This window comes from Nicotiana sylvestris, chromosome 7, assembly GCF_000393655.2.
Source record: "Nicotiana sylvestris chromosome 7, ASM39365v2, whole genome shotgun sequence".
Taxonomy (NCBI): domain Eukaryota; kingdom Viridiplantae; phylum Streptophyta; class Magnoliopsida; order Solanales; family Solanaceae; genus Nicotiana; species Nicotiana sylvestris.
In genome coordinates, this window is record NC_091063.1 from 136,248,364 (window position 1) to 136,320,452 (window position 72,089).

The window sequence follows — 72,089 nt, forward strand, 5'->3', positions numbered from 1 at the left end:
TATTTGGCACTAGGCCACATTTCACATCATTTCCAATTTCAATGTTAGATTTGAAATTTAGGACAGTAGGTGCACACAAGAGCAATTTAAATTGTGAGCATAGATAATACTTCACATAGATGGCACATTATATGCACCTTCAATCTCAATTTAAGGTCTAAGCATTTCTATACTAATTCATATCTTTTGCCCCTTTCAAGTTATCAAGATAACACGTTGATCATGTTGAGACACATCTTTCACGCATATAAGGTTACAACATCAATTCATGTAAAATAACAATCGATGCAACAATTCAACTTTAATCTTACCATATTCACACAAACATCGATGAAGCTCGATTTCTAAAAGACGGGGTTTTAGCCATACATACCTTGTTTAAGCTTTCCTTAAGTTACTACGATGTCCCGAAAATTCTAGCAATCCCAATATACTTGAGACATAACAAAATTGAACACAAATTAGGAAGGTATTTATTGTTTCAGCTCATTTGAGCATTTTATCAAACACTAGTTGAGCATCTTGATTTCAAATCTCTTTTATAAGATTTCCTTCATTCCCCAACTCAATCTTTACTTATTTATGTTCAACAATCTTCCCACAAACCTAATTTGTACATGCATGTATACATAATACTATTACACCCAAGAATCATACCTCAATAACTCATCTCACAATCTCTACAACACCAACACAACCTAGGTTAGGCAACTATGACTTCCAATCACCATCCCATGAGTTCTAACGTATATATCATACGTAAATAATCACCATAGAGTAGTTAGAGGTGATAGACATACCTCTTGTAGTAAGAATCTTGAGAATCCCCACTTGTAGTGTTCTTGATCAATTTAGGGATTTGAATAGGAATCTGTGGATTTTCAAGATCAATTCTTGTTAATATAGGTGTTTAGGAGTAGTAATCAACTCAAAATACTCCAAAAATATTACCTTGGATCATAGGAGGGAAGTATGGGATGGATTCCCCTTGATAGAGCAACCCCTAGCTCAAAAATGACTTAGAGACTCTCCATACCCGGTCTTGGGGTAATTAGAGGTATGATACTAGCGCGCCCCGTGCTAATGACCGCGCTAAGGCCGCTCTCACAAGGCAGAATACTTCTCAATATGCACGGCCGCTCTTCCGCCGCGCACCTGGGCGCGCATATGACACATGCCCAGTAAAATGGTCGTAACCTTCTGTATACACCTCAAAATGACGAACGGTTTGATTCATTGGAAACTAGACTTAAAAAGCTTTAATTTGATAGTTTTTTCATCACACAACACCTTATATAACTGGAGATATGATTGTCCAAAGTGAGATCTTGTGCGTACTCATTCACAACTTTAGTCCATTATGAAATTTTCCAACTTGGCTTAGACTCAGGCCTCTCCTTAGACTCCAAATCACTTATTATATGCCTCATACACTTATTAACATATCCAATTGATATCCATCATGTTAATATCACATAAAATATTATAATTAGCCTACATGGCACCTCGAAATCCTAAATTACTTAGCAAAATTTTTCGGGGCCTTACATCCCCCCCCTTAGGATCATTCTTCCTCGAATGAGGAGTAGAGTCTGTCTCCAAATACATATCATAACCTAACCCTTTTCTCACACATCTTTAACTCCCAAATTTTGACTAACTCCCAAAAGTTTCAAAAATTTCGGCAGAGTTTCCCTTGTAACTGGGCCTATCCACCTGTGAGAGAACCCTAAAAACGCACCCTATCAACATATACATAATCCAAAGATGAAACATAATATAAAATGATGCCAACCGTGGCCCCATAAGTAATGCATTTATAGAAAATAAACATTAGTATCATCAACTAACCATGTGATACATAATTAATAGAAGGTAAGCTTTCAACATCTTCATAGGACACAAATACTTAATTACATAGCTATCCAAATAAGTGGGGGTACTTCTTCTTCATTTCTTCCTCGGCTTCACAAGTGGCTTCCTCACTTTGTTGGTTTCGCCATAACACTTTCACGGAGGCAATCTCTTTATTTCTCAACTTTTGGACTTGCCTATCAAGGATGGCAACTGTAATTTCTTCGTACGATAATTCTTCATTAACCTCAATAGACTCAACTGGAACAATAGTGGATGGATCTCCCACTACCTGCTTGAACATAGACACATGGAAGACTGGGTGTACCAATGACATCTCGGGTGGCAGCTCAAGCTTGTATGCCACCTGACCAATCCTCTGAATGATTTTGTATGGTCCGGCATACCTCAGACTCAATTTTCCCTTCTTTCCAAATTGCATGATACCCTTCATAGGGGAAACCTTAAAAAATACCCAATCATCTTCTTTGAACTCCAAGTCTCTGCGGCGAACGTCCGAATACGACTTTTGGTGACTCTGAGCAGTTTTCAACCTCTCTTTAATAATCTTGACTTTCTCCATAGCCTGATGCACGAGGTCCTGCCCTATCAATTCAGCCTCTCCAACCTCGAACCACCCAATGGGAGATCTACATCTACTACCATACAACGCCTCAAATGGTGCCATCTGGATACTAGCATGAAAGTTATTGTTGTAAGCAAATTCTATGAGTGGAAAATGGTCATCCCAACTACCTTTGAAATCAAGAGTGCAAGCACACAACATGTCCTTAAGCGTCTGAATAGTCCGCTCTGCTTGACCATCGGTTTGAGGATGGAAAGCTATGCTAAGATTTACCTGTGTACCCAAACCTTGCTGAAATTTCTTCCAAAAGTTGGCAGTGAACTGAGCCCCTCGATCAGAAATGATTGAGACTTGAGTGCCATGCAACCTGACGATTTCTTTAATATACAACTGAGCATACCGTCCCGCTGCGTCAGTAGATCTAACTGGCAAGAAGTGTGCTGATTTCGTGAGTCGATCCACGATCACCCAAATTGAGCCGAACATGCGTGGAGTGCGTGGCAACCCTACCACAAAATCCATGTTGATAATATCTTATTTCCACATTGGAATTTCTATGCTTTGAGCCAATCCACTAGGTCTTTGATGTTCGGCCTTCAATTGATGATAGTTCGGGCATCTAGCCACAAAGTCCGCCACATCCCTTTTCATGTCATTCCACTAATAAACTTCCCTGAGATCATGATACATTTTTCGTAGAACCTGGGTGCACGGAGTACCTGGAAGTGTGAACTTCTGCCATGATCCTTCCCCGAAGATCATCAATATCCGGAACACATAGGCAGCCTTGGTACCGTAGGGTACCATCATCCATGCCAAAGGAAAAAACTATGGTCTTGTGTTTATGAATCCCCTCTTTTAGTTGTGCTAACAATGGATCGTTGAATTGCTTCTCTTTCACTTCCGCCACGAGCGATGATTCAGCCCTATTCTGCACAGTTACCCCTCCTTCATTAGAGTCCGCAAGGCAAACTCCCAAATTAGCCAACTGGTGAACCTCCCTGGCCAACGGCCTCTGATATGCCTCCAAATGAGCCAAACTTCCCATGGATTTTCGACTAAGAGCATCTGCCACAACATTGGCCTTTCCCGAGTGATAGAGAATATCAATGTCATAGTCCTTGAGTAACTCTAGCCATCTTCTTTGCCCAAGATTCAACTCCTTTTGCTTGAAAATATATTGAAGGCTCTTATGATCCGTGAATATATCCATATTGACCCCATACAAATAATCACACCAAATCTTCAATGCCAAAAACCACCGCCGCAAGTTCTAAGTCATGTGTCGTATAGTTCTTTTCATAATTCTTGGGTTGCCTAGAGGCATAAGTGATCACCTGGCCATGTTACATCAATAGCGAACCATCTATATCACATTCCTCTTTCATATGAACTCTTAGAAATTGAGTTCTTCAATAATTTCCTTGATATGGTTACCATCTGTTGTGAAAACTTGCAACTTGCTCTTCCAAATTCTCAACAAAGACATTACTGGATGATTTTTCTTATAGAACCCTCTATTTCAAAGGAATTCATCTTCTAGCCTGCGCACACACCTTAATATCATCAACATGCATGACATTACATCAAATGTAAGGTAACTTTGTGCTTCGACTTTTCTTAGCCAACCTCTTCTCCCCATATGTGCCTTATAGAATTTAAGAGACCACACTACTTCCCCTGTGAATATTCTTGTGATCCCTCTTTACGGTTAAACATCTCCCAAAACACATATCAACAACCTTTATATGTATACAATTTAGGAAGAGTCACTAGCCCGAGAAGGGCATTCTCTGAAACTTGAGATCCTCCTCAATTCTTCAACAACGACTTTTGGTTTTACTCTTAAGTGTAAGATTTAGTCCACCTGATTCTATCCTCGATGAGTAACTCACCTCATTCCCTGTATTGTAGCTACCAAAAAAGTTCCCTGATATTGCGGTTTAAGATTTACCATGTTAAACATGTTTGGTCCGTAACAAGTGTTCATCCTATTTCAATCTATTTTGAACCTTTTATTTGCCCTTTGGGTAGATTGTGTTGTCTTTCCTTTTTTTTTATCGCCCTTTGTCCTGGCCAATATGCTGGTACCATCTTTTCTTTCTAACTGGAACATTCATTCCCATTCTATTTTGCTCATAGTGCATAAGTGATAGCATTATTATGCCACACACCTGTCTACCTCCCGTGAACTTGTAATATCACTGTGCCTGGTTTAGTGAGTTTTTCATACCGCAACTTCACCTCCAGTAGTATTTCTTTCCATTGTATGTAGACATGAACTATCTCTAGATCCTTTAGTTGATATTCGGTGTCACCCAAGTTGGTTGCATTACGGTTAGTCCTTTATAACTTTTATTAACACTTATGCTCTAAGCGAGTCCACCATTCTGATACAAGATATTTTATGATAATCATGACCATCTCAATTTATAGGTTTTCTCCCCATTTCATCTTACCTCATTCATCCTAGCTAATGAATAGCCATGCACTCTTCAATAGTTACGTGGTCTTTTCCCTTAGTTATTTCATCATGCTCACCTCTTAACTCTTGTGAGGATATCCGTGGGAAAGTGTGTTCATCCGCATATCACTTAACACTTATTTGCTTGTAAGATTTCCATCAATCCTAAACACCCTTTTGGGTTATTATAGTATCACATTTATTTCTCTCACTAGTTCCGCCTTTGTTAACATCTTGGAACTTTAGTTGAATCGCAATTCCATAATTAACCCATTCTAAAAACTCTGAAAACTTTCACCTTTGATCTATAGTACTTCCTTGGGTTGCATTGTCCCTGGGCCTATAACAAGTATAGAACCCCTTTACAAACCTACTCTTAGTTTCTAGGATCGTTGACCCTATCATTCACGTTGCCCTGTATGAAGAATTTACATTCCTTAACCTTCCACCCCTTTTTTTTGGGGGGGGGGTACTAGTGGTCTATCATTAGCATATCCTTCCAGATAATCACGTTATCCATTATCACTTTTCTAGACTACGCATGTCTTCAACAAAATATTCAAACATCATAGCTACATGGTCTTATTCTTGTTTCATTATATTTAAGTGGCCTTACTATGGCCCTTCCTTCCCCACTTTCGGCGAATGTCCAAAATTTCGACACAGATCTTGAATTTAGCAACTTGAGGAACATATGTCTCATGTCTCTAGCCCTTGTATGTGTTCAACTATTGGGAGATTTAAGTCGCCATGGTATTAATCTCATAAATTCTTTGCTCTTATTCAGCCTCACGAGCTTGGGATTCAAATTCCTCATGTCAATATCCGTTAGGAGTGTAATATCACTTCGTACACTTATGGGATTCTGATAACATTCATAGCACAAGGGTCTTCTTGTTATGGGTTCAATTGACTCTCATTTCATGACTTCTTGTCTCCCGTGAGAGACCCACATGTTTGTCATTACTCTCCTGGTCATGCCTTACATATATCACATGCTTATACAACAAATTTTCTTTTACACCTTAGGATCATACACATACTTCACACGCTATCCACATGTTCCATATAAGCTCGCGTCTCATTTATCAAGTCAATGCCTCTTTGGAGGTGGTAATCATTTTTAACACTTTTCTCAAATAAAGTATGCTTCTGGTACTATGTACGTATCTCATATATTCGTACCATTCATTCAACACGATATATGTGCCATCTCCTTAATATTCAGGCCTTTGCCCATTTGTCATGTCATATGACAACATTACTTGGAATAGACAAAAGATCATTTAAACTTACCTTGAACCTTAAAGCACATGTTAGAAGACAATCTCATAGTCAAGCTCTATTGCACTATATGGAGTTTTGAATAAGGGTAACATTCCTAAAATGTCCATGTAGCCTCCTACTTATAGATGTGGTCGACTACACAATGCTAAGAAGGACTTTACTAGACACGACTCCGAGACATCTTAGGGCACTTTAAAACCTTAGGCTCTAATACCAAGTTTGTCATGCCCCAAAATCGGAGGAGCGCGACCGGCGCTCAACCGAGTAAACCCGACTGAGCAAGCCTGTTAGGTTTCATACTACCCAAATTCGTCTTTGAATAAAGAGGAAATGTACACCATTAATCAAATTCTATAAACATGTCATTAACGATTCCATTTCATTTCCATTAACCACTTCGTTCACGATTTTGAAGATATTACAATTTTTATACATCATTGCAAAACATCACTATTTCTACTTTAATTCTAATGCCCGATACTACCCAAAACCTGTCTACGGAGCCTCTAAATACAACTGAAGAGTAATATGGAAATGCCGGCAACAAAGCTCCGGCTATACCTCAAATACAATGTACATGATAAACAGATGAAACAGGACCCCGAAACGAAGTGGGGCTCACCAAGTCAGCTGAAAAGATTATGCGACACTTGCTGCGACCAACACTACCTGCTATAGAAACACCTATATCCATTTAAAGACATAGCACCCCCGGCAAAAGGGACGTTAGTGCCATCGAATAACACTAGTATGTATAACTAAACACCATCTAGTTAGAAAGAACTTTCATACAAGAGTAAAGAGGAAATCATAAAGACAACAAAGATTCAAATAAGCACCATGTCAACAATATAAGGAGGTTCACATGATTTTCACATAGTTCCTGAAATTTTAGATTGGAGCATCTCACATTGTTGCATCATTATCCACTTTGCCACTGCTTCTTTGAGCGGAGTCCGATCACGGGCCGATCGGCTAAGCCGTCTCTCAGAGACATTACCATTATTTCATTCTCACTTTCCAGTTTCAATCATCAATACATTACCACCATGTGTATATATCATGGCGTCTGATCATGGCCTGATCGGTTTAGATGCCTCCCCGAGACGTTACCATTTTCCATTATTCATCTCACTCCAATCTTTGGTTACACATATGTCATTTCAAAGGCACTTGGGGCCACAGCTATCACGTCATATATTTGGCACTAGGCCACATTTCACATCATTTCCAATTTCAATGTTAGATTTGTAATTTAGGACAGTAGGTGCAACAAGACCAATTTAAATTGTGAGCATAGGTAAGACTTCACATAGATGGCACATTATATGCAGCTTCAATCTCAATTTAAGGTCTAAGCATTTATATATATAATTCATATCTTTTGCCCCTTTTAAGTTATCAAGATAGCACGTTGATCATGTTGAGACACATCTTTCACGCATATAAGGTTACAACACCAATTCAAGTAAAATAACAATCGATGCAACAATTCAACTTTAATCTTACCATATTCACACGAACATCGATGAAGCTCGATTTCTAAAAGAAAAGGGTTTTAGCCATACATACCTTGTTTAAGCTTTCCTTAAGTTACTACGACGTCCCGAAAATTCTAGCAATCCCAATCTACTTGAGACATAACAAAATTGAACACAAATTACGAAGGTATTCATTGTTTCAGCTTATTTGAGTATTTTATCAAATACTAGTTGAGCATCTTGATTTTAAATCTCTTTTACAAGATTTCCTTCATTCCCCAAGTCAATCTTTACTTATTTATGTTCAACAATCTTCCCACAAACCTAATTTGTACATGCATGTATACATAATACTATTACACCCAAGAATCATACCTCAATAACCCATCTCACAATCTCTACAACACCAACACAACCTAGGTTAGGCAACTATGGCTTCCAATCATCATCCCATGAGTTCTAACGTATATATCATACATAAAATAATCACCATAGAGTAGTTAGAGGTGATAGACATACCTTTTGTAGTAAGAATCTTGAGAATCCCCACTTATAGTGTTCTTGATCAATTTAGGGATTTGAATAGGAATCTATGGATTTTTAAGATCAATCCTTGTTAATATAGGTGTTTAGGAGTAGTAATCAACTCAAAATACTCCAACAATATTACCTTGGATCATAGGAGGGAAGTATGGGACGGATTCCCCTTAATAGAGCAACCCCTAGCTCAACAAATGACTTAGACAGTCTCCATACCCGGTCTTGGGGTATTTAGAGGTCTGCTACTAGCGCGCCCGCACTAATGACCACGCTAAGGCTGCGCACACGAGGCGGAATACTTCTCAATATGCGTGGACGCGCTTCCGCCGCGCACCTGGGCGCACATATGACACATGCCTAGTAAAATGGTCGTAATTTTCTGTATATACCTCCAAATGATGAACAGTTTGATGCGTCAGAAACTAGACTCAAAGAGCTTTAATTTGATAGTTTGTGCATCATACAAAACCTTATATAACTAGAGATATGATTGTTTAAAGTGAGGTCTTGTGCGAACTCATTCACAACTTTAGTCCGTTATGAAATTTTCCAACTTGGCTTAGATGTAGACCTCTCCTTAGACTCCAAATCACTTATAATATGCCTCATACACTTATTAACATATCCAATTGATATCCATCATGTTAATAGCACATAAAATATTATAATTAGCCTACATGGCACCTCGAAATCCTAAATTACTTAGCAAAAATTTTCCGGGGACTTACAACCAGTTATGCCAAGGCTCCCCTTTTCAAAGCTGTGATTCAAAACAATGAGCGAAGGGCGCAGAATCCTTCCCATATCATAAAATATGCGAACTTCACCCTGCTGCTCATCTCTCATGACTTTAACCTGGTGTGGCACTTCATTCCCTCTGCTTTCCATGGAGTGAGGTGGAACTATCATCTACTAACTTTTGCATCCTACACCAATATAACATCCCAAGGATGAATATTCTTTGATCATTTCTCATGCATCTTGCAACCTTTTTTGGTTTTTGTTGTGATAGAAGGTGAAGCTACATCTTCTTGTCTTCCCTTCTGGTCTTTTTCTTTTGCCATTCTCTTTTAATGAATTATGGCCCAAAATTTAAATAGAATGCTCAATCCCTGCTGCTGGAAATAAAGTTACATTTATCGAGGGTTTTCTGCCCTAAATTTCTTCAAGCACACAAATATTTCCAACGATCAAAATGGGGTCCCGGGGAAGGAGGTTCCCGAAGATGCCTCTCTCGAGGACGTGGCCCTAAAAGTAGATTAGGTTCTTGGCTTTTATTTTTTGCTTCTTTGTTCCTCTGTAAGGATCCTTCGTGGATGTTGTAAATATATTTTGTAACCATCTATTGGAAATATAAAAGGATCTCCTTGTCTCATTTTTGGCTCATGTTGAATTCCATTTCGTCTGCATTTGTGAAAATTTTGATTGCATAACTTTAGTGATTAGTCCAAATACCAGACTAATAGCATAATAAACCCTTAGATTTTTAATCGATCAATATAATACCCCTTACAGTTTTTGTTAATCCTCGAGCTAAGCTTAAATTGATTTGATGCGAGCTCGGGACATCGGGATTTCTGATTCCGAATTGGGTGAGATCAAGGTTTCAAATTTGAAATAAAGTTAGCCCTTATGCTTTGTAGACAGTCCCCAATTGAGTATTTTCTTAAAATCGGGTAGCCCTTGGGCTTAGTAGTCAAGTGAGCACTTGCTCGAACTTGAAATAAAGTTAGCCCTTAGGCTTTTTTTTTACTGATCGACATAATGCCTCTTAAGGTCTTAGGTAATTCTCGAGCTTAAATTACCTAGATACGAGCTCGGGATGTCTAAATTCTCGAGTCTGAGTCGAGCGAGAACGAGGTCTCGACATCTATATATTTTGGCCCTTAAACATTTTTAAGTTGGCCCTTAGGCTCTTTTACATCAAACCTTAGGCTCTTTAAGTTGGCCCTTAGGCTCTTATACAACGGTATTTAAGATCTTTAAGTTGGCCCTTAGGCTCTTATACATCGGCCTTTAGGCTCATTATGTTGGGCCATTCGGCCTCTAAAATGGCTATAATATTTCCCTCTTTTCGGCTAATAGACTTAGCAAAAAAATTTGTATGCCTTAGCATGTGTTTTTTGTACCCGTTTGGGGTTTTCAAATGTTCGGCGTATCGGAACCTTATTAGTAATTAATTTGTGTAAACATAATCGAATACCTCTTGAGGTTTTTCCGAAGGCTAATATTATCGAAGCCTTTAAATTATTCGAGGGAGGAATTTATCGAGACCCTTAGATTATTCAAGGATTGAATTTAGTGAAGCCTTTTATATTTTTCTTTTGCCGAGGGTAGCCTGATTTAACCGATTTTTCAATCTTTGAAGGTCTTTAATTTATGGCGGAATTCGGACATTTTCGAGCTGCATTATTTTGGTTGTAGCCTTTATATGACCGTAGTCTTTAATATGGTCGTAGACTTCAGGTATGTCACTTGGACTTGTTTCCCGATAACTTTTCGAACTTGTCCGAAAAGTTAGTCCCCGAGTATATAGGCCTTGGCCTTTGTTTTGAGGTGGTGTCTCTTTGAGGTATTATGTGTCCGAGTTTTCGATGACTCGGATGTACTGACTGTCGATGACGGTCCCCGAGTATTTCGGGGTGCATTTGTGTTTTGGCTCTTAAGCCGCTTCCCGTTGGATTGTAAGTGTAGAGCTCATATGATAGTAAACTTCTTTGAGATACAAAGTATTTTTGATATAACCAGAATGATTCTTCAAATAATTGATACATGCGTACATGTTTTGCCGTTGGGGCTCGACTATTCTATATGGACACAGTTCATTTGACTGCTTGGCCCATTGCAAAGTTCTCCTATCGAGGCCCTCTTAGGCGTGAAGTATTTTTCTCAAATATAACCTCCAAGGGTAATGCCCCAGTATTCGAAGTTGATTGAAAAGAAGCCTTGGATACTGTTGAGTTTTTGTTAGGTAGCACATAGTTGTTGCCTTGTTAAAAACCTTGCTGGTAAAACCCATTTGGGACAAAATCCGATCTAAGGGAAAAAGAGTGCAACACATGCTTTAAAACCTAAGGTCTTCGTCTAAAAAAGGTGTGCCTTTGATAGCTTCGATCGAGAATCTATAATAAGTTAGTTTTAAACTCAAATGGTCAAAAGGACAAAGTCATACCTTAGTAGTAGTATCGCTTGAGTAGTGATATGTTCCAATTGTTTGGCAGTTGTTCACCTTCCATTGTTCTAAGTTTGTAAGATCCTTTATCAACAACTCTGAGGACTCGGTACGGTCCTTCTCAATTTGGACCTAGTTTTCCTTCATTTAGATCTCGATTATTGAGGGTGACTTTCAATAGGACTAAGTCCTCGATTCCAAAGTGGCGAAGGTTGGTCTTCCTATAATAGTATCTTTCGATCCTTTGTTGCGGCCATCCGAACAACTGCTGTTTCTTGCTTTTCATCTAATAACTCAAGGTTAGTATTCATGGCCTCATGATTTGTCTCCTATGATGCATGTTGAAACCTGATGCTGGGTTCTCCGACCTCGACGGGGATGAGGGCCTCAGATCCATGTACTAGAGAAAATGGAGTGGCCCTCGTGCTAGTCTTCAATGTTGTCTGATATGCCTAAAGGACCTCGTGTAGAACTTCCCTCCATTTCCCCTTTGCATCGTCTAACCTTTTCTTCAGGTTTTGAATGATAGTTTTGTTTGTTGACTCGGGCTGCCCATTTCTAGTTGGGTGGTATGGTGTCGACAAAGTCCTCTTTATTTTGGGTGCCTCGAGGAATTCCGTCACCTGGCTGCCGATAAATTGTTTTTCATTGTCACATACAATCTCGGTGGGTATCCCGAATTGGCATATGATGTGGTCCCAGATAAAGTCAATAACTTCTTTTTCTCATACCTTCTCAAAGGCTTGTTCTTCCACCCACTTAGAAAAATAATCAGTCATAAACAAAATAAATTTAACCTAACCTGGGGCAGTTGGTAGAGGGCCGACTATATCCATTCCCCATTTCATGAAAGGCCAGGGGGATAGGAAATAATGGAGTTATTTCCCGGATTGATGGATCATCGGTGCAAATCGTTGACACTTATCACATTTTTTTGACAAATTCCTTAGTATCTTTTTCCATGCTATCCTAGTAGTAACCTGCCTGATAATTTTGTGGACCAAAGATTCGGCACCGGAATGGTTCCCACAAGTGCCTTCATGGATTTCTCGTAGAACATAATCGGTATCTCCTGGCCCTAAGCATACCACCAATGGTCTATCAAATGTTCTTCGGTACAATGTTCTATCTTCATCTAACGCAAACCTAGCAGCCTAGGCTCGTAGGGCCCTCGATTATTTGTGGTCCGATGGGAGTTTTCCACTATTCAACTAGTCGATATACTTATTCCTCCAGTCCCACGTTAAACTAGTTGAATTTATCTCGGCATGGCCCTCTTCGACCACATATTTTGATAATTGGACGACAGTCCCCGGGACGATATCATCTTCTTCGACCGAGGATCCCATATTAGCAAGTGCATTGGCCTCGCTATTTTGTTCTCGAGGCACACAATCCAGATTCCACTCCTTGAAGCAGTGCAAAGTTACCTGTAGCTTATCTAAGTACCGTTGTATTCTATCCTCTCGAACCTCAAAACTTTTATTTACTTGGTTCATCACTAATAGGGAATCACACTTGGCCTCGATGACTTCTGCTCTCAAGCTTTTAGCTAGCTCGAGACCTGCAATCATGGCCTCATACTCGGCCTTATTGTTAGTTAATCTTGGAGTTTTGATAGACTGCCTAATGGTATCACCCTTGGGTGGCTTTAAGACAATACCGAGCCCAGACCCCTTCATATTCGAGGCACCATCTGTAAAAAGGGTCCATACACCCGATGTTATACCCAAACTCAACAGGAGTTCTTTTTACACTTTGGGTACGAGGGTTGGTGTAAAATAGACCACGAAGTCAGCTAGGATTTGAGACTTGATGGCCGTTCAGGGTTGATATTCGATATCGTACCCGCTAAGTTCGACGGCCCATTTAGCCAATTGGCCCGATAGCTCGGGCTTATGCAAAATATTTCGAAGGGGGTAAGTGGTTAATACATATATAGGATGACATTGAAAATATAGTTTTAACTTTTGAGATGCGCTTATCAATGCAAGTGCTAATTTTTCCAAGTGAGGGTATCTAGTTTCAGCATCTCCTAGAGTTCGGCTTACGTAATAAACAAGAAAATTGCGTACCTTGCTCTTCTCGAACTAGTACCCCACTTACCGTTATCTCGTGTATAGATAAAGTTTTTCATCTACCTTCGGGGTGTGAAGCAAAGGCGGGCTCGATAGATATCGCTTTAATTCTTCTAAGGCTCGCTGACATTCCGGGGTCCATGCGAAATCTCTTTTCTTTTTTAGCAAGGAAAAGAACCGGTGACTCCGATCCGATGACCTCGAAATGAATCGACCCAAGTCATTTATTCGCCATGTTAGCCTTTACATAGCCTTCACACTATCCACGATCGTGATATCCTCGATAGACTTGATCTTATCGAGGTTGATTTCGATACCCCGATTTGACACCATTAAGTCGAGGAACTTACCCGAGCTAACTCCGAAGGCACATTTCTCCGGGTTGAGCTTCATGTTGTATTTTCTTAAGATTTTTAGTGTTTCCTGCAAATGAGTTAAATGATCCTCTGCATGTAGGGAATTAACCAACATATCATCAATGTAAACTTACATTATTTTACTTATTTGTTCTTCAAACATTTTGTTAACTAAACGTTGGTATGTAGCTCCGACATTTTTTAGCTCGAAAGGCATTACATTGTAACAATAAGTCCCAAATTTAGTAATAAACGAAGTCTTTTCCTGGTCCCTTGGGTTCATCTAAATCAGATTGTACCTGGAGTAGGAGTTGAGAAAAGTTAGGATCTCGTGGCCGGCTGTGGCATCCATCATAATATCGATGTTGGGCAGTGGGAAAGAATCCTTTGGACATGCTTTGTTCAAGTCCTTACAGTCTACACACATTCTAAGTTTGTTTCCATTTTTAGGAATTATATATTGGCTAACCACTTGGGGTACTTTACCTCCCGTATAGATCCTATTTTAAGAAGTTCGGTTACCTCATCTTTTATGAAAGCATGCTTTACCTCGGACTGAGGCCTCATTTTTTGGTTCACCGGTCTAAACCTGGGATCGGTACTTAGCCGATGCGTGGTGTTTTCCGGTGGAATCCCTGTCATATCTAAATGGGACCAAGCAAAACAATCCATATTATCAATAAGAAATTGAATGAGTTTTTTCCTGAGTTCGGGGGCCAATCCCATTCCTAGGTATACCTTTTTCTCGGGTATGTATTCTATCAAAATGACATGCTTTAGCTCCTCGATAGTTGATTTGGTTGCATCGGTTTCTTTGGGAACGACGAATGTTTGAGGAGTAAGGAGATCCTCATCTTCGTCTTCGATTACCTGTTGCTTTGATTCCATCAAGGCTAGAGGTGGTGATTGGTATTTGGCCGCCTGTTTACCCCCGGTTCTTGATTTCCCCGAGGTCGAAGGCTCTAGTATCGGCACCACTTCCTCGATCGCAAACATCTTATTTGTAGTATGTTGCTCTCCGTAGACTGTTCACCCTTTCCTTTGTTGGGAAATTCATCATCTGATGAAGAATTGAAGGCACTGCTCTCATGTTGTGTATCCATGGTCTCACGATGAGCGCATTGTACCTCATGTTACCTTCGATGACATAGAACTTTGTATCTTGTATAGTCCCGGCTACGTTTGCTGGCAGGATAATCTCAACCTTTGTTGTTTCACTTCCCATGTTGAAGCCATTTAGGACCCGAGATGCAGGTACAATCTGATCTTGCAGGACGAGTTATTCCACGACCTTCGATCTGATTATGTTTGCAGAGCTACCTAGATCCATTAAAACACTTTTAACTTGAATTTTATTTAAAAGGATAGAGATTACCAGTGCTTCGTTGTGAGGCTGAGATATGCCTTTTGCTTCCTCGTCATAGAATGATAAGACGTCCTCGGACATATAGCTCCAAGTCCATTTTGCTCTGGTGATTGATACTTTGGTGGGTTTGAATACAAGTCGTTGAGGGACATCAGCTCTGCCAATGATCATGTGGATTACATGTTGTGGTTCTTCTTGTTCATTTTTCCTTGCACCTCTCTCCCTGAAGTGATTCTTAGCCCGATCACTTAGGAATTCTCGAAGGTGGCCCTCATTGAATAAATGAGCCACTTCTTCCCTTAGTTGTCTGCAATCTTCTGTTCGATGATTATGTGTGCCATGATACTTGCACATCAAATTCGGGTTTCTTTGAGAAGGATCGGTCTGTATAAGCCTGGCCACTTGGTGTCTTTGATTCTCCCAATAGCTGAGACAATCCTCGATGCATCTATGCTAATGTTGTATTTTGATAATTGAAGAGCCTCGGGGGGGGGGGGTTAGTATGCTTATCGAACCCACTCTTACTCATGAGTCCCCGAGAACTTTAGCTTCGATCGTTTCTCCGGTCATTTCGAGGAGTGCTCTGACCCGAGTTGTTGCTTCTCCGAGGGGGCTCCCAACTGGTCGTCCTCGACCCTGATTTTTGACTGGTAACGATTGTGCACATCCGACCAAGTCATAGTTGGATACTCAATTAAGTTCTACTTTAATTGTCAAGATGCAATCGAGCTCCTTTCATGCAAACCCTGCATAAAGGCCCGAGACCGGTGGTAACTCCATTTGCTCTATCTGGAACCTAGACACGAATTCTCTCAACATCTCATCGTTCCTCTGCTTTATCTTGAAGACGTCCGATTTTCTCGTGGCCACCATTATGGCCCCGAGGTGCGCTTTCGCAAAGGCGTCTGCTAACATAGCAAACAAATTAATAGAGTTAAAAGCTAAGCTATCATACCAAATCATAGCTCCTTTCGATAGTGTTTTACCAAACCTTTTCAACAAATCTGATCCAATTTCACCGTCATTCAAGTCATTTCCTTTGATCCCACAAGTGTATGAATTAATGTACTCGTTAGGGTTGGTTGTATCGTTATAATTGGGTATATCGGGCATGCAAAACTTCTTGGAAATAGGCATCAGAGCCAAACTCGGGGGGAATGGTTTTTGTATGAACTTTTTGGCATCTAAACCTTTCAAGATCGTAGGTGCCCGCGGTATTTGATCAACACGGGAGTTGTAAGTCTCCACCTTTTTGTCATTGTCTTCAATTTTCATTTCTCCGGACTCGATCCTCTTGGTAAGCTCCTCAAGCATTCTTATAATTGTGGGATCAGTCCCCGAGCCACTTTTATCGGGCCTTTCTAGCGATGGTTCAATACGCCGAGTGTTTACTGGTTAGGCTGTATTCGGAGTCTTATTCTGACTCTGAAGTGGCACGATGGCGACTTGCTGAGCTTGCAGCATCTCAAATATCACTTGGAGTCTGATTTCCCCATCTCTTATTCCTTGCGTTCTTTGGCAACCGGACCGGGCTTCTCCGTGTATATTTCCTTCGGGGTTCGTGCATAGATCCGCATTCAAAACAATGTGCTAACTAACATCAACGGGTTCTACATTTGGCACTTTCCCTAGGTTTATCGGTGGTACATTGACCCCTGTGTTGCTGTTTTCTCCAAGACCTTCGTTGTCATGAATGGGTGCGTTTTGTGAGCTAGACATGTTTCAGTCTGAGAATTAAATAATCTTGACAAGAAAAAGCGTAAAAATAACGTGTGTAATGAGAATCAATAAAGAAATAATTATTATTATCTTTAGCCCTACGGTGAGCGCCAAACTGCTTACCTCGAAAATACGAGTAACAATTAAATTTGATTAGTGGTTTTAAAGATATGTGATTTACTTCAATACCAATTAATAATCAAGAAATATGAAGTAGAAATGAAAGATAGAAGTGAATCAAACCAATGTTACTTGACAGCAGTGACCTCGAGATTAGTGACCTCGAGATGGGCTTAGAGAAATAAGAATAATTAGGTAAGAAAAGTAAAGTAAGAACAGTAGAGCTAAAGGATAATTCTGATGAACAATAGGCAAAAGGTAGAGAGTATATTCTTTGCTCAATGATTAGATGATGTTACAAATGATTGGGGTCCCCTTTATATAATAAGGGAATCCCTAAATAAGGTATATTTCAATTTACAGTAAGAAATATTCTTTGTATAGTTGTCTAACCGCCTAGTACGGAATCGTACAATCTTATTCTGGTTTCCACATTTGGCATTTTCCCTTGGTTTATCGGTGGTACATCGATCCCTGCGTTGCTGTTTTTTCCAAGACCTTTGTTGTCATGAATGGGTGCATTTTGTGAGCTAACACATGTTTCAGCCTGAGAATCAAAAAATCTTGACAAGAAAAAGCGTAAAAACAACGTGTGTAATGAGAATCCGTAAAGAAATAATTACTATTATCTTTAGCCCCACGGTGGGCGCCAAACTGTTTACCTCGAAAATACGAGTAACAATTAAATTTGATTAGTGGTTTTAAAGATATGTGATTGACTTCAATACCAATTAATAATCAAGAAATATGAAGTAGAAATGAAAGATAGAAGTGACTCAAACAAATGTTACTTGACAGCGGTGACCTCGAGCTTAGTGACCTCGAGGTGGGCTTAGAGCAATAATAATAATTAGGTAAGAAAAGTAAAGTAAGAACAGTAGAGCTAAAGGACAATTATGATGAACAGTAGGCAAAATGTACAGAGTATGTTCTTTGTTCAATGATTAGATGATGTTACAAATGATTGGGGTACCCTTTATATAATAGGGGAATCCCTAAATAAGGTATATTTCTATTTACAGTAAGGAATATTTTTGGTACGGCTGTCTAACCGCCTAATACGGAATCGTACAATCTTCTTCCGGGATTTGCGCCATGATATTGGGGACGTGGCAGGAATCTAGCTCATTCTGTTACAAACCCATAATGGTACTATTTCGGGGTCGAGTACACTTGGTCTCGGTATTCCTCGAACTCCTACCTCCGAGCATTGCACTCTGTCTTTGAGCTCGAGTCTGGTCCACCAATTTCGAATTCGACCTCGCCTGGACTCGGCCTAGGACGAAACCTCGAGCTTATAAATCGGAGGCATATGATTTTGACCGTATACTCATAAATTTGAATTAACAAATGTTAAATATACTTACGCAAATACCATAACAACTAAAATCAGAATTCAGCAATAACTGGGGACTAAAAATGCTATTATATCCATAGTTTTAAATTGAAATAAAGATATATTACAACATTGGAATGGTAAAAATAACGATCTTAATCATTTAAATTTAGAAATAACGACTTAATATATAATCCGATACAGACGAGATCTAAAGCTATGGTGAATGGAAGAATCAAGGTGAGGAATAGTCCTCTCCGGTAAGGTTTCTTAATCGTTTGTGAAAGATGTCTTAATTGTTTGTGTCTGCATTGCAGATAGAAAGAAATGAGTCTTTGTTGATTTTGTCAAAGTCTTTATTATTATTATTATTATTATTATTATTATTATTATTATTATTATTATTATTATTATTGTTATTATTAGTTGTAGATGATAAACTTAGTACTACTGTCAACGTCGTACGTAGACATTGTAGTCTAGGCCCGTCTCTCTGGCATTCGCAAAAATCAGGAAAAAAAGAAAAAAAACAAGTACTACTCCCATTGTGCCAATTTATGTAAATGTATTTAACTAGACACTAAGTTTAAAAAAAAAAAAAAAATTGTGGTCTAAAATAAATTATAAATATTTTTATGATTATAAACTATTTCACTTGTTAGGAAAAATAAGAAGTTTAAAGTTGTAAATTGTTACTGAATATAAAGAAATATTTTTTTTTTTGCGACTAAAACCAAAAATGTATCAAATAAATTGGGATGAAGGTTGTAATTATTATTAGTTGATCAGTAATTATTAAAGTCTTACTAAAGTCTTTCAACTTAGTTCTATATATGGAAAGCTTTACTCAAACATTCTGTAACATATCCTCTAAAACCATGAAGCATAGGCAAGTTGCTCTGCATTTTTCTTTCTGTACCTATGTGCTAATCTTGACATTAGCCACCGCTCAAACCACCACTAACACCACCTCTCAACCCAACAATTACAACATAACCAAAGACCGCAATATCACGAAACCAGGATGCCCAAAACAGTGTGGAAATCTTACAGTTCCATACCCATTTGGGATTGGCATAGGATCTGGTTGTGCCTTAGACCCCGGGTTTGAGATCGACTGCAACACTTCAAATGGTTCTCCAAAACCCCTCATAGGGAACATTACTATCTACGAAATATCCGACACTGAAATGCGCATATCAAGTATTGTAGCTCGGAGGTGTTACTCACGCGAAGGACTACCTCAACTCCCTGATGATCCTGCATGGATGACTTTAGGAAAAACTACTCCTTACACTTTCTCAGCCCTTAACAAATTCTCTGTTGTTGGTTATGATGATGCTGCTGTAATGATCGGACTCAACTATGCTAATGGCTGTTTCTCTCTCTGTACTAGTTCAAGCGATATTATTTTTGAAGGAAGATGTATGGGAACTGGTTGCGGTCAAATAGAAATACCAAAGGGATTGAAATACTTTGATGCATCAATCCTAAGCATGGATAACCACACACAAGTTTGGTCTTTCAATCGATGTGGCTATGCGTTTCTTGGTGAGGCGAGTCGCTTCCAATTCAGGGGCGCTGAGGATCTTACTGATGATGATGTTAAGTTTACACAAAGGATTTTTAATAGTGTCCCGATCGTGCTAGATTGGGCCATTGGAAATCTTACTTGTCTTGAAGCACAGAACCGAACCGATTATGCTTGCCTGGAGAATAGCCAGTGTGTTAATTCCAACACAAGTCTTGGTGGTTATAGGTGCAGTTGTAACTCCGGATATGAAGGCAATCCATACATTAGTCCAGGCTGCCAAGGTAACTTGATTTCTTTATTTTGCTATTAGGATAATGGCATACTATAAGAAAAGTGTGAATTACATTGGGATTTTATTTCGCTGAAAAAAAACAAAGCGCCATTCTGTTTTGCATGTCAGATATTGATGAATGTATAGATTCAAATGCCAATTCGTGTGAACACATTTGCATAAACACGCTGGGGAGTTACAATTGTTCCTGTCCTGAAGGATACACCGGTGATGGCAAAAAGAATGGTCGTGGCTGTATGGCGCCGAGCTCGAACTCTGAGTTCCCATGGATCAAGTTTTCTGTTGGTAAGTTTCTCATAAATTGAACTTGTTTCTTCGTTACTAGTTGATGCTTATTGTAGAATTTACTTATAATTACTTTACAAGTAACCTAATTGTGTAAATATTGTTCTTCATACCATCAATACATAGAACTTAATCTTTTAAGTATTACACATGATGGAGTTAAAGATATCACTAATTTTTAAACACGCCAAACAAATCATTGTAAAAAAAAAAAAAAAGGTAAAAGGGAAACGAGAGAAACAGAGACATGCAAACTGATGCCACAGCTTAAATAACAAAATGTTTACTCCTTTCTGTAGTTTTTCGGTTTTCATCTAAAACCAACTTGAGTTTTCGGAACTAGAATAGTATTTCGTTTGTGATACATGCACCATGTATCATATATGAGGAATGGGGTAACTTTGCACCATATATATGTATGATAATTCTGATCTAATCTTCTACAGTCAGCTAGAAAGTTGAGTAGGATAACAAGGATCATAATTATCCATTATAAACATACTTGAGTGGAATTACATAAAAGTAAGCGCTTATCTAGTGAAATCACTACGTGAAAGTACAGCTTATAACTCTAAAAGTAGTATGTTTACAACTTGTCAATATGAGCCATAAGAATAGGAATCTTTTCTGTTATTACAATAAACAGAGGCCCTGTTTACTTACTGTTGAAAAAGTCATTGCTTAAAAAAACACAGAAGTGGTAAATAAGTATATTTTATTAAAGTATAAAGAATTCACATCATTTCTCTCTGATTATGGCTCCCCTTAAAAGCACAGTCCGGTGCACCAAGCTCTCGCTAATGCGCGGGGTTCGGAGAAGGGCCAGACCACAAGGATTTATTGTAAACAGTCGTACCTTGCATTTCTGTGAGAGGTTATTTTCACGGCACGAACCCCTGACCTTTTGGTCACATGGCAGCAACTTTACCAGTTACGCCAAGGATCACCTTCAGGCTTCCCTCCTGATTATGAAGGCCCTTGATCCCTTTAAAATCCAGCTCTTTCTAATTCAAATGAGGAGGGGCTCAAATTTTGTTGTTATAAACACAGGTATGGGAGTTGGCTTTATATCCCTACTGGTTGGGACAATTTTGCTCTATTTCAGTATCAAGAGACGAAAACTCATTAAACTTAGGGAGAAGTTCTTCCAACAAAATGGTGGTTTACTCTTGAAACAACAAATCTCCTCTAAAAAGGGTTGCGTGGAAGCAGCCAAAATTTTTACAGTTGAGGATTTGAAGAAGGCGACGAACAACTATGCCAATGATAGAATTCTTGGTCGTGGTGGAAATGGAATTGTCTATAAAGGTATTTTGCCTGATAATCGCGTAGTTGCAATTAAAAAATTTAAGTTTGTGGACGAGGATCAAATTGAACAGTTCATCAATGAGGTGCTTATTCTTACTCAAGTCAACCACAGAAATGTAGTGAGACTCTTTGGCTGCTGTTTGGAAGCTGAGGTGCCTTTACTAGTTTATGAATATGTTTCTCATGGAACTCTTTATGAGCATATCCACAATCAAAATGGAGAGCCATGTATGTCTTTGCAAAATCGACTACGAATAGCTGCAGAGACAGCAAGTTCACTTGCTTACCTTCATTCATCTGCATCGATGCCAATAATTCATAGAGATGTCAAATCTACTAACTGTTGAAATGTCAAAATTTCAGATTCCCACATCGGTGGGTTAGCAATAGTTGGAGGATTTTCCCCCTATAAAAGAAGGCTTAATGTTTAGGATTTAAACACACCTCTCATTTGCCTTCTCATCTGTTTAAGACATTTGTATCTTCTCTCTTTAGTATTATTTCACTTGTATTTTTGGAGTGAAATAAAATATTGGTTGTGTCCGAGGAGTAGGCAAAATTAGCCGAACCTCGTAAATTCTGGTGTTCCCTTTATTGTTGCTTTATTGTCTTATTTATTATTTGGTGGCTGTCATAATTTTTGGTATAGTAGTTGTGACTTATTCACACTATATACATTTGACTTCCGCAACAATTGGTATCAGAGCCAAGGTACTGTCTAAGTATGCTCTGTGGTTGCAGCATAGTCTGATCTTCCACATCAGAAAAGATTTATCTTGGTAACTGAGTCAAGGTTCTGTCTGAGTATGCTCTGTAGTTGCAGCTTAGTCTGATCTTCTACATCAGAAAGGAAATAATCTTGATTTGTGTCGTCAGCTATTAAATAATATTTGTGTCAAATATGGGAGACAATAAACAAGAAGAATCTACATCAAGTGTCAACAATACGTCATCATTGGCATCTTCGCTTATGACAAGAATTGTGTCAAATGCGAAATTTGCGGTAGAAATTTTTGACGGGTCCGGACATTTTGGGATGTGGCAAGGCGAGGTTCTAGATGTCCTTTTTCAACAAGGGCTAGATCTGGCCATTGAAGAAAAGAAACCAGATGTTATTGGAGAAGAAGATTGGAGAATTATCAACCGTGTTGCTTGCGGTACCATTCGATCCTACCTTGCTAGAGAGCAGAAATATCCATACACAAAGGAAACTTCTGCAAGTAAATTATGGAAAGCACTGGAGGATAAATTTTTGAAGAAAAACAGTCAAAATAAATTGTACATGAAGAAGAGACTGTTTCACTTCACCTATGTTCCTGGTACCACGATGAATGAACATATCACCAGTTTCAATAAGTTGGTCACAGATTTGCAAAATATGGATACAACTTATGATGATGGTGACTTGGCCTTGATGTTGTTGGCGTCACTTCCTGATGAGTACGAGCACCTTGAAACTACTCTACTCCATGGAAATGACGAAATTTCTCTCAGAGAAGTTTGTTCGGCTTTGTACAGCTATGAACAAAGAAAGCGAGAAAAACAGAAGGGCGGAGAAGGAGAAGCACTGTTTGTAAGGGGTCGTCCTCAAAATCAAACGAGGACAAAGAAGGGAAGATCCAAGTCAAGATCCAGACCCAGCAAAGATGAATGTGCCTTTTGTCGAGAAAAAGGGCACTGGAAGAAAGACTGTCTGAAGTTGAAGAATAAGGCCAAATATAATAATGGAAAGGCCATTATGGATTCAAATGTAGCTGATTGTGATGATTCAGACTTCTCATTAGTTACAACAGAGTCATCAACATCATCAGACATATGGTTGATGGACTCGGCTTGTAGCCATCATATGTGTCCCAACAGGGACTGGTTTGTGGAATTTCAAGAAGGAGAATATGGAGTCATCCACACAGCGGATAACAGCCCTCTTACCTCATATGGCATTGGTTCAATACGATTAAGGAACCATGATGGAATGATCAGAACATTAACAGATGTTCGATATGTACCGGATTTGAAGAAGAATCTCATCTCTGTGGGAGCCCTGGAATCAAAAGGGTTCAAAATCATTGCAGAAAATGGAGTGATGAGAGTATGCTCCGGTGCACTAGTGGTAATGAAGGCTAATCGGAAGAATAATAATATGTACCGCTATCGTGGCAGTACAGTTATTGGGACAGCGACAGTGACATCCAGTGACGACAAAGAGGCAGAAGCAACCAAGCTATGGCACATGCGCTTGGGACATGCTGGAGGAAAATCCTTGAAAACTCTATCAGATCAAGGATTGTTAAAAGGAGTAAAGGCTTGCAACTTGGAGTTTTGTGAGCATTGTGTTAAAGGGAAACAGACAAGGGTTAAATTTGGTACAGCGATCCATAATACTAAAGGCATTTTGGATTATGTACACTCTGATGTTTGGGGTCCTTCCAAAACACCTTCATTGGGTGGGAAGCACTATTTTGTAACCTTTGTTGATGATTTTTCCCGAAGAGTATGGGTGTATACAATGAAGAGCAAAGATGAAGTGTTGGGAATTTTTCTCAAATGGAAGACGATGGTGGAGAATCAAACAGGCAAGAGGATCAAGTGTATTCGCACAGACAATGGAGGTGAATACAAAAATGATCATTTCAATAAGGTCTGTGAAAATGATGGCATCGTCCGACACTTCACTGTTAGACATACACCACAACAAAATGGAGTGGCAGAACGTATGAACCGGACCTTGCTGGAGAAGGTACGGTGTATGTTGTCCAATGCTGGCTTGGGCAAAGAATTTTGGGCTGAGGCAATTACATATGCATGCCACCTCATTAATCGTCTACCATCTGCTGCTATTGATGGCAAGACACCATTTGAAAAATGGTATGGAAAACCTGCTGTAGATTATAACTCTTTGCACGTGTTTGGCTCAACTGCATATTATCATGTGACAGAGTCAAAATTGGATCCAAGGGCAAAGAAGGCTATTTTTATGGGAATTACTTCTGGAGTCAAAGGATATCGCTTATGGTGTCCTATGACAAAGAAAGTAATATTCAGCAGAGATGTTACCTTTGATGAATCTGCTATGGTAAATAAGGTAACAGAAGACACCAAACAAAATAAAGGTGCTTCTAAGCAGGTGGAGTTTGAGGGAAAATTTATTTTTCCTACACAAGAAGCAGAGGAGGAAACAAATGAAGATTACCCTCTGGAAGGAGAGCCAGTAGAGGAGATTCCAACTCAGGAACCTCAACAACAACTTGAATCAATAGCAACCAGCAGGCCAAAAAGAACAATAACGAAACCTGTTCGTCTCATAGAGACAGTTGCTTGTGCAACCTCAATTGTAGCTGATGATGTTCCTACCACTTATAAAGATGCTGTCCAAAGTTCAGAAGAAGATAAGTGGAGGATTGCCATGAATGATGAAATACAGTCCCTTCATCAGAATCATACATGGAGATTGGCCAATCTCCCGAAGGGAAAGAAAGCAATTGGGTGCAAATGGGTATTTGCAAAGAAAGAAGGATTTCCTAACCAAGTAAATGTTCGCTACAAAGCAAGATTGGTGGCCAAAGGATATGCTCAAAAGGAGGGAATTGATTACAATGAAGTGTTTTCTCCAGTTGTAAAACATTCCTCCATTAGAATTATGTTGGCTTTGGTAGCACAATTGGATTTGGAACTAGTTCAGATGGATGTAAAAACTGCGTTTTTACATGGAAACTTGGAGGAGGAAATCTACATGACTCAGCCAGAAGGATTCAAAGTTGCTGGAAAAGAAAATATGGTGTGCAAACTTGAAAAATCGTTGTACGGATTGAAACAATCTTCTAGACAATGGTACAAGCGATTTGACGAGTTTATGTTGCGGCAAGGGTACAAGAGAAGCAAATACGATCATTGTGTGTATTTGCACAAGCTTAAAGATGGTTCCTTTGTATATCTTCTCCTATATGTTGATGATATGTTGATAGCTTCCAAGAATTCGGAAGAAATTGATAAGTTGAAGATTCAACTGAAGAAGGAGTTCGAGATGAAGGATCTGGGTGAGGCAAAGAAAATTCTTGGCATGGAGATAATTAGAGATAGACGTTCAAAGAAACTCTGTTTATCTCAGAAAGAATATTTGAAGAGAGTACTACAACGTTTTGGCATAGATGACAAGACTAAGCCAGTTAGTACTCCACTTGCTCCCCATTTTAAGCTAAGTACTACTATGTCGCCAATGGATGAAGCTGAACGAGAGTATATGTCAAAGGTACCATACGCAAATGCTGTTGGTAGCTTGATGTATGCAATGGTTTGCACAAGGCCTGACATTTCACAAGCTGTTGGAGTTATTAGCAGATATATGCACAATCCAGGGAAGGAGCATTGGCAAGCTGTGAAGTGGATTCTACGGTATATTCATAATACTGTAGATGTCGGGTTAGTTTTTGAGCAGGAAGACAATCAGTTTGTAGTTGGATATTGTGACTCAGATTTTGCGGGTGATATGGACAAACGAAGATCAACTACTGGTTATGTGTTTACTTTTGCAAAGGCACCAGTTAGTTGGAAGTCTACTTTGCAGTCAACAGTTGCTTTGTCTACAACAGAGGCAGAGTACATGGCTATTACAGATGCTGTGAAAGAGGCAATTTGGCTTCAAGGATTGCTAAAGGAGCTTGGTGTTGAACAAAAAGGTATCACAATTTTTTGTGATAGTCAAAGTGCTATTCAATTAGCGAAGAACCAAGTTTATCATGCAAGGACGAAGCACATTGATGTTCGGTATCATTTCGTACGAGAAATCATAGAAGAAGGTGGAGTCACGGTGAAGAAAATTCATACTACAGAGAATCCTGCTGATATGCTGACAAAGGTGGTGACTGCGGTCAAGTTTCAACATTGTTTGGATTTGATCAACATTGTTGAACACTGAAGATTGAAGATGAAGACACAACCAAAATTTGTTATAGAGAGAAAATTGAAGACGTGGAATTTTTGCCAAGGTGGAGATTTGTTGAAATGTCAAAATTTCAGATTCCCACATCGGTGGGTTAGCAATAGTTGGGGGGATTTTCCCTCTATAAAAGAAGGCTTAATGTTTAGGATTTAAACACACCTCTCATTTGCCTTCTCATCTGTTTAAGACATTTGTATCTTCTCTCTTTAGTATTATTTCACTTGTATTTTTGGAGTGAAATAAAATATTGGTTGTGTCCGAGGAGTAGGCAAAATTAGCCGAACCTCGTAAATTCTGGTGTTCCCTTTATTGTTGCTTAATTGTCTTATTTATTATTTGGTGGCTGTCATAATTTTTGGTATAGTAGTTGTGACTTATTCACACTATATTCATTTGGCTTCCGCAACACTAACATATTATTGGACGATGTTTACATAGCAAAAGTGGCAGATTTTGGAGCTTCAAGATTAGTACCTCTTGACCAAACACATGTTGCTACATTGGTTCAAGGAACATTAGGGTACTTAGATCCTGAATATTTTCGCACAGGTCAATTGACAGAAAAAAGTGACGTTTATAGTTTCGGAGTAGTTCTTGCAGAACTTTTGACAGGGATATTACCTATTTCGAGGGATAAAAGTAACCAGGACAAAAATTTGGCAGAGTATTTTGTTTTGTCCATGAACAAGAATAGCTTATTTCACATTCTTGATCGCAGAGTAGTAAAAGAAGGAAATCTTGAGCAACTTCAGAAAATTGGTGAGCTTGTTAAGAGTTGCCTTCACTTGCATGGAGAGGACAGGCCAACTATGAAGGAAGTGGCAATGGAACTTGAGAGTTTAAGAAAGTTCACCAAAAATAACCCTTGGCCTACAGAAAATGGACATGAAAAGAGTGAAGATGAATTATCATATCTTTATGCAATTCCAATTGACTCTAACAGAGGTTTCGACAACTTCTCTGGACAATATCCCAACTCCTACACAAATAGCAGCATTTTTTCTGGACAATATAGTTCGGATAGTTCTTCTTTGCTATATAATACAAATATCTCTCGGTGATCCTGAACAGAAGGTTAATATGATGATTGATGAAGATTTTCTGCGTTTTTAAGTCCTTTTTGCGTGTATTTCTTTCATATATTGAATGTTCTGATGTAGTCTATTGGCTTTGGAATTTGTCATCAATTTCTCATTGTATTAGTGATAAGAGATGGGAGTTAGTAGATGTTCGCTCTAATTGTAAATAGTCCAGACATTTGTAAGAAAGTTTTCCTCATTGTATTAGTGATCAAGGCTTGGGCTAGACTGCTAGTGCTAGCAACTACATCTGATCTAGTCATTCACATATCCGCATGCTAGTTGATGGGTCTCATTTGGCCTAATATTTTACTTACATGCGCAGTATAATTTTTCGACCACCCTTACCATAGTATAGCTTCACCCATGTTTGACGGCATTACAGCCGAAAATTTTACTAATATACATCTAAATAATATGAAAAAGTTGTATGGATAATATAAATTGACACCACTTAGCTAATAGGGATTCCTAGTCCATTGGTCAAGCGCTTGCCTAACAGCAGATCAGGCGTGTGCTTCGAACCTTAGCACTGATACGTGGTTCTTGCAGAACTTTGGAGGCTCTTTTCTTATTTAAAAAAAAAAAAAAAAAAAATTGTTGTGCATAATTGAACCCCTGACATCCTCTTGGACTGGATACGACTAAATCAATGGGCCAAAAGTCACTATACGTCTTTGAAATTTTTTGAGCCTTTATTGTTAAAAAAAGAAAAAAAGAAAAAAAAAGACGTTCTACAAACTTTAAGGGCATCATTTAATACATGTCAAGCTTTCAAAAATTATTTGAAGTTTAGTCAAATTTGACAAACTTTAGACTGCTCCTCCTCCTTCGTCGTTTTCAGAATGCTGAATCTGAAGTCTTGAATTGCCAAAGTCCAACTTCAGACCTGAAAATCTGAAGTTTGAACTACCAAAAGCAAACTTCAGACCTTAGTTAAGCTCCTACAATTCAATCTTAAGTCCTAAAAGCGGCTTTTGTGCAGTGGCCCCAATTTTAAATTAGTCTCAACAACATACCAACAAGCAGAGGAGATGAGATCAGCGCCAGAAGGAGAGGACGAAAAAACAAATATTTGTGGGAAATGAATCGAGATAAGTCTATCTCGATAATTTCTTTAGCTTAAACGACTCACGCATGCTTCTCATGAAACTCAGAGGCGGATCCGGGATTCGATAATTGTGGGTGCCACTATTTTTAATACAAATCTACTACTATCGAAGGAGATTAAATTAGGGTATACATTTTGTCTGTTAAACCCATATTGATTTAGTTCGGTTCGGTTCGATCTATTTTAAAATAATTCAATTTAATTTACCAGATTTTAGGTGCATATAAATACACTTATTTAATCTACATAGAGCTAGATTAATATTATATTTATCTATGTCATCACTTAAAAAAAAATTGTATAGTAAGGAAAATATAATATTGGATGAATAAAATAACAACAGCAATAATAAATTCAGTATAACCCCACAAGGGGAGGATTAGCGTGTACGCAACCTTACTCTTACCTTGTAAGGTTCTTTCCAATAGACCTTCAATTCAATATTTCAAAATAATGTTTTGCTCTAAAAAATAAATGAATACGTACACAAAACTATTAAAAAAAGAGAGTAGATTTTAGAAGAGAACAAATATAAAAGAAAAGAGTAGATAAAATACAAAAATGAGCAAAAAGTAAGTAGTTCAGAAGAAGCTCAACCGTGGCACCCACAATAAATTTGTGACTTTGGGGTGCCACTCTTTTCATATTTACAGTTTTTTGAGTTAAACATCAGTACATAAATAAAATTTTATCCGAGCGACCGGGTACCGTATCACTCCTAATCGCCACCGTATCACTCCTAATCGCCTACCCCTAAGCCAACTGCTAGAGATATAACTATCATCATGTGTTTTAAACATATCAGAGAGAAATGCTCAATTATGGTAAACACAGAGGGTTGAATCTGCTCAGCTATATGTTCAAATGATTATTTTAGACCAACGACCAGACATAAAGGGCTATTCTTGTCATTTACCGAATAAACTACTTCCTCTGTTCTGGTTTATGTGAATCTATTTTCGTTTTGGTCTGTTTCAAAAAGAATGAACCCTTTCTAAATTTGGAAAAAATTTAGTTTAAACTTACAATTCTACCATTGATGAGAAGCTTTTATAACCACACAAATACTCTGGGCCCCTTTTTGACTTGTGTAGGACCACAAATTCCAAAAATCTTCATTTTTTCTTAAACTCTGTACCTACTGAAATATGTTCACGTAAATTGGAACGTAAGGAGTATTTGCTACTTAATGCTACTATTAAGTATCAAACTGTCACCCATTACTTGTAGTCAACCTTCTATATTAATTTCTTCTAAATATCTAATTAAGTTTCTATGATCGAGCAACTTGAACAACCATGTCTATTTTTCTTTTCCTTATTTCTTGCTGTTAAATTCATGATAATCATCCTCGCGCAACCTGATTTACGGTACGTTTTTGGACTTTGGTATCTACGCTCAAAATAGTGCACTATAAACCAGAGCAATCTTCAATATTCTGTAATTTTTCTCGAGTACTCAAAAGACAAACATGATCCAGCTCGATGTAAATAGGTCTTAGCAAAAATTCACTTGGATCACTTACGATACTACTTTGTGCTAATATTTGCATGATATTGTGATGACCCAAAAGGTTATCATTTGTTTTAAAAGTAAATTCTGCGTTCCGAGGCCTTAAAAAAAACCTCTTTCAGCATCACCACGATTTGCGTGCGCAGTCCGGGCGCGTAGCCGAAAAGCCATTATCTGAAAATCTGTGAAAAATGATAAATTTTGACTATAAAATGAGTTAAGTTGACTTCGGTCAACATTTTGGGTAAATGGACTCAGACTCGTGATTTGACGGTCTCGGAGGGCCCGTAGGAAAATATGGGACTTGGGCGTATGCCCGGAATCGAATTCCGAGGTCCCAAGCCCGAGAAATAAATTTTTAAAGAAAATTATTTTCTGAAATTATTTATGAGATTTGGAAATGAAATGTGTTTAAAACTTGATGGTATCGGGCCGTATTTTGGTTCTGGCGCCCGGTACAAGTCTTATATGTGATTTAAGATAATTCGATGAAATTTGGTAAGAAACGGACTTGAAACAACGTGAATCGGATCGTTTTTGAAAAAATTGGAAACTTGAAGTTCTTAAGAAGATTTCATGATTTTGATGCTAAATTCATAGTTGTTGATGTTATTTTAGTGATTTGAATGCACAAGCGAGTTCGTATGATGTTTTTAGGTTGTTGTGCATGTTTTGTTTGGAGCCGCGAGGACTCAGGGTGAGTTTTGGATAGGTCATGGGGTGGATTTTGGATTTGGTGAATTTGCAGACTTTCAGCTGTTGCATCACAAGCCTGCAGGCTTCGCATTTGCGAAGCCTGGCTCGCAAATGCGGGAGGCATGTCGCAAATGTGAAAGAAGTCCAGGCCAGCCTACCTTGCAATTGCGAGGATTCTATCGCAAATGCGATACACCCCCTTTTAACTAGTCGTCGCAAATGCGACGCACCCTTCGCATTTCCCACCTCGCAAATGCGAGAACCCCTTCACAAATGCGAACATAGCAGAGGTCGAGGTTCGCAATTGCGAACCCTGATTGCAATTCCCATATTTGCAACCTGCAATTTTTATACTTAGCCAAAAATCTCTCATTTTTCACACTCTTTCAAAACTAAAACACTCTTGGGCGATTTTTCAAAGACAACTGTTCTTCCAAATCAATTGTAAGTCAATTTTAACTCGTTTTCTTCAATCATTAACATCTTTTTACATGATTTCAACTCAAAATCAATGATTTTCATGGGGAAAATTGGGTGTTTTGGGTAGAACCTAGGTTTTTCAAAAATTGGAAATTTGGACCTCGATTTGAGGTCCGATTTCAAAACAAATTATATATTTGGGTTCGTGGGGGAATGGGTGATCGGGTTTTTGACCAGGTAAGCCCGGGGGCGATTTTTGACTTTTTGGGTACAACTTTGGAAAACTCATTTTCATGCATTGAAGTTGATTCATTTAGCATTTATTGATATAATTAAGTGACTTGTGGCTAGATACGAGTAAATTGGTGGTGGAATCAAGAGGTAAAGCGATAGTTGAGACGTGAATTGTGTTCGTGGCATCGAGGTAAGTGTTTGGTCTAACCTTAGCTTGAGGTATTAGGAGTCGAGTCCTATTTGCTATGTGTTATTTGTCGAGTACGACGTATAGGCATGGTGACGAGTATCTATACGTTGGCGTCAAGTATGTCTGTGAGTTTTATCTTGTGATTATTATGGCTTCGTTGTATTATCCATGCTTTGATGATGATTTCTATTGTTGGGCAAAGTTTGTGAAAATAATTGTGACATTTGAACAATAAGAAGCGTTGGCTCGAGTTGTACAATGAAATGTAAAAGTATAAGTGAAAATTGAATCTTTTAGAGAATTGGTTTAAAGTTGTGAAGTGAGTTATGAAGTAAAAGTGAAAAAAAGAAGAGAATCACTATATTAATTCCTTTGTCGGGATATTGTTGTTTTTCATGTTACCTCCCTTGCCGGGATATTGTTGCTTTTGATGTTATCTCCCTTGCCGGGATGTTGATGTTTCTTTTGGTGTTGTTCCCTTGCCGGGACTTGATTGTTGAACTATTGTTTCCTTACCGGGATTCTTATTGTAGTTTCATTTATTCCGTTGCCCTATTGTTTGGGATTGTTGTTTGGGTGAGGAAGAGTGTTAAAGCACGAAGGGCGATGTCGTGCTGCACGATGTACCATTCCGTGCCTATTATATGAGAGTAAAAGCACGAATGGTGATACCGTGCAATTTATGTTGATTTTTATGGTGATGACGAGAGTAAAAGCACAAAAGGTGATGTCGTGCACTTGTCCTTGATTTTCCTAATTCTTGCTGATAATTGAGTTATGTTGTCCTTTACGTTTACTTACTGATTTGCTGTTGTTACTTGATTTTATTTCGATGTTATAGATTCCCTTACCCTATTTGGCTTGCGATTTGTTGCTTGGGTGAGGAACAGTGTAAAGCACGAAGGGTGATGCCGTGTATTATTTTGGTGAGAGAATGTAAAGCACGAAGGGTGATGCCATGTATTGTTTTGGTGCGAGAGTGTAACAGCACGAAGGGTGATGCCGTACACTTGTATTTGATTTCCTGATTTTTATTGATAATTGAGTTACAGTTTCTCTATATTTAATTGTTGGTTTCCTGTTGATACTGTTGTACCCCACAACATGATTTCCCCTTCCTATTTTCAATTGAACTGTGGTGATCCTCATATTTATTTGTGGTTCTTCTGTTATTATTCGATGTTTCCCCGCAACATGTTTCCCCCTCCCATACTTGAATGTATAATATTGTTCTTCTTTTCCGCTGTATATAGTTAAACTACACAGGTTTATTTGGTAGTCTAGTCCTAGCATCGCCGAGGTTAGGCAAGGCACTTACCAGCACATGAGGTCGGTTGTACTGATACTACACTCTGCATCTTTTGTGCAGACCCCAGTATTGTAGACTTTGGACCATAGTGAGATTGCCGTTTCTGGTTCATCAAGCGACCCGAGGTAGTCCTGCAGGCATCCGCAGGCCTTGACGTCTCCTTCTATCTATTATTCCTGTTTCTTTCATGTATTTCGAGAGACAGTGTTGTATTTATTTCCTTCAAACCTTGTTTATAGTACTCTTAGGCCGTCTGTGAAGCTGTGACTCCAGTTCTAGGTAGTCTTGTTTAAACAGTTGTATTGGTTATACTCAGTAATTTTATTATTTTTCTTCCGCTTGATATAAATTCTGTTGTCTTTAAGTTATTGCTCATAATTTCTTGTAAAGCATTAAAATGGTAAAAAGGTAATTTGTTCAAACAGTCGGCTTGTCTAGCTCACACTAGTAGGCAACATTACGACTCCCGAGGATGGGAAATCTGGGTCGTGACAAGTTGGTATCAGAGCTCTTGGTTACATGGGTCTCACAGTTCACAGACAAGCTTAGTAGAGTCTGAGGGATCGGTATGGAGACGTCTGTATTTATCCCTCAGAGGCTACAGAGTTAGGAAAAACTTCACATTTATTCCTTCATGTCGTGCAGTTTGGTTTCTCAATGCTAATTGAATTTCTACTCTATTCTTTCACAGATGGCGAGAACACACGCTTCCTCATCCACTGACCAATAGCCCGAGCCCCCAGCAGCAGCTCCCACGAGGGGCAGAGGGCGAGGACGAGGTAAGTACAGAGCTCAGCCTAGAGCAGTGGCACTAGTGGCGGAGCCTCAGGTTGACTTTGATGATGAGCTTCCAGCCTCGGCAGTTTCGGTGGGCCTAGATCAGGTCCCAGAGGGGTTTATTGCTACCCCAGTACTTCAGGATGCTCTGGTCTGCCTAGTGGACCTTATGGAGAGTGTCACCCAAATAGACTTACTTCCTGTAGCACCAACCGTTTCTCAGGCTGGAGGAGGAGCCTAGACTCCTACTACTCGCACTCCATAGCAGGTAGCTCCCCAATTCCAGACTCCAGCAGTTCAGCCAGTTGGAGTAGCTCAGCCGGGTGTGGTAGCTCAGACCGGTGATGGAGCATCTATATCTGCCGATGCTTTGTGGAGGTTGGACAGGTTCACCAAGCTCTTTACTACTACTTTCAGCAGTGCATCTTCTGAGGATTCCCAAGATTATCTAGATAGCTGTCACAAGATTCTCAGGAACATGGGGATAGTTGAGACCAATGGGGTCGATTTTGCTACTTTTCGCTTATCTGGATCCGCCAAGACTTGGTGGAGAGATTATTATTTGGCTAGACTAGCCGGATCACCAGCTTTGACTTGGGACAAGTTTACTCAGCTATTTCTGGAGAAGTTTCTCCCTATCACTCAGAAAGAGGCCTATCGGAGGCAGTTTGAGCGTCTCCAGTTGGATTCTATGACTGTTACCCAGTATAAGACCAGATTCATCGAATTGGCTCATCATGCTCTTATCATACTTCCCACCGAGAGAGAGAGAGGGTGAGGAGGTTCATTGAGGGACTTATCCAGCCTATTCGACTCCAGATGGCCAAGGAGACTGGGAGTGATATTTCTTTCCAGGAGGCGGCCAATGTGGCCCGGAGAGTTGAGATGGTTCTATCGCAGGGAGGTGGTCAGGGGTCTGACAAGAGGCCTTGTCATTCAGGCCGATTCAGTGGTACTTCTTCTGGAGGCACAGATTCGTATGGTAGAGGCCATCCTCCTAGGCCTTTTCAGTCAGCACTTGAGGTTTCTCACGGTGCTTCAGGTGGTCGTGGCTCCCATATACAGTATATTGATTAGCAGTCCTACAGTGCACCACCAGCTCCTATCGGTGCACCGCTGCTTCAAAGTTTTCGGGGTGGTCATTCGGGTCGTCAAGGTTAGCAGTCTCAACAGCCGAGGGCTTGTTACACTTGTGGTAATATGGGTCACGTTGCTAGGTTTTTCCCTGGAGCATCGAGTAGCTCTCAACATCAAGGTTCTCGTGCCATGATTCAGGCACCGAGTGTTCCACAACCTGCCCAGCCATCTAAAGGTGGAGGTAGAGGTATTAGAGGTGGAGCTCAGGCCACTAGAGGTGGAGGCCAGCCAGTAGCAGGCCGTCCCAGAGATGTAGTTCAAGGTGGTGGGGCCCAGCCCTAATGCTATGCCTTTCCAGCCAGGCCCGAGGCTAAGGCTTTCGATGCGGTTATCACAGGTGCTGTTCTGGTTTGTAGCAAAGATGCTTCAATTTTATTTGATATGTGATCTACGTACTCCTATGTGCCATCTTATTTTGCACCGTATCTGGTCATGCCTAGTAATTCTTTGAGTGCTCTTGTTTATGTGTCTATACCGGTGGGTGATTCTATTGTGGTAGATCGAGTCAATCGTTCGTGTGTAGTTGTGATTGGTGGTCTTAAGACTCGTGTAGATTTTCTTCTTCTGGACGTGGTTGATTTTGATATCATATTGGGGATGGACCGGTTATCACCATACCACGCTATCTTGGATTGTCATGCCAAGATTGTGACCTTAGCCTTGCCGGGTTTACCTCGTTTAGAGTGGAGAGGGACTCCTGGTCATTCTTCCCGTAGTGTTATCTCATATATGAAGGCTCGGCGTATGGTCGAGAAGGGGTGTTTGGCCTATTTGGCCTATGTCCGTGATTCTATTGATGAGGTTCCTTCTATTGATTCTATGCCCGTTATTCGTGAGTTTCCTGAGGTATTCCCTTCAGACCTGCCGGGTATGCCACCCAACAGAGATATTGACTTTTGCATTGATTTGGCTCCGAGCACTCATCCCATTTATATCCCGCCGTATCGTATGGCCCCACCTAAGTTAAAAGAATTGAAGGAGCAGTTGCAAGACTTACTTGAAAAAGGTTTCATTAGAGCTAGTTTTTGATTAAGAAGAAGGACGAATCGATGAGAATGTGTATTGATTAACGGTAGCTGAACAAGGTTACAATCAAGAATAAGAATCTATTGCCGAGGATTGATGATTTGTTTGATCAGCTTCAGGGTGCCAAGGTCTTCTTGAAGATCGATTTGAGATTTGGCTACCATCAGTTGAGGATTAGGGCATCCGATGTCCCTAAGACAGCTTTCCGCACTAGGTACATGCATTATGAGTTCTTGGTGATGTCATTCGGGTTGACAATTGCCCTAGCAGATTTCATGGAGTTGATGAACCGAGTGTTCAGGCCTTACTTGGATTTGTTCGTGATAGTATTCATTGATGATATTTTGATCTATTCTCGTAGCCGGGAGGAGCACGAGCAGCATCTTAGAGTTGTTCTTCAGACTTTGAGGTATAGTCAGTTGTATGCCAAGTTTTCGAAATGTGAGTTCTAGTTGAGTTCAATTGCATTCCTGGGTCATGTTGTATCCGCAGAGGGTATTCAGGTTGATCCGAAGAAGATCGAGGCAGTCAAGAACTGGCCTAGACCAGCATCAGCTATAGAGATTCGGAGTTTCTTAGGATTGGCAGGCTACTATCATCGGTTTGTGGAGGGGTTTTCATCTATCGCAGTCCCAATGACCAGGTTGACCCAGAAGGGTGCCCAGTTTAGATGGTCGGACGAGTGTGAGGCGAGCTTTCAGAAGCTCAAGATAGCTCTGACTACGACACCAGTGTTGGTTTTGCCCATAGGTTCATGGCCTTATACAGTTTATTGTGATGCATCTCGTATTGGACTTGGTGCGGTGTTGATGTAGGATGGCAAGGTCATTACCTATGCTTCGCGGTAGTTGAAGATCCATGAGAAGAACTATCCGGTTCATTATTTGGAGTTAGCAGTCATTGTTCACGCGTTAAAGATTTGGAGGCATTATCTGTATGGTGTGGCATGTGAGGTGTTCACGGATCACAAGAGTCTACAGTATTTGTTCAAGCAAAAGGAGTTGAATTTGAGAAAGAGAAGGTGGTTGGAGTTGTTGAAAGACTATGATATCACCATCTTATATCATCCGGGAAAGGCCAATATGGTGGCCGATGCTTTGATAGGAAGTCAGCCAGTATGGGTAGTCTCACTTATATTCCGGTCGGTGAGAGACCGCTTGCTTTGGATGTTCAGGCTTTGGCCAATCAGGTCATGATGTTGGAAGTTTTTGAGCCCAGCCGTGTGTTATCTTGCACAGTCGCTCGTTCTTCATTATTGGAGCGTATCCGAGATCGGCAGTATGATGATCCCCATTTGTGTGTCCTTAGAGACACAGTGCAGCGCGGAGGTGCCACACAAGTTACCTTAGGAGATGATGGAGTTTTGAGGTTGCAGGGCCGCGTTTGTGTACCTAATATGGATGGGCTTCGAGAGTTGATTTTAGAGGAGGCCCATAGTTCCTGGTACTCTATTCATCCAGGCGCCACTAAGATGTATCAGGATTTGTGGCAACATTATTGGTGGTGAAGAATGAAGAAGGATATCGTTGTGTATGTGGCTCGGTGTTTGAATTGTCAGCAGGTTAAGTACGAGCATCAGAGGCCCGGTGGTTCTTTTCAGAAGATTGATATTCTTGAGTGGAAGTGGGAGCATATCACTATGGACTTCGTTGTTGGACTCCCAGGGATTTAGAGTAAGTTCGATGTAGTGTGGGTTATTGTTGATAGGCTGACCAAGTGAGCACATTTCATTCCCGTGGCAGTCTCATAGTCTTCCGAGAGGTTAGCTGATATCTATATCCGGGAGATTGTTCATCTTCATGGTATGCCCGTGTCTATCATTTCGGACCAAGGTATGCAGTTTACCTCACATTTCTGGAGAGCAGTTCAACGAGAGTTGGGCACACGGGTTGAGTTGAGCACAACGTTTCATCCTCAGACGGACGGGCAGTCCGAGCGAACTATTCAGATTTTGGAGGACATGCTCCGAGCTTGTGTCATTGATTTGGAGGCTCGTTGGATCAAGTTTTACCTTTAGTACAGTTTGCCTACAACAACAGATACCAGTCGAGTATCCAGATGGACCCTTATGAGGCTTTGTATGGTAGGTGGTGTTAGTCGCCGGTTGGGTGGTTTGAGCCAGGAGAGGCTTGGTTGTTGGATACGGATCTAGTGTAGGATGCCTTGGACAAGGTCAGGATTATTCGGGATAGGCTTCGTATAGCTCAGTCCAGGCAAAAGTGTTATTCCGGACGCAAGGTTCTTGATTTGGCATTCATGGTCGGTGAGCGGGTATTGCTTCGAGTGTCACCTATGAAGGGCGTGATGAAATTCGGGAAGAAGGGCAAGATTAGCCCTAGGTTCATTGGCCCGTTTGAGATTCTTGATCGAGTGGGAGAGGTGGCTTACAGACTTGCGTTACCGCCGAGCTTATCAGCCGTGCATCTAGTGTTTCATGTGTCCATGCATCAGAAATATTATGGCGATCCATCCCATGTGTTAGATTTCAGCACTATCTAGTTGGACAAGGACTTGTCTTATGAGGAGGAGCTGGTAGCTATTCTAGACCGATAGGTTCGTCAGTTGAGATCGTAGAGTTTTCCTTCTGATTCATGTTCAGTGGAGAGGTTAGCTTGCTGAGGCATCGACCTGGGAGTTCGAGTCCGATATGCAGAGCTGTTATCCCCATCTTTTTCCCGACTCAGGTATTTCCTGGTTTTGTCCATTCGAGGACGAATGATTGTTTTAAAGGTGGAGAATGTGATGACCCAAAAGGTCATCACTTGTTTTAAAAGTAAATTCTGTGTTCCGAGGCCTTAAAAAAACCTCTTTCAACATCACCTCAATTTGCGTGTGCAGTCCGGATGCGTAGCCGGAAACCAATATGTGAAAATCTGTGAAAAATGATAAATTTTGACTATAAAATGAATTAAGTTGACTTCGGTAATATTTTGGGTAAACGGACCCGGACCCGTGATTTGACGATACCGGAGGGTCCATAGGAAAATATGGGACTTGGGCGTATGCCCGGAATCGAATTCCGAGGTCCCAAGACCGAGAAATGAATTTTTAAAGAAAATTATTTTCAGAAATTATTTATGAGATTTAGAAATGAAATGTGTTTAAAACTTGATATTATTGGGCTGTATTTTGGTTCTGGCACCCGGTACAGGTCTTATATGTGATTTAAGATAAGTCTGTGAAATTTGGTAAGAAACGGACTTGAAACGACGTGAATCAGATCGTTTTTGAGAAAATTGGAAATTTAAAGTTCTTAAGAAGATTTCATGATTTTGATGCTAAATTTATAGTTGTTGATGTTATTTTAGTGATTTGAATGCACGAGCGAGTCCATATGATGTTTTTAGGTTGGTGTGCATGTTTGGTTTGGAGCCTCGAGGGCTCGGGTGAATTTTGGATAGGTCACGGGTGGATTTTGGACTTGGTGAATTGCAGACTTTTAGCTGTTGCATTGCAGGCTTGCAGGCTTCGCATTTGTGAAGCCTGGCTCGCAAATGCGAGATTGTAAATGCGAGAGGCATTTCGAAAATGCGAAAGAAGCCCAGACCAGCCTACCTCGCAATTGCGAGGTTCTATCGCAAATGTGATACTACCCCTTTTAGCCAGTCGTCGCAAATGTGATGCATCCTTCTCATTTAACACCTCGCAAATGCGAGAACCCCTTCGCAAATGCGAACATAGCAGAGGTCGGGGTTCGCAATTGCGAACCCTGGTCGCAATTCCCATATCTGCAACCTACAATTTTTATACTTAGCCGAAAATCTTCCATTTTTCACACTTTTTTAAAACAAAAACACTCTTGGGCGATTTTTCAAAGACGACTCTTCTTCCAAATCGATTGTAAGTCAATTTTAACTCGTTTTCTTCAATCATTAACATCTTTTCATATGATTTCAACTCAAAATCAATGATTTTCATGTGGGAAATTGGGTGTTTTTTGTAGAGCCTAGGTTTTTCAAAAATTGAGGATTTGGACCTCGATTTGAGGTCCGATTTCAAAATAAATTATATATTTGGGTTCGTGGGGGAATGGGTGATCAGGTTCTGGTTCGAAACTCAGGTTTTGACCATGTGGGCCTGGGGGCAATTTTTGACTTTTTGGGTAAAACTTTGGAAAACTCATTTTCATGCATTGGAGTTGATTCTTTTAGCGTTTATTGATATAATTAAGTAACTTGTGGCTAGATACGAGTGAATTGGTGGTGGAATCAAGAGGTAAAGCGATAGTTGAGACGTGAATTGTGTTCGTGGCATCGAGGTAAGTATTTGGTCTAACCTTAGCTTGAGGGATTAGGAGTCGAGTCCTATTTGCTATGTGGTATTTGTCGAGTACGACGTATAGGCATGATTACGAGTATCTATACATTGGTGTCAAGCATGACCATGAGTCTTATATTGTGATTATTATGGCTTCGTTGTATTATTCATGCTTTGATGATGATTTCTATTGTTGGGCAAAGTTTGTGAAATTAATTGTGACATTTGAACATTGAGGAGCGTTGGCTCGAGTTGTACAATGAAACGTGAAAGTATAAGTGGAAATTGAATCTTTTAGAGCATTGGCTCAAAGTTGTGAAGTGAGTTATGAAGTAAAAGTGGAAAAGAGAAGAGAAACACTATATTAACTCCCTTGCCGGGATATTGTTTTTTTTCGTGTTACCTCCCTTGACGGGATATTGTTGCTTTTGATGTTATCTCCCTTGCCGAGACGTTGATGTTTCTTTTGGTGTTGTTCCCTTGCCGGGATTCTTATTGTACTTTCATTTATTCCCTTGCCCTATTGTTTGTGATTGTTGTTTGGGTGAGGAAGAGTGTTAAAGCACGAAGGGTGATGCCGTGTATGATTTGTGAGGAAAGAGTGTAAAGCACGAAGGGTGATGCCATGCTGCATGATGTACCATTCCATGCCTATTATATTGATTTTATGGTGAGGATGAGAGTAAAAACACGAAGGGTGCTGCCGTGCAGTTTATGTTGATTCTTATGGTGAGGACGAGAGTAAAAGCACAAAGGGTGATGTCGTGCACTTGTCCTTGATTTTCTTGATTCTTGCTGATAATTAAGTTATGTTGTCCTTTACGTTTACTTACTAATTTTCTGTTGTTACTTGATTTTATTTCGATGTTATAGATTTCCTTACCCTTGCCTTGTGATTTGTTGCTTGGGTGAGGAAGAGTGTAAAGAACAAAGAGTGATGCCTTGTATTATTTTGGTGAGAGAGTGTTAAATCACGAAAGGTGATGCCGTGTATTGTTTTGGTGAGAGAGTGTAAAAGCACGAAGGGTGATGCCGTGCACTTGTATTTGATTTCCTTATTTTTATTAATAATTGAGTTACAATTTCTCTACATTTAATTGTTGGTTTCCTGTTGATACTGTTGTACCCCGCAACATGATTTCCCCTTCCTATTTTCAATTGAACTGTGGTGATCCTCATATTTATTTGTGGTTCTTCTGTTATTATTCGATGTTTCCCCGTAACATGTTCCCCCTCTCATACTTGACTGTATATTACTGTTCTTCTTTTCCGCTATATATATTTAACTGCACAAGTTTATTTGGTAGTTTGGTCCTAGCCTCGTCACTACTTCGCCGAGGTTAGCCTAGGCACTTACCAGCACATGGGGTCGGTTGTGCTGATACTATACTCTACACTCTTTTGTGCAGACCCCAGTGTTGTAGACTTCGGACCGTAGTGAGATTGTTTTTTCTGGTTCATCAAGCGACCCGAGGTAGTCCTGCAGGCGTCCGCAGGCCTTGACGTCTCCTTCTATCTACTATTCCTATTTCTTTCATGTATTTCCAAAGACAGTGTTGTATTTATCTCTTTCAAACCTTATTTGTAGTACTCTTAGGTCGTCTGTGAATCTGTGACTCCAGTTCTGGGTAGTCTTGTGTAAACAGCTGTATTGGTTATACTCAGTAATTTTATTATTTTTCTTCCGCTTGATATAAATTTCGCTGTCTTTAAGTTATTGCTCATAAATTCTTGTAAAGGATTAAAATGGGAAAAAGATAATTTGTTCAAACAGTCGGCTTGCCTAGCTCACACTAGTAGGCGCCATCACGACTCCCGAGGGTGAGAAATTTGGGTCTTGACAGATATAATGAATGTTGATATTTCTTAATAGAGTAAATTTTATGGGTGGTCATTCAACTTTGTGCTCATTACCCAAAAGTCACTTTCTTTCTTTTGTTACACAAAAATAAGTGTACTATGCTCTAGTTATCATACTAATCATTTTGACCAGATTTTACAAACCTTTCACCCGAAAAGTCTATTATGCTCTTGACATTATAAATTTTCTTATTTATGTAATACCTTCTACATATGTTATATAATATACTTTTACTCAGGTATTTTTACTAATAATTAGAATAACTTAATATTGTTTTATTTATTATTTTTATAATATATTCATACTGTGAATATATAAGTAGCATTATTAAATATGTCAGTAACATTACCGTGAACAAATCTCATGTCCACGTTCTTAATCATGCTTAACGAAAAATAAAAAATCAAAACTCATTGATTTATCAGCCAAGCCATACCCATTAATTTAATAAATAAAAAACTCACATTTAGCAAACTAACACATCATATTAATACTTTAAAATAAATAATATTAACAGATAAAGCTTTAAAAAAGATAAAATTTTTTATTATATCTTTGAAACTTTTTTAAAATTTTTTTATTGACTATAAAAACTATCATTTGTTGAATATATCTATTTTTATTATTTTAAATAAATATTTTCTTTTATCATTTTTATATTTAAAATATGTTCATGTTTGAATATGATTAAACAAATTGACTTCCATGAAAAAATTAAATGTAGGGATATATATTATAAAAATAATAAATAAAATAATTTAAAGTTATTTTAATTATAACTAAAATACCTAGGTAAAAATATATTATATAGTATATCCTATAGAAAGTATTGCATAATTGAGAGAATTTATAATGTAAAGGACATAATAGACTTTTCAAGTAAAAGTGTTATAAAATTTGGCCAAGGTGACTTTTGTGATAAGTAGAGTAAAGTAAAATTATTTTTGTGTAACAAAAGAAAGAAAAGTAACTTTTGGGTAATGAACACAAAATTGAATTATTTTTACGTAACAAAAAAGAAGAAAAGTGACTTTTGTGTAATGAACACAAAGTTGAATGACCACCCATAAAATTTACTCTTTCTTAATATACTAGTGGAGGGCAATTTGAACAAAGCTATCTTTTCTTATTTGAGATTTTTACCTACTTATACTATAGTAGAAACCTATTTATCACTTTTATTTAGGTTCCTTATAATTAATTACTTTATATATACAAAACCATAAAAAAGAAAAAAAATTCAAAATCCCTTAATTTTAGCCTGTCAGTTACACAATACCCACCCCCATTTTCAATAATCCCATTACATTTAAGATTCTATTTCTTTTCCAAAGTATATCAAAAATATTTTCTCTCTTTCTTAATAATCACCTAAAATCTCTCTTTTATTTTTATACACCCCCCCCTCCCCAAATTTTGATTCTTTTCCTTTTTCAAAGGGTTTCAAACCCAATTTCTCTATTTCTTACTAAGTACCCAAAATCTCTATTAGTTATTGATACAATGAAGACAGAATTCGAAATATTACTCTAGAATAAAGTTGTGGGTAAATTTTGAATATTATTTTCTTTCTTTCTAAAATCTTTATTGTATGTGACTATATATGATACATCAATACCCAAAATAATACTTATTACAATACTAATACAATTATATTAGTTTTTTAATATAGAGTTATGATTGCAACTTGAAGAAGATGAAGATCATAATTGTATCATAATTTTTCAGAAATGTATCGCAATTTTATTGTAATTGTATATGTATCATAAATGTTAAAGGAATTGTATTAGTATATCCATTATATATTGTTACGAGCAGTTGTGAGTTTGTGACGAATTTCATAGTTTATATCACCAATATATGATAATTGTAAATTAATTTATTTAGTATTGTATCAGGTATACAAGTTAGATATAATTGTGATACAAGTATGATATAATATTTTAGGCAATGATGTCAATTCAAATACAATTATGATAGAGTTATCATACAATTATCATATAATTCCTGAATATTTCTTCATTTTCAGTGTTGTCCAGTCTCAAGCAAAAAAAACAATGCAATTGATGATTTTTTAAATAATATAAAGCTGTCGGCAATGGTGGGAAGAGAGAAGATGTAGATTCTTGGATTAGATTAAGGGATTTTGATGTAAAAAAAAAGAGAGAAGAGGAGAGGGAAAAAAATGAAAGGATATAATTGAATCCCTTAATTGAAGGGACTAATAATGAAGTGTGAGGATCTTAAGAAGCAATATATTGAATTCCTAAGAAAATCTAGATAATTATTAAAAACTACAAAACACAGAGAATATCGGTAAATAAAATTCTAATATAGTATAGCTAGGTAAAAATCCCTGTTTATTATACGTTATTTTAACCTATCTAATTCTAACTATAACATTACGTGAATTAGTGGGTTTGCTTGAGCTGATCTCGTGCCCAACATTAATGTTTTTTGCAATCTATTGTCACGACCCAATTCTCCTTCAGGTCGTGATAGCGCCCAATGTTACCGCTAAACAAGTCAATCGTGAAGTAACCGTGTGATTTTTTCTTTTAATAATTTAGAAATAATAGATTTTTAATTATTGAACAGTCATGGAGTAAATGAGATAAGGTAATTGTCACACCTCCCTTTTCACCTACATCCCGTAAGGGCGTAAATAAGTTTTTCCAATTAAAGGACAATCAGAACGGGATTTAGTTTTAATTATTCAGAGTCGCCACTTGGGAGATTAATGGTGTCCCAAGTCACCGGTTGAATCCCGAACCGAGGAAAAATATGACTCTGTATTACAGTCCGCGAATCAGAAATCCGGATAAGGAATTCTGTTAACCCGAGAGAAGGTATTAGGCATTCCTGGGTTCCGTGGTTCTAGCACGGTCGCTCAACTGTTGTATTTGTTTTTATCTGGTTTTAATATATGCTAGCTTATGGGCCTTTTACTCGTAAACCACTTTTGTTATTGTTTTAAAAGAATTGCAACGTCGTGAAAACGCGTCTCGAACCACGTCGCAATCAATGCACACGTGGTTGTTAATACATTTCGACTTCGTTGAGACTTGGATTTGGGTCGCATCGATGCGCACTAGAGTTTAAGAAGATAATTTTATTAAAATCGTACCTAAAGAATCTAACGCATATTTATATTGAGGAAGGCCGTGAAATTCGCTGAACGGCCCTTCCCGAATTTCTAAACACATTTTTAGCTTTTACTGAAGGCCCCGCAATTTTATATTTCATTGGGTGAAGCTCGTCTCATTTTATTTTTTTAAAAAAACCCAACCTAAAAGCAACTATATTCTTCTATCTTTATTTGTCTCTAAAGGCCCTAATTTATTAGTTAACCAATCAATTATCACTAGAAGCAATCAAAGAGGCCCAAACTTTAGGTCTATGATTCAGCAGCCCAATGGGGTTTTAGTCTGTTGGGCCCCAGTCCGATTCACAAGAAGCTCGAGCTGCAGAGCCCAAACATACGCCAACTTTCAGTTCTTAGCAACTAAGTGATAAGCAATGGGTCTTGTGCTATTCTGGCAGGGCTTCACGCCACTGGGCCAAAGTGAGCACAGAAATATGGCTCAAGTTGAAATAGGCCACTATACTGATTATAAAACGAAATTGAATTCAAATGATCACCAGGCCACAACCTTTCACATCGTTGGATTAACATCTATAATACACTACTTGACATTCAAACCCGTCCAGGAATGAAGCAACAATTCGATTTTTAAGAAAAAAAAATGGGAGACTTCTCGTCAATTTCAGAATCCTAGTGGGATTGAACAGTAGTTTCCTCACTTATGAATCAACATGCTGAGACTCAAACTTAAATCCAACATTTAAACCAACATATTCATCTATGACTATGATCTACTTGATTACAGATTGAGAACATGACAATAATTAGTAGAAGTTCTATCTCGTATTGAACCGTCTGTTAATACAGGGATATGAACCAGCTAATAGGGAATTAATTACAACTAGTATGGACTTATTCTATGAAATTAATTACAACTAGTACTTAACAAGTGTATGCATCAGCTAATAGGGGACTAACTACAACTAGTAATTAACTCGAAAAATAAACTCACATGAATCTGAGACATATCAGTTTAAAGTCCCATTAATACATAACCAGTTTCAGTTCAATTATGCATTTCGAATTTGACAACAGTGTACAACCACCAAATCACGACAAACTATCTAAAACATAACAAGCTAACAGATCTACAAAAGAGAATTTGCTTCAATTTTATTTCATGTTGTCAACAGGGGATGGGACATCGAAACAAGTTCAAAACGTGTACCTGAAAATCAGAATACCAAAGGAAGAGAGAGAAGTTAGCAACAGTAACAGTTCCAGGGAACCAGTGATAACCCGGCAGCAGTCAATGACGAGTACAACAGCTCAGAAAGGATTCAGCAGTTCAAAAATGGATTGGAGACCAAGCAGAATCAACAAATTAACCCAAAACTATATCAAACAACCAGAAAATGAACCCAGCATATCCACACACTTAACAGATCACCATAGTCAATTCGATTTAATCAGACTTAATGCCCAGCTAACCCAAATTACCTTCAGACTTCAAATACCAAATAGAAACAAAGGACTTCAAACAGTTTTGGATCCTATAGCTTGAATTGAGTGCTGGAGTTCAAAATAGCCTAAGGAAAAGCAATGTAACAATTATTATTTTTTTCGAATTTTCTATTGTTTTTTTTTTGGATTTTTACTGGATTTTTCGAAACTAAAATCTAGAAGAGGATTTTTTGAACTTCCATTGATTTAAAATTCAAATTTTAGGCTCAGATCTGCAGAGAGGGTTTTGGGGGAAATTTCTGGGGTTCCAACATCTCTCAACAAAGCAATAAAGACTGCCTTTTATAGGCAAAACTAAGGGGAAGCTTCAGATTTTCAATTGCCTATTAGTCCCTTGTTTTCTAACTTATTACACAAGTTAACACCCTAATTTCCTAACTTGTTACTCAAGTTACTGCTTCTAAAAAACTGAAACATACACCAAGGCTCCCGTCTAGAAGGCCCTAGGGTGTTCTTCTACCTCTAGAATACCTATACTACCCTTATTTTGGTTTTGAAATTACTATTGTTTAACAAAACAGCCTTTTTCCACGCCTAAACTACCCCTAAACTTAAACTAAAAGTACATTTATAACCAAACATTTTCCTAAACTCTGCATCTATCCCGATTTAAGCTCTTATTGAGTCTAGCAATTGAACTCAGAATTAATGACCAAATTAAACTATCAACTATAACCAAATTCAACAAATCATGATGATTAATTAAACTGAAACTGAACTAATTAGTAATTAACCTAAACTAAAGGAACACCAGAAATTAATTCAAGCAAAACTTAGTAAAACTAATTAACAAATTATCAACGGCTTAACTAAAATCAAACTAAGATCAGGAATTGGAACATATTAAAATCAAACAAACAACTGGTTAGGGTTGTTAGGGTCCGAAATCATGGAGACTTTGCATTAGGGTTTTGGTCAGAAACCTTCGATTTGATATTCGAGTTGTTCCAGGTAGATTCGAGAGATAGGGCTATGGGGGTTGGGTAGAGGAAGCCCAGGAGGTCACATGGTATTAATTCGGTGGTGATTGGGTTACTTTGGGTTTTGGCCGGAGAATCTTTGATCGAGGATTCGACAGGTTGGGGCGGGATTTGAAGGAAACGGGTGGTGGATTCATGATGAGGCAGAAGAGGAGGTCTCGTGGTGTTATTTTGGTGGTCGATGGCATAAGTGGCGTTCGCCGGCGGTGGGGTTCCGACGAGGTAACCGGGGGTACGAGGAAGGTGAATTATGTTTTTAGGGTTTGGGAATTTTCGGACATATTTATTAAGTAAACAAGAAAGCCCCACAACCATTGGATTAGGGAGAATGAAGGGCTGGGATTGGTTTGCTGTGAAACGATATCGTTTGGGCGTCTCTGGAGATGGGTCGTTTGGACCGGGTGGGGTTTGGGCCTGGGTCGGGGAAAGAAAAAGAAAAAGGATGTTGGGCATGGCCCAAATCGTGGGCAGCCCTTTCTCTATTTCTTTTTGTTTTCTTTTTCCTTTTCATTTGTTTCTTTTGTCTATTTTTGTATTTCATCTTGTATATTTTGTATTTTTCTAATTTTATAAAATTGCAACAATTAAGATGAAGTCCTAATATATTTCAAAATTAAACTAATTGATTTCTAAAATTATTTTAAAAACTATTTCGGGACGAATTCTCAATTAAACAATTAAAAATGCAAAAGTGAACTATTTTTGTTATTTTCTTCATATTTTGTTCTAAAACAAATTAATCCCTAATTAATACTAAAAGTATGAAATTAAATCCTAAATGCAAGTGCATATTTTTGTATTTTTCATATGAATTAAAATGCACAAATACAATCCAACAATTAACAGAAAATGACACCAAAATTCACAAAAATTGTAAAATAATAAAGAAATTATTTTGTTTGAATTTCTAGGAATCATTTGCTTTGGGAAAAAATCACATGCTCACAGCTGCCCCTCTTTGCCCGGAAACACGAAGAGTTTTCGTGCAAGGATAAGTGAGCGGAAATGAGCGATTTTTGCCCGTTTGAATATTCCGTGTGAAGCATTTTTTTTTTAAAAAGTTTGACCGCACCCTACTTCGGAGGTTGCCTACATATCCTGGGCTAAACAGGAATCAGGTCAGTGTAGTTTAGGAGTGTCTGGTAGCTGGAACTACCAGGAGCTATGATTTCACTGTGATTGCTGCTGCTACTGCTTGCTGACCTTCCCTATGGCAAAATAAAAGAAGCTAAACTAAACTATGACCTATGAATTTCAAAATCCTATCTAAATTCTTCAAACTTATTGTTGTACTTCCTCGTTGCCTTGTTATCTTGTGTTTTCTTGGTAAAATCCCTTGTTGCCATTGCAAACTACAAACTGAGGTGTTGTTCCTTTCTTCAAATTGCTGAACTTGAATGTATTCCCTTATTGTACAGGTGGGCTCCCGATTACTGAAACTTGAACTGTATGTCTCTATTCTCCAGGCGAGCTCCTAACTTCTGAATCTTGAAATTGAATGTATTCCTCTGTTATCCAGGCGGGCTCCTGACTGCTGAACTTGAACTTGAATGCATTCCTCTGTCATCCAGGCGGGCTCCTGACTTCTAACTTGAGAGTGCTCCCTGCTCTCCAGGCGGGCTCCTGACTTCAAGATAGACAAAACAATGAATTTGAAATCTAAAACTTAAATTGCACTCCCTTGTTCTCCAGGCGGGCTCTTGACTTCAACTTGAAATGTATTCCCTGCTCTCCAGGCGGGCTCCTGACTTCACTAAAGTCAAAACAGAGAATTTGAAATCTAAAACTTAAATTGCACTCCCTTGTTCTCCAGGCGGGCTCCTGACTTCAAATAGACAAAACAAAGAAAATTTTCTGCCCTAGTTTGGTGGCTGGGGCAGATGTGATTATAAAACTAAACCATATTACCAAGTATTACTAAGGATTTGAAAGCTAGGTCCCACTATTCAAGGGGGTCCTGACAACTCTTAACTAAACGTTGGATTAAAATCTAAGTTATATCTTCTACGGGTGTGACTTCTGCTAAATCTTGCTATCTAAGAGGATCTTTAAACTACTCCCCATTATCCAGGAGGGTCCTGAAAATCAAAGGTCGAATTTTATCTTAAGGGTGACAACTTTCATGTCTAAATTATACTACCCAACAATAGAGTTTACGCTAAATGTTGTTATCTAATTGAAATCTTAAAGCTAAGTCCCATTATTCAGGAGGGTCCTGGAAACTCCTAATTGAATCCTTTCTTGAACATGCCGAATTCTAAGCTAACTTATATTTTTGGGATACATTTATGCTAGATTATGCTATTTCTGAACTTTAAACTAGGTCCCATTTTCCAGGAGGGTCCTGAAAATCAAAAATCAAACCTGTTTGTGGACTGCCTTTCTCCACGGAGGGTTCCTCAGAAACGAATTTTTCTGCCCCTGTTTTAATCAAAGAAAATTTGTCAATTCAAAAATGGTGGTTAGTTGGTGGCATTCTTGCTGGAGATCTTTCTGCTGCATTGTTTTGTTCCAACTGGCTTCCCGAACTGGCCCTGAACCGCTTTGACTTTCTGACTGATCTTCGAACCCCTGACTCTGACAAACCGAGTGTTCTGTACCCATGTTGTTGTTTCACACCTCTGACCCTTTTTCTTAACCTTTGCACTTCCCCCGACATTTCCCAAATCATTCCACCGATGACATTTTTGGTGATTCCCTGTATTCCACCTTTCATCATATTGTTTTTGCCATGATCTAACCACATCGCGCTTTGCACTTTCCGGAATCTGGTAGTGAGTTTTGAAATCCCTTTCCACTTGCTTTGAACAAAACTAACATTGAAACACTTAGACAGATAAAACCCCCAAAGAAAATGAAATGCAATGAGTTTACGAGTTAAGGATAAGAAGAATCCTAAACTGGATGACTGCTAAAAAGAAAAGGGAAAGAAACTTATCTGACCGGAACAGCCGGTACCAATTGTCATGACATGCATTTCGGACTAATCGGCCCAATCTGTCCAACTAACCAACTCTTAGTCGCCACCCTTTGTTGCCCCAGAATTTCCATCACTTTATTCCTTTATCCAAACCTTATCCTTGTTCATCCTGTGGTGCCTCGAAACAATTTTCCACCAACAGACCTTTCTCCATCAATCATTTCTCAACTCACTTTCGCCTCAAGGTGCCCGCAAGGGTTTTCACCAATAAGAATCTATCATTTTATTCTTTCTCTCAACTCCCGTCGCCTTACGGTTCCTGTGTAGGTTTTCACCAATAAGACTCTCTCATTTTTATCTTCTTGCTTTTCGTGCTTGAACCAGAGTGTTGCCCCAGATATGAATTACATTTACCTGCTTGACTTGGCATTTCTAAAAGATTGATCAGAAGGTCTTTCTTTGGACCGTAATGTGGGCTTTGGACGGGGCTAGAAAGAAAGGGTATGAAAGTTTCAAAATAATTTCAAAATGGGTTAAAATTACAACTTTCGAAACCAGATTTCTTACAACAACCACGACTTCTGCCCCAGTTTCTTGCTTGGGGACTTTTGAATTTTATTTTGGTATGACTGAACCTCAGAGAGGCTGCCTACGTACCCTTTCGGGATCAAGTCAAACGTAGTTCACGTCATAGAGATTACGTTGTTGTTTTTCTTTTCTTTTCTTCTTTTTCTTTCTTTTCTTCATTTTCTTTTCTTTTCCCTTTCTTTTCTTTCTTATTTTCACCTTCAATTTTCCTTTTCTTTTCTTTTCCTTCTTTTCTTCCTTTTTATTTTACTCTTTTTTTTCTTTTCATTTTCTTTTCTTCCGCACTCGCATTTCTTAATGGTGCCATTGATTCCGAAAGAGGGATATGAAAGAGAACAGATAAGGCTCAAAGGGGGTGACAAGGGGTAAAAGTGTTTAGATAACAGAACAAAACGCCTTCATCATTTTAATCTTTAAAGTATGCCAAATACAAACAAATACAATCAAAATAAAGAAATCACACATAGTATCTCTTGAACACATCGGAATTGATGGCCATTTCTACACATTTTCCTTCCACCTCTGTCAAATATAGTGCACCATTAGACAACACTCTGGTTACAACAAATGGCCCCTGCCAGTTTGGGGCGAACTTTCCTTTTGCTTCAATCCAATGAGGCAAAATACGTCTCAGCACTAACTGTCCGACTTCAAACTTCCTCGGACGCACTTTCTTGTTTTACGCTCTTGCCATTCTTTGCTGGTACAGCTGACCATGACACACGGATGCCAATCTATTTTCGTCAATCAAACTCAACTGTTCCAGGCGGCTTTTCACCCATTCATCATCATTGATCTCAGCCTCTACTATGATTCAGAGAGACGGGATTTCCACTTCTGCGGGTATCACTGCTTCCGTGCCATACACCAAAAAGTAAGGAGTTGCCCCCACTGAGGTACGAACAGTGCTGCGGTATTCCAACAATGAAAAAGGTAGCTTTTCATGCCACTATCTAGATCCTTCCACCATTTTTCGGAGTATTTTCTTTATATTCTTATTGGCTTCCTCAACCTCACCATTTGCCTTAGGGCGGTATGGAGTAGAATAACGATGAGTAATTTTGAACTGCTCACATATCTCCTTCATCAGATGACTATTAAGATTAGCCCCATTGTCTGCGATAATCACCTTCGGTATCCCAAACCAACAAATAATGTTCGAATGCACAAAATCCACTACAGCTTTCTTGGTCACAGACTTGAACGTCTTAGCTTCCACCCATTTGGTAAAATAATCTATAGCTACCAAAATAAACCTGTGCCCATTTGACGCTACTGGATCAATGGGCCCAATAACATCCATGCCCCAGGTAACAAAAGGCCATGGTGCAGGCATCGTATGTAGTTCTGATGGCGGAGAATGAATCAAGTCTCCATGCACTTGGCACTGATGACATTTACATACGAAACTGATATAATCTCGCTCCATAGTAAGCCAATAGTAACCTTCCCGTAGGATCTTCTTTGAAAAAACATATCCGCTCATTGCGGTCCACAGGCTCCCGAATGTACCTCAGTCATGATAGATGTGGCCTGCCTCGCATCCATGCACCTCAACAACCCGAGGTCTGGAGTTCTTTTGTACAACACTCCTCCACTAAGGAAAAACCCGCTTGCCAACCGTCGAATTGTTCGTTTCTGATCACCTGTGGCCTGTATCGGATACACACCCATCCTGATATATTCCTTGATGTCATGAAACCACGACTCACTGTCAAGTTCCTCTTCCACTACATTACAATAAGCGTGCTGATCGCGGACCTGAATCTGCAAAGGGTCTACGTAAGTCTTATCCGGATGGTGTAACATCGATGCCAGGGTAGCCAACGCATCGGCCACTTCATTATGAATCCTTGGAATGTTCTTGAATTCTATTGACTGAATCCACTGACAAAGCTCATGCAAACATTATCGGTACGGTATAAGCTTTAAGTCCCGTGTTTCCTATTTTCCTTGAATTTGGTGCACCAGTAGGTCCGAGTCACCCATGACCAAGACTTCTTGGACACCCATATCTATAGCTAATCTCAACCCCAATATGCATGCCTCATTTTCTGCCATGTTGTTCGTACAATAAATACGAAGCTGAGCTGTAACCGAGTAATGTTGCCCTGTTTCAGAAATAAGCATCGCTCCTATTCCCACGCCTTTTATGTTTGCGGCCCCATCAAAGAAAAGTTTCCATCCTGGCTTCTCAACTTGTTCCAATTCTTCAACATGCATCACCTCTTCATCAGGGAAATAAGTTTTCAAAGGTTCATAATTTTCCTCAACCGGATTCTCAACCAGATGGTCTGCCAAGGCCTGTGCTTTCATCGCAGTCCGAGTCACGTAGACAATGTCAAACTCTGTGAGCAGGATCTGCCACTTTGCAAGCCTCCATGTGGGCATAGGCTTCTGAAATATATACTTTAACGGATCCAAACGAGATATGAGGTAAGTAGTATAAGATGACAAATAATGTTTCAGCTTCTGTGCCACCCAAGTTAGGGCACAACATGTCCTTTCAAGATGAGTATACTTAACCTCGTAGGGTGTGAACTTCTTGCTGAGGTAATAGATGGCCTGCTCCTTCCTTCCAGTAATATCATGTTGACCCAACACACAGCCGAACGAATTGTCCAATACCGTTAAATATAGAATCAAAGGTCGCCCTGGTTCTGGCGGAACCAACACGGGTGGATTTGACAAATACCCCTTTATCTTATCAAACTCCTGACATTCGTTTGTCCACTTGACCGCAACGTCTTTCTTTAACAGCTTAAAGATAGGCTCACAAGTTGTCGTGAGCTGGGCGATGAATCTGCTGATATAATTCAATCTCCCCAGCAAACTCATCACCTCGGTCTTGTTCCTCAGAGGTGGCAATTTATGGATGGCCTTGATTTTTGATGGATCCAGTTCAATACCCCAGCGGCTGACTACGAACCCCAACAACTTTCCAGATGGCACCCCGAACGTGCACTTTGCAGATTAAGCTTGAGATTGTACATGCGAAGCCTTTGGAAGAACTTTCTCAGATCCCTGACATGGTCAGATTGCTGTCTAGACTTTACAATCACATCGTCCACATACACCTCGATTTCCTTGTGTATTATATCATGGAATATTGTTGTCATTGCCCTCATATAAATTGCCCTAGCATTTTTCAAACCAAACGGCATGACCCGATAGCAGTATGTTCCCCATGGCGTGACAAATGCCGTCTTTTCTGCATTTTCCTCATCCATTAAAATCTGATGATAACCCGCGTAACAATCCACAAAAGAACCAATCTCATGTTTGGCACAATTATCAATCAATATGTGGATATTCGGCAACGGAAAATTGTCTTTTGGACTTGCCTTGTTAAGATCCCGATAATCGACACACACCCTGGTTTTGCCATCTTTCTTTGGCACAGGCACAACATTAGCTAACCAAGTGGGATACCGTGTAACCTGAATGACCTTCGCATCGAACTGCTTGGTAATCTCTTCTTTGATCTTTACACTTATGTCCGTTTTGAACTTTCTCAACTTCTGCTTGACAGGAGGGAATGCCGGGTCAATGGGTAATTTGTGGACCACTAAATCGGTACTTAGACCCGGCATATCATCATACGACCATGCAAAAACATCCTTGTACTGGAACAATGCTTTGATTATCCCTTCCTTGAGCTGTGGCTCCAAATGAACACTTATTTTAGTTTCACGAACATTGTCTGGGTCCCCTAGATTAACTGCTTCTGAGTCATTTAGGTTAGGTTTGGGGTTTTCTTCAAAGTGACTTAATTCTTTACTAACTTCCTCATAGGCCATGTCATCATCATATTCTACCTCATCATGACACTCGATTTCTCGCACTATTATTTCTGAATTAGATTGGCTTTTAAAACTCGGTCGAACATTCCTCATGCATGTCATGTCATCGATATCAGCATAAAGAGAACTGTACAGAAAAGAAAAAGAAAAAAAAATGGAAACAAAATTAGGAATTAAGAAAGAAAAGGAATTGCATTTCATTAAATGTAAAGATAACAAGGTTTTAACTCATCCAAACGGACGGAACATAGCAACTGAATTACAAACCCTGGAATAATCCAGGTGAACAAAAGAAAAACAAAACCCACTACCGCGACTCCCTCCGAGATGGAAGAGGAGTGTCTTCCCAATTGCTGACATTAGCATGTGGCCCGATGTACTGTATATCTGCTTTGCTTGACCCTTCCCCGGCCTCAACCATGTTTACCTCAGCAAATACCTTCTCAAGCCCTTTTTCCAAGTTCCCATCCGCACCAATCAGTGGACCGGACACCTTTGCCAATAATTGCTTCCAGATACTTGGCCTGACGAAGGACCTGGACAGATGTGGAATTGGTTTGGGAAGAACCTAGCCTCTTTTCTTCATCTTGCGAGCTCGTCTTACATCCACCACCGTAGGCTTAAAACCCAACCCAAAGGTATCCAGATTCTTGGGCAAATAAACTGGCTAAACAATACCTTGCAAATCAGCACCCAACCCTTTGCCTGGTACAAACCCGTTTTTCAACATTTTAGAGGCTACCATGACAGTTGCAGCTGTTATTCTGGGGTCCGGGATGCTTTTCCCTTCAGGAACCTTTTCTACCGAGACTGTATCAAAAACCTGGTAAACCCTCGGCCCTTTATCATCATCAGTCTCTATGAAGGGTACGATGGTATCACTTACAATGCTCATGTTGTCTTCCCCATGTACTACGATCTCTTGTCTATCCCACTCGAATTTAACCATCTGATGTAGTGTAGAAGGTACTGCTTTGGCAGCGTGGATCCATGGTCGCCCCAACAGAAGATAATAAGACACCACCACGTCTAACACCTGAAACTCCATGGTGAACTCGACCGGACCAATTGTCAATTCAAGTATGATGTCACCCACCGTGTCTGTACCACCACCATCAAACCCCCGAATGCAGATGCTATTCTTTTGAATTTTGTCATCATCAACCTTCATCTTGTTAAATGTAGACAAAGGACAGATATTGGCACTGGACCCATTGTCAATCTGTACTCGAGTGACTACCGAATCATCACATTTCACGGTCAAATAAAGAGCTCTATTATGTTCTGTACCTTCCAAAGGCAATTCATCATCAGAAAATGTCACTCTGTTTACCTCAAAGATTTTGTTCGCGATTTTCTCCAAATGATTCACTGAAATTTTATCGGGGACATGAGCTTCGTTCAATATCTTTATCAGAGCCCGACGATGTTCATTCGAGTGGATAAGCAATGAAAGCAACGAGATTTGGGCTGGCGTTTTTCTTAGCTGCTCAACAATAGAATAATCTTGCACTTTCATCTTTTTCAAGAACTCTTCTACCTCTTCCTCCGTAATAGCGTTCTTAACTGGCGCTGGATTTTCCTTGGGAGCCCTAGCCTTTCTCAACTCTTCGGGGGCAAAACAACGTCCCGAGCGAGTTAAACCTTGTGTTTCACAGACTTCCTCTTTGATTTCCTTCCCCTTGTAGGTCACAACTACCTGTTCATAGTTCCACGGAACGACTTTACTATCAATCACTGGTAACTGGGTTACTGACTTTATGACAACTGGTTCTGTATGAGCCCTCTTTACGACTGCCGCATGTGTGCTTGATACTCCCCGAACCACTACCTTGATCGGCTCTAGTTTCTTCGCAACAACGGAAGATCCTTTCCCGATCACCACAACTGGCTTGTTGTCTATTCTTTTCAACTGAACTGCTGGTTTCACACTAGCTGACCTTTCATTCACTTTGGCTTCACTAGAATGGATCATCATGACTGTCTGTGAGGGCTTCTTAAGCTCTACTCCCTTATGTATCAGTTCAATCATGTTGGCCTCATGATGCGCTGGCAACGGGTTCTGGTTAATATTGGGTGCCTCAGGGGCCTGAACCTCGATCCTATTTGTGTCAATAAGCTCTTGCACAACAGTTTTCAATCTCCAACATTTCTCAGTATCATGTCCAGGAGCCCCTGAACAATACTCACAGCTTACTGAATGGTCTAGATTTCTAGGAAGGGGATTTGGCATTTTGGCCTCAACCGGGTTCAACAGGCTTACCAACATCAGTTTGTGGAAAAGTGTGGTATAGGATTCTCCCAGTGGAGTGAATGTTTTATGTTTCTGCATTCTCTCGTTTCTGAAAGCCTGGTTTGGGCGGAAGCCGGATCCTGGCCTATAAGCCCTCGGGTGTGGATATGTGTTTTGTGGAGCTGGGTATGTGTTTTGGGTAGCTGGCGCACGCCATTGCATGTGAGCCGGAGGCTGGGTGTTAGTTTGGGCATGATGGACGGAAAAGTGTGGCTCTGGTGGTGGATAATAATGTTGAGGAGGGCCATATGGGGTATACAGATAATTTGGGTGGTGGGGTCTGGGTTGGTTGTAATAGGGTGAAGGGCTTCTAGACCTGGACCATACTCTGGATTCGGCAGTTGCAACCTCTTCTTTCTTCTTCTTCCCAAGCACACCCCCAGTGCCGTTTTGAATGGCTTGGGTGGTTGCTTTGATTGCTGAATAACTCATGATCTTATTAGATTTGAGTCCCTCCTCAACCGTGCCTCCCATTTTCATGACTTCATTAAAGGACTTGCCCACTGCTGACACCAAACGACCAAAATAGGTGGGCTCCAAAGCCTGCAAGAAATAATCAACCATTTCACTCTCTTTCATCGGGGGGTCAACCCTCGCCGCTTACTCTCTCCAACGGAACCCATATTCTCGATAGCTCTTACCGGGCTTCTTCTCGATCTTTGTCAATGACAGTCGATCTGGGATGATTTCAAGATTGTATTGCAACTGACAGACGAAGGCTTGGGCCAAGTCGTCCCAGGTGTACCACCTGCTATGGTCTTGTCTAGTGTACCATTCCAACGCCGATCCGCTCAAACTTTGGCTGAAATATGCCATCAGCAATTCATCTCTCCCTCCTGCTCCTCTCATCTTGCTACAAAATCCCATTAAATATGCTATTGGGTCACCATGCCCATCGTACAAACCAAACTTAGGCATCTTGAACCCGGCCAACAACTGAACATCTGGTAACAGACATAAATCTTTATAGGCCACACTTACTTGGCCCCCTAACCCCCTCATGTATCGGAATGATTGCTCCAGGCTTTTGACCTTTCTGATCATCTCCTCCTGCTCAGGGCTTTTGGGCAGCTTCTCGGTGCCTGCCGTGAGATCAAGATGAGGGGTATAAGAGTAGGGTTCTGGAACTTTGAAGGTAGGCTCAGGGGGATAATACTGGTTGTCATGCATCTGGAACAGAGGTTCACTGGGGGATCGGTGTAGGGTAGCAGGCGGAGGGGCCACAAAAAACGGGAGTGATTGGTGGAGGAGGGTATGAGACTTGTTTGGATGGAGGAGCCTGTGATGTATGAGAAGTGGTGCCTTGGCATTGTTGGTAGAGGGAAAATGTTGGAGATGAATTCACAGTGGGTGGCTCCTAAGGCTGAGCCAATGGTGGGATATAAGCGGGGTTAGTGGGATAAACTGGCGGTGGATGCCCCTTCGCCCAAGCTTGGTACATTTAAGCCATCTGTTGTTTCAATTTATACATTTCCTCCCTCATTGCATGAACGTCCATTTCTTCTACTTCTTTCGATGGGTCAATTATACTCGTATCAGATTCTGGGCCAGTCATGTTCGCTTTATCTTTAGACCGGGTGTTGTATGGATGAGTTGCCAGAATGCCAAACAACTAACCACCTACCTGAATTCACATATTTAGACAACAATTCCGTCAGCGATTAGGCTTTAACAGATCGAATAACCGTACATTGGGCACAAATGCACCTATATAGTTAACCATTTCTATTATGCATTTGTTCGACCGCATGCGTCATCCCGGCATTTCCTTAGTTCCAACTGTAAGCTTTCTCTTTTTTTTGTTTTCTTTTCTCTTTTCTTTTCTCCTCTTTTTCTTTTTCCTTTCCTTCATCCTTTATTCTGTTCCTTTCTTGTTTTTCCGCTCTTCTCTTTTCTTTTCTCTCTTCTCTTATTTTTATTCATTTTTTCGTCTCTCCACTTTTCCCTTTCTTCTTTCCCTTTCTTTGTTTTCTTTCTTTACTTGGTTACGGTCGAATCCTATGGAGATTTCCTACGTATCGTGACCCCGCACGAATCAGACCAGGCGTAGTTCATGAAAATAAGTGCCAAAATAAAGGAACAAATATTTGGGAATTTTCAGACTTTCATTACCACAACATTCTATTACAAACTAAACATTTTGAAATGGAAAATAACAGACTCCAATTAAACTCAAAATACAAACTCCGAACATACTAGCATACTTGGACGCAAAAAGAAAACAGACTGACAAACAACAAACTCTAGAATGGAAAATACAAACTCGATCTATGAATACATTAGCGCTTCAAAAGTGGGTGCCCGTGGGGCATCGTTCGGCCTTGTCGCGGGCTTAGGTGCCAAATCCCTTTCAAGTTGCTCCAGCTTATACATGGTTCACTTGACATAAATCATTACTGCCGAAAAGAAGGTAGTGCGGGTCATGTCTTCACATGCCCGACATCTCCTGAGGATGGCGTGGGCAATGGTCTCAACCCTGTCTCTTGTTCGACCCTTTTCTATAAGAAATCGCCTTACTTGATTATTGCGAGCCTTCAACACATGAGAATCCTGAAGATGCTAATCCTACAGCTACTGTATTTCTACTTCCATTCAGGCCAGTAAGTCATAGCAGTGTCCACTTTCGGTCTCAAAAGCTTTAGCTTGCTTAGCTGCCTTATCCCCAAGTGTGACCACTTTTCTTTTCAGACTAGCAATGGTCTTTTCATAATCCTTCTTTAATTGTTGCGTGTAATGGGAGCGTTCTTCTGTTCTTTTTACCCACTGTGCCCCGAGTTCCGCTATGGTGCCTTCGGATTTTTTCAGCTCATCCCGGCACTCACTAATTTCATTTTTCAGCCCCTTTATCAACCGCTCGTCTGACTGGCTCCTTTGTTGGTTATTGGCAGCTATACTCATTTGCTGGACTTGGGCCCTAAGCATCTCGTTTTCTTGGGCCAACCTGTTCTTTTCTCCCTGATCAGTAGCAACTTGCACACTGTTCTCAAATTTCAGAGCTCCAATCTGTTGTTTTAGCTTGCTGATTTCAGCCTGATAGCCTTCTTCTTTTGCTAGACAACCCCATTGTGCTTGTGATGATTCAGTGAAATCCTGGATGTGGGGTTTTTTAGCCGGACTCTGATGCTCAAGTTCTCTTTTGTACCATGCGAGGTATTCTGGCGACATTTCTCCTTTGGCCCGATCCTGCACACTAGTATCTGCTTGTAAATATTGACATTCATTCCAAATCTCGCAGACTATTGCTTCGAGAAACTGTCCGTTAGGGCTAATCTTGATTACTTGAGCACTAAGATCTTCCTCCCGGGGCACTGTTTGGCATCTCCCGAGTTGTCTCAGAACCCGACATGGAGCATAAGGCTGGATGCTCTTAAGTCCTATCAAAAAACAAATGCGACCTAGCTGCTGGCATGTATATGATTTCTTCAACAGGCAACCATCCCAACGTCCACTGTATCTGACTGTTCGTGAGAGTACGAAAGTATGATATCCATGCTGTTACTCCTTCAGGAAGACTAACCCCGTCAATCCTTGTGTAAAACTCTCCTATACATGTCTTGTCAGACGAACCATAACTCAAGAGCTGGGAACGGTGGCATAGATGCTCGGTCATCCACATTTGTAGCAACAAGTTACACCCCTCAAAAAAGTTGCCTCTGGCTTTGCAGGCAGTGAGAGCTCGAAAAATGTCAGACACGATCATAGGCGCAAGAGTGCTTTCATTTTGAGTAAGCAAGGTACTGACGACCCCGGATACTTTTATATCAATATTCTCGTCTTTCCTTGGGAATACCAGGAGGCCCAAAAAGGTTATCATGAAAGCCACCCGTCTGTGCTCATCCCATTTTTGACGATTATTTTTACTGCATAACTTGATGTCCGCCTTGTTAAACCCTCCCACGTGGTCGTACCTGTCGTATATGAAGCACAAAGTGCAGAAGCCTTTTGCCAAATCTGGATTATGGACTGTCCTGGGTATCTTTAATGAGTCTAAAAACTGATGCACCGTGATGGCTCTTGGAGCAACCAGATATTTTCCTCTTAACGGAACCTCAGTATTTTCGATGTACCCGGCGATTTCTTCCAGAGTTGGGGTGAGCTCAAAATCTGAGAAGTGGAAGACATTGTGCGACGGGTCCCAACAAGCAACCAACGCTCTTATAATATCGCCCCGAGGCTTGATTTCCAATAAACCCGTAAGACCTTTCAGATATTTCTTGACTTCGTCTTGTCCTTCTTCGCCTAAATCGTTCCACCATAGCCGCAACTCGAAAGGGATTTTAGTCATTATTGAGAAAGGTTCGTTTTGCATCGTGCTCATCCTGCATATTTATTAAAGTGATTTAAGCAAAAATAAAACTTTTATTTGACTCAGAACAAAATTAACTATTTCTCTTTTTTTCAAATGTAAAATGAAAGACTCGGTTTTCGAACATGGCCTTTCAGCACTCCCAAGTACGAAGATTTTCAGGCTGTGAGAGTCAACCGGTCAAAAATCAAAATTGGACCCGATGAGGGTTACTTACGTATCTCACATCCGGTGAGAATCAAACCTGCATAGTTCGGGCAAACAAACTAACTATATTTTTGAAAACAAGGCTCTTTCTTTTCATTTTTCCATGGCACGACAAACTATTTTTCCTTTTCTATTTTTGAAAACAAGACAAAATAACGACTCTCCTTTTCTTTTTTATTTTCAACAAACAATAAACAACATATTTTTTCCAAACTAAAACAAAGACTCTTTTTCTTTTCTTTTTCAACAAACAACTTTCCAAAAATAAAAGACTCTTTTTCTATTTTTCCTTTGCTTTTTAGTAAAACAAACTATTAAAAATAAAACATTTTCCTTTTTCCATTTTCTCAAAATTTCGGCAGAGTTTCGATAGTATTTGGTCATTGGTTTTTTCTAAAATAATCAATTAACTACCTAACTGCTGTTCCTCTCTTTTCTATTTTCCTCTTTTTTCTCAATTTTCTAACATTCCCGAGATTCAAAACCGGTCAACATGTTGGTTCGAAACAAATAAATGTACAGAACAAGTAGGATGCATCAGGATGGTCTTTTTATTTCACGTTACTAGCCCTAGACGGACCCAACCCCTGTGTTGAGTCCCCTAAGTCAAATGCAGCATGATGCAATTAAGCGCTCCTACTAGGGATCCGGCATGAAGTCAAGTTATTCTAGGTTCAAAACCTGGGTATGTGTTCTAAACAGTGCACTCGAGCGGACAACTCGAGTCGAGGAGGGGGCAGCGTACCGAGGACCCGCGAGATCGTCCGGCTTTGCAACTTATCCGAGCCTCTTTTTTATTTCAAGGTATGACACTAACAGAATAGGGAGTCTCAACCAGTAAGCACATCCTCGGAGGTGAAGAGAGAAGGGTGTCGGCACAGTTTATATACAATTCAAATGATATCGAAGCGGTAACATTTAGCATATTCAGCACAAAACATGTAGGAAAATCAGATATAACCAAATACAACAATTTATCTAAGCTCGAATTCTGAACCCTGAACCAGAGATTCTGGGCTCGATCCCCAACAGAGTCGCCAGAGCTGTCACACTTCCTTTTTCACCTACACCCCGTAAGGGCGTAAAGGAATTTTTCCAATTAAAGGACAATCGGAACGGGATTTAGTTTTAATTATTCAGAGTCGCCACTTGGGAGATTAATGGTGTCCCAAGTCACCGGTTGAATCCCGAACCGAGGAAAAATATGACTCTGTATTACAGTTCGCGAATCAGAAATCCGGATAAGGAATTCTGTTAACCCGGGAGAAGGTATTAGGCATTCCCGGGTTCCGTGGTTCTAGCACGGTCGCTCAACTATTGTATTTGTTTTTATCTGGTTTTAATATATGCTAGCTTATGGGCCTTTTACTCGTAAACCACTTTTGTTATTATTTTAAAAGAATTGCAACGTCGTGAAAACGCGTCTCGAACCACGTCGCAATCAATGCACCCGTGGTTGTTAACACATTTCGACTTCGTTGAGACTTGGATTTGGGTCGCATCGATGCGCACTCGAGTTTAAGAAGATAATTTTATTAAAATCGTGCCTAAAGAATCTAACGCATATTTATTTTGAGGAAGACCGTGAAATTCGCTGAACGGCCCTTCCCGAATTTCTAAACACATTTTTAGCTTTTACTGAAGGCCCCGCAATTTTATATTTCATTGGGCTAAGCTCGTCTCATTTTATTTAAAAAAAAAACAACCTAAAAGCAACTATATTCTTCTATCTTTATTTGTCTCTAAAGGCCCTAATTTATTAGTTAACCAATCAATTATCACTAGAAGCAATCAAAGAGGCCCAAACTTTAGGTCTATGATTCAGCAGCCCAATGGGGTTTTAGTCTGTTGGTCCCCAGTCCGATTCACAAGAAGCTCGAGCTGCAGAGCCCAAACATATGCCAACTTTCAGTTCTTAGCAACTGAGTGATCAGCAATGGGTCTTGTGCTATTTTGGCAGGGCTTCACGCCATTGGGCCAAAGTGAGCCCAAAAATATGCTCAAGTTGAAACAGGCCACTATCCTGATTATGAAATGAAATTGAATTCAAATGATCACCATGCCACAACCCTTTCACATCATTGGATTAACATCTATAATACACTACTTGACATTCAAACCCGTCCAGGAATATGAAGCAACAATTCGATTTTTTAGAAAAAAAAAACTGGATTGAGAACATGACAATAACTAGTAGAATCAACATGCTGAGACTCAAACTTAAATCCAACATTTAAACCAACATATTCATCTATGACTATAATCTACTTGATTACAGATTGAGAACATGACAATAACTAGTAGAAGTTCTATCTCGTATTGAACCGTCTTTAATACAGGGACATGAACCAGCTAATAGGGAATTAATTACAACTAGTATGGACTTATTATATGAAATTAATTACAACTAGTACTTAACAGGTGTATGCATCAGCTAATAGGGGACTAACTACAACTAGTAATTAACTCGAAAAATAAACTCACATGAATCTGAGACATAACAGTTTACAGTCTCATTAATACATAACCAGTTTTAGCTCAATTATGCATTTCGAATTTGACAACAGTGTACAACCACCAAATCACGACAAACTATCTAAAACATAACAAGCTAACAGATCTACAACAGAGAATTTGCTTCAATTTTATTTCATGTTGTCAACAGGGGATGGGACATCGAAACAAGTTCAAAACGTGTACCTAGAATACAAAAGGAAGAAAGAGAAGTTTGCAACAACAACAGTTCTAGGGAACCAATGATAACCCGGCAGCAGTCAACGAACGAGTACAACAACTCAGAAAGGATTCAGCAGTTCAAAAATGGATTAGAGACCAAGCAGAATCAACAAATTAACCCAAAACTATATCAAACAACCAGAAAATGAACCCAACATATCCACACACTTAACAGGTCACCATAGTCAATTCGATTTAATCAGACTTAATGCCCAGCTGACCCAAATTACCTTCAGACCTCAAATACAAAATAGAAACAAAGGACTTCAAACAGTTTTGGATCCTAATTGAGCTTGAATTTAGTGCTGGAGTTCAAAATAGCCTAAGGAAAAGCAATGTAACAATTGTTTTTTTTTCCGAATTTTCTATTGTTTTTTTTGGATTTTTTACTGGATTTTTCGAAACTAAAATCTAGAAGAGGATTTTTTGAACTTCCATTGATTTGAAATTCAAATTTTTGGCTCGGATCTGCAGAGAGGGTTTTGGGGGAAATTTTTGGGGTTCCAACCTCTCTCAACAAAGCAATAAAGACTGCCTTTTATAGGCAAAACTAAGGGGAAGCTTCAGATTTTCAATTGCCTATTAGTCCCTTGTTTTCTAACTTATTACACAAGTTAACACCTTCATTTCCTAACTTGTTACTCAAGTTACTGCTTCTAAAAAACTGAAACTTACACCAAGGCCCCCTTCTAGAAGGCCCTAGGGTGTTCTTCTACCTCTAGAATACCTATACTACCCTTATTTTGGTTTTGAAATTACTATTCTTTAACAAAACAACCTTTTTACACGCCTTAACTACCCCTGAACTTAAACTAAAAGTACATTTATAACCAAACATTTTCCTAAACTCTGCATCTATCCCGATTTAAGCTCTTATTGAGTCTAGCAATTGAACTCAGAATTAATGACCAAATTAAACTATCAACTATAACCAAATTCAACAAATCAAGATGATTAATTAAACTGAAACTGAACTAATTAGTAATTAACCTAAACTAAAGGAACACCATAAATTAATTCAAGCAAAACTTAGTAAAACTAATTAACAAATTATCAACGGCTTAACTAAAATCAAACTAAGATCAGGAATTGGAACATATTAAAATCAAACAAACAACTAGACTTAATCACAAAAAATCAGGACACAAGATTAGAACAATATTGACAAAAATTTAAAATGCACATTAAATTAGACATGGACCATGGAATTCACACATGCGGAAAATCAGAAAAGGAAAAAGAAATTGAAAATAAAAGAAAATACCAACAAGAACTCACTGACAACAAAGAGCTCCGGCCAGTGGTTGTTTCTCCAAATCCCCCGAAATTTCTGACCTGTAACATTCCTAATCATGTGTTTTCATAAGAAAACACCTGGTTAGGGTTGTTAGGGTCCGAAATCATGGAGACTTTGCATTAGGGTTTTGGTAAGAAACCTTCGATTTGATATTCGAGCTGTTCCAGGTAGATTCGAGAGATAGGGCTATGGGGTTGGGTAGGGGAAGCCTAGGCGGTCACATGGTGTTAATTTGGTGGTGATTGGGTTACTTTGGTTTTTGGCCGGAGAATCTTTGATCGAGGATTCGACGGGTTAGGGCAGGATTTGAAGGAAACGGGTGGTGGATTCGTGATGAGAGAGAAGAGGAGGTATCGTGGTGTTATTTTGGTGGTCGATGGCATAAGTGGCGTTCGCCGGCGGTAGGGTTTCGACGAGGTAACAGGGGGTACGAGGAAGGTGAGTTATGTTTTTAGGATTTGAGAATTTTCGGACATATTTATTAAGTAAACAAGAAAGCCTCACAGCCGTTGGATTAGGGAGAATGAAGGGTTGGGATTGGTTTGCTATGAAACGACGTCGTTTGGGCGTCTCTGGAGATGGATCATTTGGACCGGGTGGGGTCTGGGCCTGGGTCGGGGAAAGAAAAAGAAAAAAGGATGTTAGGCCTGGGTGAATCAATTGGGCATGACCCAAATCATGGGCAGCCCTTTCTCTATTTCTTTTTTGTTTTCTTTTTCCTTTTCATTTGTTTCTTTTGTCTATTTTTGTATTTCATCTTGTATATTTTTTATTTTTCTGAGTTTATAAAATTGCAGCAATTAAAATAAAGTCCTAATATATTTCAAAATTAAACAAATTAATTTCTAAAATTATTTTAAAAACTATTTCGGGACGAATTCTCAATTAAATAAATAAAAATGCAAAAGTGAACTATTTTTGTTATTTTCTTCATATTTTGTTCTAAAAAAATTAACCCCTAATTAATACTAAAAATATGAAATTACATCCTAAATGCAAGTGCATATTTTTGTATTTTTCATATGAATTAAAATGAACAAATACAATCCAACAATTAACAGAAAATGACACCAAAATTCACAAAAATTGTAAAATAATAAAGAAATTGTTTTGTTTGAATTTCTGGGAATAATTTGCTTTGGGCAAAAATCACGTGCTCACAGTAATAATCAAAATCGATAATTTTCTACTAGCATAAATTTAAAGAGCTGGTGTCACAAGTGTATGAGCTACTAGTAGAATATACAAAACATGCTACAATACTATTTGAAATGAAGAAGACAGAAAATAAATAACAAAGAGAGACTCTGGGTGTTGCAGAAACGGTCTCAGAAGGCATCTCACCGCAAAGTCTCGTTGTATCAGGTGTGCGCGCGGGGGTGATAACTAGATGCTCTTGCCTCAGGTCCTGCACGGGTAGTGCAGAGTTTGTATGAGTACAATAACAACGCATACACAATAAGTATCTAGTCTAACCTCGAAAAAGTAGTAACGAGGGATCGACTTCGACACTTACTAAAGTCTAACAATAATAAGATAAAAGTTTTATTATAAGCATGAAATATGTAAATGACATTAAAATCCAATAATAAACAATTCCTTCAATGATAATGAAATCCAGATTAATTTCCATACTTAAATCATTTACCCTTTCCAGCCAATAAAACAACATCAAGTATAATCGGGTTCCAAATATTATTATGCACGAATTATGCCAAGGAAGTTCGGCCCGATCCAAAATACATATACATAAACTATATGCACTGCCGAGGGTCGAACGACATGAACCATAGATGCATCTATTAACATGTCGAGACGAACGGTCCGCTCCCATGAGAGTAGTGGAACTTTTATCACACCCGCGAAAACTCTTGCGGCGCGAATGAATATAAATTTCTCAAATTATTAAATAATTCTTCGATTCTTTCCTTAATATAGAGAAGCTAGTTGAAAGCTTTAAATCTCAGAATCTCAACCTCAACAGTTCTCAAGAAAATTTAATAAAGCATAATCAAATAATGGTAAAAACAAAGCATGATCTTAATCGTAAGAGTACCCGAACTTCACATAAAATATGGCTACGCATGGACTCTCGTCACCTAGTACATACGTAGCTCCCTACACACTGTAAATCTTTTAGCAAACATACCTAGGGTATTGAGTTCCCTCTTACAAGGTTAGAAAAGAGACTTACCTCGTCTCGGAGGTCACTTCCCGGCTAAGATTCCTCTCTAAAAGCCTCAATTCGATGTTGAAAAATCCGAACTACTCAAATATTATACAAATTAATCAATACATGCTCGAAAGTTCATAATTTACCTATTTAAGCAATTACCCTATAACGACCCGATCGGTCGTTTTAAGAATTAACGCCTCGATACCCTATTAACTGCTTTCCCCGTGTTTGTTTCTACTATTTTGATTTTACCGGGATGATTTATTTTGAGTTTCAGAGTGTTTTGGAACACTTAGTCCCTAAATGAGAGCCTAAACTTTAGAATTTGGACTGTAGTCGGAGTAGTGTGAAGACGACATAGGAATGAAATTCTGTCGGTTCCGTTAACTCCGTTGGGTGATTTTGGGCTTAGGGGCGTATTCGAATTGTGTTTTGGAGGTTCGTAGCTTAATTAGGCTTGAAATGCCGAAAGTTGAATTTTTAAAGTTTCTGGTTCGATAGTGAGATTTTGATATCTGGGTCAAAATGGAATTCCGGAAGTTGGAGTAGATCTTTAGTGTTGAATGAGACGTGCATACAAAATTTCAGGTCATTCGGACGAGGTTTGATATTTTTGATCGAAAGCGGAATTTGAGAGTTTTTGAGTTCTTAGGCTTGAATCCGATGTTAATTTGGTGTTTTGATGTTGTTTTTAGCATTTCGAAGGTTGTAACAAGTTTGAATGATGTTTTAGAATATATTGGCATGTTTAGTTGAGGTCCCGAGAGCCTCAGGTGAGTTTCGGGTGGTTGAACGGAGCAAATGCATGTTTGAAGAATTGTAGAAAATGCAGCAGGTCTCCAGTTCTAGTTTCCTTCTTCGCGTTCACGAGTAGGGTCTCGTGTTCGCGAAGAGGAGCTAGGGCTGATGGGAGCTTAACGCTTTGCGTTTGCGATGATGGTCCCTCGTTCGCGAAGCTGAGAGGTCATATGCCTACGCGTTCGCGAAAAGGGTCCCGCATTTGTGTAGGAGGGAGAAAGTTGCCAACGCGTTCGCGATAGGTCATTGCATTCACGATGAAGGAATTCTGGGCCAAGCAGAGTTGTACTTCGCGAACGTGATAGTCCTTCCATGTTCGCGAAGAAGGAATTACCTGGGCAGATTATAAAGTTTCAAAATCAAGGGTTTAGCCATTTTTATCAAAACTAGAGTTTGGGAACTCGGATTTGAACGAGATATTTAGGAATTTTCAGAGATATCAATTGGGTAATGATTCATAACTCATTTTTGCTTACAACTCATTAATCTAAACGTGAATTCATCATTTAATTTTGGATTTGGGGTGAGAAATTGGGAAAATTTTTGGAAAAGTTCTGAGGCCTAATTTCGGGGTTTTTATTAAGATTTTGGCATCGGAATTGGATAATTTTGGTATGGATGGACTCGTGGGTGAATGGGGGTTCATAATCAGTAACTTTTACTAGTTTTCGAGACATGGGCCCGGGGGCCTTTTTGGGAAATTTTCTTATTTCACGTGTTAGCTTCGAATTAATTAGTTAAATTAGTTACTTGGAGTTATATTTATATTATGCAATTGATTTGAATAGATTTGGGCCATTTGAAGTTGGGTACTCATGGAAAGAACGTGATTTCGAGTTGATTGAGCTGGTTCGAGGTAAGTGGCTTGCCTAACCTTATGTGGGGGAACTCCCCTTAGGATTTGGTATTGTTGATATATGAAATGCCTTGTACGTGAGGTGATGAATGTGTACATGTGCTAATTGTTAAAATTCTGTTTTCATTAAGCAACTATAATTGTGTTTTTCTTCCTTGTTGTACATTACTTTTAATTGAAGCCTACTGTTAGTTTAGGGAAGCATGTCTAAGTGACTTAATTGCTTTACTTGTTCAACCTGCTTTATTTAAATTATGTGCAGCATGTTAGGATAGAAATATCTGTTTTACCTTGCTATGTAACTAGATTGAATTGAATATTTTTCGTGTTGTTGTTGTTTGTTTACTTTGGGACTATGGATTAGTATTCCAGTAGATCCCCCCTGCACATTTATATTTGGGACCGTGGGACAACACCCGGTAGATCTCCTGTACTGGATATTTACTTTGGGACTATGGATTAGTATTTAGGGAGTTTTCCCTGCACCTTTATGATTCGGACTACGGAACGGTATCCTGGGAGATCCTTTGGACATTTACGTTTGGGACTACGGGACGATATCCCGGGAGATCCCATGTTGCTATTTCTGTATACTGAGTTAGATTCCTTCTATGTTTTTATTTGTTATAGATTGTTAGCACTTAAATTATATTGTTGTATTATATATTGTTTACCTTGTTTATTTCATATATAATCAGTAGGGCCCTGACTTTCCTCGTGACTACCCGACCGAGGATAGGCTTGTCACTTACTGAGTACCGATGTGGTGTACTCATGCCCTTCCTACGTATGTTTTTCATATGTAGATCCAGGTTCTTCGGCTCAACCCTACCATCCTTGAGGCGAGGCGATTCTTCAAAGACTTTGAGGTATATCTGCCACGTCCACTAACCGAGGAGTCCCTCTCCATTCTCTCTTACAGTTATAGCCCTTCTATATTTACTTTGATCTAGATATTCTGGAGTTAGAGCACTATGTAGAATCCTTAGCTTGTGATTTCATGAGATCGGGTTTTGGGAGATATTTTCAGTTGAGAGTGTGTATTTGTATATGTAGAGTGGTATCTTAATCATTTTCATTATGTTTATCTGCAGTTTCTATTAGTTTTTATCTATTGTCTCCTTTTTTGCAAATTGTTAGGCTTACCTAGTCGTAGAGGCTAGGTTCCATCATGATAGTTCACGGAGGGTGAACTGGGGTCGTGACAAGTTGGTATCAGAGTTCTAGGTTCATAGGAGTCATGAATCACAAGCCGATTTATTGGAGTCTCGCAGATTGGTACGGAGACGTTTGTACTTATCTACGAGAGGATATGTAACTGTTTGGAAAACTTCACTTCATTTGAAATCCTTGTCGTGTGAGATTTTTGATATCATAATTATAAACTTCTGTCTTCTATTCTCTCACAGATGATGAGGACACATGCTACCAGAGATGACCAGGCACCCGCGCCCCTTGCTAGAGCCGTGAGAGGTCGGGGCCAGGGTAGAGGTCGAGGACGCGTTTGTGGTACAACCAGAGCACCTGTGCGAGCTGCCACGGAGGAGCCACCAGCAGCTCCAGCCGGAGTCCAGGCACTTGATACGCCTACTGCTATTACTATTCCAGCTCTTCAGGAGACTCTTACATAGTTTGTGAGCATGTACACCACTCTAACTCAAGCAAGGTTGATAACCCTTGCTGCAACGACATCCTAGGCCGGGGGAGGAGCACTGACTCCCGCTGCCTGCACTCCTGAGTAGCGAGTCTAGGTTAATCAGATCCTAGAGGTTATAGCGGTACTGTCTGTAGTTCCAGATCAGTCTGAGGATAGGGCAGCAGCTTCAGAGGATGAGCAGCGGAGGCTTGAGAGGTTCAAAAAGTATAAGCTTCATGTATTAAGTGGTTTAGCATCGGATGATGCCCTGGGATTTTTGGAAGAGTGTCACTGTATCCTCCGCACTATGGGTATATTAGAATCGAGTGGGGTTTCTTTCACTGCCTTCCAGCTTCGAGGAGCTGCCTACCAGTGGTGGTGTACTTTTGAGTTGGATAGTCCAGATGAGACAGCGTCCCTTACTTGGACTTAGTTTTCAGATATGTTCCTGAGAGAGTTTATTCCTCAGAGCCTCAGAGATGCATGGTGTGCAGAGTTTGAGCATTTGCGCTAGGGCACTATGACCGTTTCAGAGTATGCTGTTTGTTTCACTAACTTGGC

The 72,089-nt window shown here is 39.5% G+C and overlaps 2 protein-coding genes across 2 annotated transcripts; one reads left to right on the plus strand and one right to left on the minus strand.

The window, feature by feature from the left end:
- Nucleotides 1–1,921: 1,921 nt before the first annotated feature.
- Nucleotides 1,922–3,488, minus strand: LOC138873827 (uncharacterized). The gene is made up of 4 exons (XM_070152305.1): nucleotides 3,160–3,488; nucleotides 2,714–2,807; nucleotides 2,330–2,542; nucleotides 1,922–2,146 (listed from the first exon to the last, which is right to left on the minus strand). The coding sequence occupies exons 1-4, from the start codon at nucleotides 3,486–3,488 to the stop codon at nucleotides 1,922–1,924; spliced, it is 861 nt and encodes a 286-aa protein (XP_070008406.1).
- Nucleotides 3,489–19,237: 15,749 nt separating this feature from the next.
- LOC104245868 (wall-associated receptor kinase 2-like) lies at nucleotides 19,238–27,775 on the plus strand. The gene is made up of 4 exons (XM_070152306.1): nucleotides 19,238–20,174; nucleotides 20,294–20,470; nucleotides 21,521–22,112; nucleotides 27,121–27,775. The coding sequence occupies exons 1-4, from the start codon at nucleotides 19,238–19,240 to the stop codon at nucleotides 27,773–27,775; spliced, it is 2,361 nt and encodes a 786-aa protein (XP_070008407.1).
- The last annotated feature ends 44,314 nt before the right edge of the window (nucleotides 27,776–72,089 follow it).

Bases quoted from the DNA above. Each gene is read 5' to 3' on its own strand.
- LOC104245868 (XM_070152306.1), top strand. From the start codon at position 19,238: ATGAAGCATAGGCAAGTTGCTCTGCATTTTTCTTTCTGTACCTATGTG. The intron at 20,175-20,293 runs GTAACTTGATTT...TTTGCATGTCAG, and splicing joins CATTAGTCCAGGCTGCCAAG to ATATTGATGAATGTATAGAT. The intron at 20,471-21,520 runs GTAAGTTTCTCA...TTATAAACACAG, and splicing joins ATGGATCAAGTTTTCTGTTG to GTATGGGAGTTGGCTTTATA.
- LOC138873827 (XM_070152305.1), bottom strand. From the start codon at position 3,488: ATGGGAAGTTTGGCTCATTTGGAGGCATATCAGAGGCCGTTGGCCAGG. The intron at 2,808-3,159 runs GTACTCCGTGCA...AGAAATCGTCAG, and splicing joins GCAGAAGTTCACACTTCCAG to GTTGCATGGCACTCAAGTCT. The intron at 2,543-2,713 runs GTAAATCTTAGC...GCTAGTATCCAG, and splicing joins AGCAAGGTTTGGGTACACAG to ATGGCACCATTTGAGGCGTT.